This window comes from Vombatus ursinus, unplaced genomic scaffold (genome assembly GCF_900497805.2).
Source record: "Vombatus ursinus unplaced genomic scaffold, bare-nosed wombat genome assembly UNPS02009205.1, whole genome shotgun sequence".
Classification (NCBI taxonomy): domain Eukaryota; kingdom Metazoa; phylum Chordata; class Mammalia; order Diprotodontia; family Vombatidae; genus Vombatus; species Vombatus ursinus.
The window spans coordinates 6,085,865-6,157,953 of NW_020948983.1; the positions used below are offsets into that span (position 1 = coordinate 6,085,865).

General features: G+C 35.4%; 1 protein-coding gene across 3 annotated transcripts; it reads right to left on the bottom strand.

Annotated features, from left to right (window-relative positions):
- Positions 1–6,734: 6,734 nt before the first annotated feature.
- Positions 6,735–50,895, bottom strand: FAM160B1 (family with sequence similarity 160 member B1). Of its 3 annotated transcripts, XM_027852055.1 has the most exons (17): positions 50,759–50,895; positions 42,988–43,066; positions 40,069–40,238; positions 38,182–38,286; positions 37,712–37,834; positions 30,679–30,966; positions 30,272–30,468; positions 29,236–29,350; positions 27,317–27,393; positions 27,020–27,212; positions 26,641–26,810; positions 17,103–17,246; positions 15,943–16,033; positions 13,469–13,612; positions 11,484–11,624; positions 10,061–10,164; positions 6,735–9,961 (listed from the first exon to the last, which is right to left on the bottom strand). In XM_027852055.1, the coding sequence occupies exons 1-17, from the start codon at positions 50,801–50,803 to the stop codon at positions 9,856–9,858; spliced, it is 2,292 nt and encodes a 763-aa protein (XP_027707856.1). In that variant the 5' UTR covers positions 50,804–50,895; the 3' UTR covers positions 6,735–9,855. The 3 variants fall into 3 exon arrangements, with proteins under 3 accessions (XP_027707856.1, XP_027707857.1, XP_027707858.1); XM_027852056.1 differs by lacking the exon at positions 13,469–13,612; XM_027852057.1 differs by lacking the exons at positions 6,735–9,961; positions 10,061–10,164; positions 11,484–11,624 and adding an exon at positions 12,552–12,650.
- Positions 50,896–72,089: the final 21,194 nt, after the last annotated feature.

A 72,089-nucleotide genomic window follows, 5' to 3' on the forward strand; every position in this document is an offset into this window, starting at 1 on the left:
CTTGAAGTCAGACAGCTAAGGTGTTAACTGGCTTAGCCACATTCAGTTCAAGAAATATTTACTAAGTATCTTCTGTGTGCAGGGCCTTGTGCTGGGAATACAATGACAAAAACAAAATAGTACAAGCCTTCAAGAAACTTATGTTGTCTCTCATAGGGTAGTTGTGAGAAGTAGTTTGTAACTTGCAAAGCTCTATATAAATGTAACCATAAGCTATACAGGAGTCTTATATATTTGTGATTCTCAACCTAGAGGTCTCTTTTGAATTTTTATTTCTGTTCCAGACTAGTACAACTGTTGTTTTAAGTAAAAAAAAAAAAATTACATGAACCAACCATTTCACAATCATTCCTACTTTTTGAAACCTTATGGAGAGGAAATCATGGGAATGTAGAACAAAGGACAATTTGGGATTTAAGCATATACAGAAATGCCACTTATATATAGTCACAGGATCTGAGCACTGGAAGGGACCTCAGAGGTCCGCTAGTCCAGCCTCCATCTGGACAAGAATTTATTCTACCCAAATCATCATCCAATCCTCTGCTTGAAGGCTTCTCATCTCTATATGCTCTGATTTGTTACACAATTGATAAGGACTAAAGGGTGAAGTACAAAAGTGTATTTTTTCAACATGGAAGACTAATGTTTATGGAGTTGGCTAATTTGTTTCCTTCAGCAAATGGTTCTCTAGGGAAAGGAAATCAATTAAAATGTTGCATGCTACTATACTTGTGAAATGGAATGGGGAATACATTTTTCATATAATTACATAAATGAATCTCCATTCCAAGGCTTTAAAAATATGACTTTATCAAGACTACAGTGAATTCGCGAATTACTGCATCCTTTTACATTACAGTAAAATTGATTTTGTTATTCCTAACCCATAAATTAAAGGTCCTAGGCAATACAAGGCTTGCTTTGTCTTGTCACAGAGATCTTGTGGGTGAGAAAAATCATAGTTTGGGAGCTGTGAAAAATGGAGACTGAGTTCTGTTCAAAGTTGCTCAGAAGGCATCTCTGATAATGAGATTGCATTGAATCTTCTTATCTTGGTGAAACTCCAATCCAGGCCTGAACTGATTTTATTCTAGTCAGGTTTGGGTGGAGACAGATTTCCAAGACTAGGAGTGGGTGATACTGGCCCCTGTGGACTGAGTGATCTAAGGAACCCACACACCCCCTAGTATCTTGGTTATGCCAATCACAGTCGATTGGCACCCCCTTAGGAACAACTACTCTTTGAAGGGCATATAATGCTATACCCCCAAATCCCAAATCAACATTTCTGAACTGGCCCCCTTAGGGGGGGCCCAGTTTTGGACTGAACTCCCATGCAATGCACGTTAAGCCACTTTGAGAAATTTAACCATGGACACATGTACCCCAATTTAATTTGTCTCTTAGAGCAGACTCGGCTTCAGATTGGGGTTCGTGGGCTTTATGGGGTTCACAGAGAGGACACAGTCTTCCTGCTCTCTCTCTTTTTTAAGGCAATTGGAGTTGTGACTTGCCTAGGGTCACACAGCTAGTAAGCATCAAGTATCTGGTCTGAGACCGTATTTGAACTTAGGTACTCCTGACTTCAAGGCCAGTTCTCTATCCATTGCACCACCTAGCTGCCCCCCTATCTCTTTTAGGAATCAAATTTACCCCTTAGGTTTACACTTTCATTTTAATTTCATTTTTATCTACATATTGTTTTCATATCATCTTCAGTTCTCAACCTGTCATTCCTCCTCTATCTAGAAAGTCATCTTTTGTTACAAAAAAGAAGGGGGGGAGGGGAACAGTTCAGCAAAACTAACTCATCAACTGAGTCTGAGAAAATATGCACTTTTGCATACTCATAGTTCCCCCCACACACAATGAAGAGAATGTACTTTTCTTCCCTACAATTTTAGAACTGAAATAGGTCATCGATATCTTTTCATCTACTTCCTTCATTTTCCAGTAAGGAAAACTGAAGTATGGCACATAAAGTGACTCAATGAAAGAAATCAAGCTGGTAGCAAAGGCAGGGCTAGAACCTAGGTACCCTGACTTTTCATTTTAGAGTCCTTGACATGACACTATGCTTTAAGAACTGAAAATTGGGATTTGTATTTTGATGATCTTAATTCAACTTAACATTCTTATTAGTGCCCTTTGATCATCATTAGAAACCATGATTATAATTTATTAATAAGGAACTGAGATAGTCACCATAAGATCTATTAACAGCAGGAGAGGCACGATGGTATAATAGATGGTTACTTCCAGATTTACAATTGGGAAAACCTGAGTTCAAGTCCTGCCTTTGCATGTACTAGCTATGTAACCATGGGCAAGTCATGTGACCTCTTAGTGTCCACTTACTTTTCTATACATAAGATTTTGATTTAAAGTATTTATTTAACACTTTCTGTGTGCCAGGCACTATGCTAAGGGCCAGGAATATAAACATAAGCAAAAAGAAAGACAATCCCTGCCCTCAAAGAACTTACATCTCTAACATTAGGAGGCACCTGAGGCAGAGTTGGTTAAAAGGCTACAAAATTTACAGACAGATTTTTTAGATTGGTTGGCATGTTTCTTACACTGATGAAACTGCAGGACTGAAAGGTGAGTGGAACTTGTGGCCAGAAAGATCTAGGTTCAAGTCCTATCTTACACACTGGTTATATCACCCTGGGCAAGTCCCTTAACCTTTAAAGATTCTTGGCAATTATCTAAGATTCTAAGTTGCCAAAAGGTGCTAATTGGTAGAGGGAGCTTCCTATACTAATAAAATCACATATCTGGTTCCTATCCCTATTTGCACCAACATTTTTAAAAGCAACATTATCATGAAACCATTGAAGACTTATAAGATCTATTCTGGGTCAGGCCCAACTGAGGCTAATTCAATAATTCAGGGATCATGAAAATGCAATGAAAACAACTTTGTTTAAAATAAGAATAAAAAAGACAGCATTCAGACAAAATGCTATTCCTCTCTACCTCTTCTTTCACCACTACAACCACCTTGCCAAGTGAGAAAGGTATCCCTGCAGGGTAGTATGAATTCAGCTAAACCTCCAATGTTCAGTGAACATTTATTAAGATCTTATTATGTGCTAAGGACTGTGGATACAAAGAAAGGAAGATATTACCTGCTCTCTAGCAGCACAGTCTTAATGAGGGAAACAAAATGCAAACAACTATTTACAAACTAGCTTATACGTGGAATAAATTGGAAAAAATCAACAGAAGTAGAGCACTTAGAATGAAGAGGAATTAGGAAAGACTTCCTTAGAAGGTGGAACTTTTGCTGGGATTTGGAGGAAATCAGGAAAGCAGAAATGAGAGCATTCTAGGTAGGGGACAGCCAGTGAAAATGCCTGGAATCCAAAGATGGAGTAGAGTGTTCTAACTGTTCCACTGACCAGTCATTTCTCATCTCTCTCTCCCTCTCCTAGGCCTCCCTATTCCCTGAGACACAATATTGAAATTAGGCCAGTTAATAACCTTACAATGGCCTCTAAGTGTTCGTGTGAAAGGAAGAGTCAATTGAGACAAACTTCATTGTTGAACCACCACACTGATCAGCAAGCCATCAACACTGAGGAAAGACCTTCCTCCACCAGGAAAAAGACTACGGCTTGCTGAAGGTTCAGATGATGGTTGGCATTTTGTAGCAATAAAGTATTTTAAAATTAACATTATGTATATATTTTTAGACATACTATTTACTGCACACTTAATTGATGACAGTATAGTGTAAACATAACTTTTCCCATTGGGAAACCAAAAATTTGTGTGACTCACTTTATTGTGATATTCACTTACTGAGGTGGTCTGGAAGCAAACCTATGGTATCTCTGAGGCATTCATGACATTGTCAACTATGGGGGAAGTCATTAACTTAGATGTCTTTCTGATCTACCCTTAATAATTTTTGAATTCAGATGTACTGATTCCAACCCACATAATCCTTCCTGATCCTTGAGTCACTGACTATTACAACTAAGTGGATCTCTACAGAGCACCTCCTTTTACCAATAAGAAGATTGAAGGCCATAAGCAAAGTGACTTGTTCAAGGTCACATTGATAAGAGACACAAATGAAACTTAAAAGCCAGTCCCTTAACTCCTAAGTCTAGTGTTCTTTTCATTAAACTATGTTGTCTCTTCCAAGTTTCCCCCATGAAGACTGGACAATCCAAGCCCATATTTAGTAGCTAGAGTTCTGAGCTGTAGCAATAAGCAAAAGGGCCACTACTGAGGCCTAGCTAACCGAGGGAAGAGATTGCCTTTTAAACCAGAATATTACTTACCTGACATCCCGAAAAGTCTAAGTTTGGGCTTACTTTTCTACTCAGTTCCATTAGTAACTTAATTCACTATTTCTACATGTGCTTCCTTTTATACAGTCTACATCCTAGAAAGAAAGGGTCTTTTAAACCATAGTATTTAACTACTGCTCCTGGCACCCTGGGAGACATGAGCCACAGTGGGGAGAGAAAGTACAGAGAAAACAAACAAAAACAACTTGAGTTAGTGTTTTGGACCAATGCCAAAAAAATGTCGTTTCAATCAATCAATAAGCATTTACTAAGAGCCTAATATGTGCCAGACATTGTGTGATGTACTGAGGTGGAGGGAATACAGATACAAAAGGCAGAGAGGCCTTACCTTGTGAAGGAGCTTCCATTTTACTGAGAAGATACTCCATATGCAGAGGTCAGTATATGCAAGCTGTACAGAAAATAGTAATTTTGTTGGGGGCAGCATTACCTACCTACTGGCAATCATAGGATCATAAAACTAGAGCTAGAAGGGATCTCAGAGGTCATCTAGTAAACCCTAATTTAATAGATGGGGAAACTGAGGCCCAGGAAAGTTAAGTGACTTGCCCAAGGTCAAACAGGTAATACGCATCAGATGTGAACCCAGTTTCTGACTCCACAGCCAGAAGAAAAGGTCACTTTAAGGTGACATGCAGGAACTGACTCTTGAAGGAAAATAGGACTTCCAAGAGGAAGGGTTGAAGAAGAATTCCAGGTATGAGGGACTGCCTGTACAAAGGCACTGAGGTGGGAGATGGAATGCTGCATCCCCAAAACAGCAAACAGACCAGTATGGTTGGAGCATAAACTGAATGAAGGAAGGAGATCATTAGCTCAGCAAGAGGCAGGAAAGCTTTAAAAAGGCCAAACTAAAGAGTTTTTATTTTATACTGGAAGCAAAAGTGAGCCATTCAAGTTTTGTGAGCAGGAATATGACATAGAATATCAATGGAGGATGCATTGCAGATGAGAGAGAATGGATGTAGGAAGACCAATGAGGAGGCATTTGAAATAATTTGTGTGAGAGGTAAAGAGGGTCTGAACTACAGTGGTCATGCTGCAAGTGAACAGAAAAGAATGTATGCAAGAGATATTTCGGAGGTAGAATTGACAAGACTTGGCCATTGATTGGATAAGGGAGTAAATGTGAATTAAGAATTCAGGATGATTTCCCAGTTGTGAACCTGGATGACTGGTGGTACTCTTGGCAGAAACAGGGAAGTCAGAAGAAAGAGGAAAGTATAATGAGTTTAGTACTTAGCATATTGTGTTTGAGATATCTATGGGACACTGAGGTAGAGGCATCTAGAAGGCAACTGGAAATGCAGGATCAAGACCAGAAGAGATGAGAGCCACATATGTGGTGTAAATTTGCCATAGAGATAGAAAAGTGAATCAGATCTTCCTGAATTAACTTCTCATAGTGTGGCTTCATTTTATTATTTGAAGTGCTGTGGATTCTCAAATCAGACACATCTATAGTCAAATGTAAGTATTAAAGAGTCAAATTTCATTCTGGAATACTTTCAATGTTGCCTCCCATCATTTTTTTTTTTTTGAAGGAGTGTATAGGTGGATCTGGACCACCAATGATTTCTTCATTGTGTAGAGATCCTGATGTGGGAGCGTCCTCCGTTGATGTATATGTAGATTCTAATACATGCAGTGGTCAAATAAGAAAAAAAAAATAGGAAAATACACCTGGTAGCTGGTGTGTTGTTCCTGAAGTAGTTTGCCACATAAGTTACTTGGCATGGACCATGCTATGACAATGACTCAGTTCGTTTTTTGTTATTGCTGATAAGTGGCAAAATTTCCATACCACCTGTAGTGTGTACACACACACTCTCTCTCTCTGAAGCAGGACTTGAATTTTCCAAGTTCTTCTTGGGATTATTATACTATTATAATAGATGAAATACTGGTAAATTCTTAACTCATAAAAATTATGTATATATTTGGCGCTCCCTCCCCCCACCATCTCATCCTGCAACTTTCTGTATAAATGGTTGGCAAAGAGAGGAGAAGCAATGGTTAAGGGCTTCCACTCACTAATACGTAAATCTTTTCTGCTGGTGCATCCTCAACCCATTATCTTTTCTACTTTCAAATTCTAAAGCTTTAAGTTGAAAGGCAGGTATGAAAAGATGCCAGGCAGTCTGAGTAAGGCTGGCTTTGTTTCTTTCAGACTATGCTATACACTGTACTTGTTCCATTCAGTTACCAATTCAGAGAATTTTATACTTAACTGAATGGTTAATCATCAGGTAAAGTAGTCATAAGTTTTTGAAATAAAATCGTATCTGGAATGAAGTGACATATTATTGTTACAATGTTGTCATATAAGCCATCCATCCTTTAAATACACGCAACAAATGAAATTATACAATTCAAATTTCAAAAACATAAATACACATGTAGTTTAAATTAAATTAATTTATTTTTAGAATATCCCTCTTAGTCCTACATGCATTGGTTAGCACAAAGTTGAACTTTATCACAATCTTCTTTGTAAAAATTAAAGTATGTACTCTGATCACTGCTTGGGATAGTTTCTTCACTGGATAGCCCCGTGACTGCCAAACCATGGTAACACTGTTAAGTCAGCAATTTATACAAAGTTCAATAGAAAAAATTTGCTGAATATCCTGTTTAATGTAAACAAGGCAGGAGGCAAACAAAGAATTTATAGTAACACTATTTTACAGGGCCTGAAATGATTATCAGTTGTGTGTTAAAGCACTGGATTATTACCATGGCATAGATATCTGGATTTATCATACAACCCAAAATACAAACACCATGTAATTTGTGAGTTAGCATTTTACACTTTCTTTCAATGCCTATGAACTTCATAATTAAATGGTAATTTTTATAATTTATGGAAATAACTTCCCAATTTATGAAGCAATTTTATAATTTGTGCCCTGTAAAATTAGGTGTAACAATTTTTACACTAGCAACAGTGTAAGCAAGCTAAGGATTTTGGTCCTTATATATACATAAAGTAATGTACAACCAGACTGAAAAGCTGTGTATTAACTCACAGCTCCCATATTGCACAGACAGATATATTATGAGAACTATACATAGTCACAATGTGAGCATTGCAATGGTAGTAAGCTAAGACTGATGCTCATTATGAAAATTTCAATAGGGTTTGAAAACAGTACTACACTGGTGGAAAAAAAAATTTTTTTAAATGTGCACCCTATATTTACACAAATAGGCAGCAAAGCTAAAATTCAATTTGAGATCTGCTTAAGGTGATCATCTCAGTGGTGTTTTTTAGTCCAACACTAGCTATTAACTATTTTTTATTTAAATGCTCACTGATAGGTAATAAAGAGCCCTAAACACAGAACAACAATAAAAACTAGCTATTTAGTGCAACTTTCCACTGACAAATCCAGATCTAAAATTAAGTGATTTTTCCTATCTTTCTAAACATGAAAAGTGCATGTGAAAATTAGAAAAAATTAAAAATAAAAGCAAAGCATATCTTAATTGTTAACTTATTTGGAAGAATCACTGTATTAATATAATTATGGTTTCATAAGCAGCACCCATTACAAAAACAAGTCCTAAAGCTCTTAGCTTGATTTCATGGGTGAGCTCGAACATCCATTTCTGAGAGTGAGAAATGAATAGTATTTGGCTTGAGAGGTAACAGCATCACAGTGACATCTTAAGCATTAAACAATTATATATCAAACATAAGAAAATATTAAAAAGCAAAATTTACCTTAATGCATTAAATTTTAAATAATACAAATTAAGTAAACAACTTTTACAATAGAGTAAGAATGCAGTACTCTTTGCATGAACTGACTGATAACAATAGCAGACTGAATGAGACTCCATTGTAAAAATCTTTTAAAGAAAATAACACATGATGTTAATACCTGCAGTTTAGCAACTTGTTTTTTTTTTCTTATTTTACTTTGCAAACTTGGAATGTCACTACAAATTTGGACTAAATTACTTAGAACATATATTCTCTTAAAAGGTGGTAAATTTACTATTGTTAAGAATATTCATAATTGTTTGATATTCTGTTATTATATAATAATGAAAAGAAGCTTTATGAAACATAAAAGAATAGAAAAAATGAAATAAAAGCAAAAGACCTAAATATGCAAAAGTTTATAATTTGGTCCTATAAACAGGCAGTGCAGTCTTCATATATGCAAATATATGCTAAATAAATATACCTTCTCAAAGAGGCAGTGATAGATTCCCTTTAAATGACTACAAAGTTAACTTCTTTACCCCAAACATCTTTAAGTGGACTGATAATGAAAAAAAAACAACAAAAACAAAGAAAAGTGCAGCTGCTTAACTTTAAAAATGTTAACAACAAAAAAACCTCCTAAACAAACTTAGAAAAACCGATCTGAGTACTAAAAATCAATTAAATTAAAAGGCCAGGTGGCAGCAACAAACACTGCTTTGTCTATGAAGCGCTCACAACTCTTGCCATTTGGATAAGCTACCCAAGAATCCAAGAGATTCAGCATCTCCTTTCTACACACACATACACACGGCAATTTACCAAAATCCTTTTAAATAGAAGCAGGACATTGAAAGACTATGATTTTTTTCCCTTTAGAATCCTATACAAGAAAGACTTCAATAAAGAAAAATGTAAACACTGAGGATGTTGGCATTCTGATTGCTGCTTACTAAAGTGGTATCAGTCAGTTCCTTGCCTAGAAACTACCATGAAATTCAACAGGATAATAAAAATCACAAAATACATTGCCAAGGCACAAAATGTTCTTAACCCAATTTGTGTTAAATAAGCTTCTTATAAAAATACTGTTTTAGCAAGCACAGTGGCAAATATGATAGTTTAAATAAATTGGGACCAACATATGAAATAAATTCTTAACATTGCTAAGTGAGATTAAAATAATATTTTGAAAAACATGTAATTGATTAAATATCCAGTACATGAATTGAGAATTTCTTCACTGTACTAAATTATTCTTTTTCTTATAAAAGATTGAAGGAAGCTAATTTGTTTTAAAAATTCTTATCTTCTGTTATCACATTCTGCTTTTCCCTATCTTTTTTCTGTATTGAATGAAGTTTTCTTTTTATAGCATTTTCTGATTTCCACTTTCCTTTCATGTTTTGTTTACTAAGAATTCCGACATCAAAAAGTTACAAAAACCAGTGATTTTCTTTGCTACATATCAATCCAAAAGAACATATGCATTGAGCTTCAGAGTGTCAAAAAGCCTCGCTACCTAAAATGATATTAAAATAAGACAAGATCATCAAAGTTATGACATCAGAAATTTTTACAGCTTTTGAAACAGTCTTTAGAAATGTTTGTTTCCTGAAGTTCCTTTGATTGCATCCTGGGTTCAATGACGTGCAATTATATACAGAGCCATTATAACAAAGACAACGTCCAAAACTATACACCTGTTACCAAGGATGTCCATTCCATTGGGTCCTCCATGGTTCTGGCCAGTTTCATACTTCATCCTTTCTTGCCTGGGTGACACGGAACCTACCATAAAGACGTTCTTCATGGTGTTGAAGAAGTGTGATATTTCACAAAGGCAATTGCTGCCAGTTCCTTACAGAACTCTTCTAGCACAATCACACCCTCTAGTAATGTCATGTGGTCAATCCTGGAAAAGAAAAAAGAGCTAGGGTAATTAAAAGGGAATCAGCAAAATAGCAATATGGTTATAAGCTCTTTTATGACAACACATGTAATTATGACTTACATCGGGCCTTCAGGTTCTAAACCAAGTAGTCGTTTTCTGACCAGCAGAAGTTTGGGAGTGAAATCTGGAATCCGCTGGATTCGGACCATAAGGTCTCCAACAACCTGTAACACACAGAAACAAAAGATATTGTGTCCCTCAAATCCCATGCATGGGAACCTCCTGGAAAATAAGAGCAGTTCGTGGTAGTATGAAGTAGGGGGAATAATGCTAAGGTAGGTTTCAGGAAAATTTGGTTTAAATTTAGGCTTTGATCCTTAAAAGCTTAATTCTTTCTGGACATCTGCTGACTTACATGGAAAAGAGGATAATAATATATCCTCAATCTATCTAAAAGAGAATTATAGTGCAGGTGTTCCGTAAATTTTAAAGCAATATACAATGAGAGTTGCTATTATTATAAAGCGTCTATATAACCCACTTCACTTAAGATATGAGAGGAAATGTCAGTTTTTACTATAAATGTACCTGTCTTTGACAACGTATTCACATGTACCCACTTCATGTAAAAACTTAACACAAAGGCTTTTAAAGGTTTATTTTTCAACATTCACATGATCACAGACACAGAGTTGAAAGTGACCTCAGGAGGCACTGAATCCAACCCCTTCACTTTACAGATAAGAAACTGAAGTCCAGAGGTTAAGTGACCTGCCTAAAGTCACGGACATCATAAGGAGCAGTCAAGATTCAAATTTAGGACTTCTGACTCCGGCATTTAGTACCACATTACAGTTTCTTTACCTATAGCTAACGCAGAATTTCACATACTCATGGACTGAGATTAGTATGATACAATGGAACGTGGAAAGAACATTGGACTTTAAATAAAAGGACCTGAGTCCAACTTATACTTCTGTCACTCTCTGGGTGACCTTGGGTAAGTCAATTAACCTCTTTAACCTTTGTTTCTTCATCTGTAAAATGATGGGGCTGGACTAGGTAAGTTCCAAGATCCCTTCCTGCTCTAGAGTTATGATCTCGTTAGAGCTGGAAAAGACCTTAGAACTCATCTAATCCAATGCCTTCATTTTAGAGATAAGGAAACTAAGTCAAAAGGAGGGCAGTAAATTGCACATACATAGCTATTTAATAACCAGGACTCAAATATGACTCCAAGTCCAGTGTCTAGTATATATTATAGCATAACACCCATATGTATTCACCTTTTCATGGTAGGCATATGTCTAATATAATTGTTTCATATTAAACTATTTCCTTATGTATAACCTAAGTCATAGAATACTGGGGTTGGAAGACATTTTGCAGTAGTAAATATAAACTTTCAAGGAATAGATATAAAATATTTCCTTTTGCATGTACTTTATTAAATCTGGTATATAATGCTATATTTCCTTAATAATTTTAACAATATGCTAGCACTTTTATAGACCCCATGTAACACACAATATTAATCACTCACCCTGACAATAACAGAAAAAAGTGATCTACAGCCAGAAGCCAGATTCACATATGGATCTAAAAGGTACTCATGTATATGAGGATGAGGGAAAAGAGAAAGTCTGGATAACACTGATGTTACTTGTAAATTTACATCATACGGCTGTGGAAAAGAAAAAACAGAAAGAGAAACATCTTAAGTGATTTTCCTTATATTTAATACCATTCTACTTAATTTACTGCTCAACCTAAATTCATCAGAAAACACAATCTTCTATCTTACTTTCCCATTATGATATTCTGCAACCAAAGGAAAGGAAATCTATCTCCATTAGCCTGAACTAGCTTAGCCAAAAAAAAAACTCTAACCCAAAAAACCTTTGGTTTTTTTTTCATACATCACATAGATACAGACACAAAAACATAACTAAGATACTTCATTTGTATTTTTCACTGTCTAATGTACAAATTGCAGTTCTGACACTAATTTTTGACTTAGGGAAAATCACTTTACTTCTATGGGTCTTCATTTCCTTCTTAAAATGAAGGGGTACTACTTCTCAGCATTTTGGCTAAGATTATGTATGAGGTTGGACTATAGAAGTAAAGTCTCTTCTAGTTCCTAAAATGTTCTGTAGGATCTTTATCTCAGTAGCCATTTTACCAACAGATAAGCAATCAAAGAATATGAACAGTTTTCAAGAGAAATAAATGATTAATATCTATATAAATGTATATAAAAATGTAATTTGACATATCATAACTCAATGACCAACTAGCTCTGGGACCTAAGAGAGATTTTCAACAAGATAAATAAAGTAGTAAGATTAAAGATTAGCATAATTATTATATATACTAGACTCCAAAACATTATCTAAGATCTACAAAAACCTTAATCTCCAAAAGCTTATACTACTCAAATACTAGAGAACTTTTTATAATAAACTTTTCAAAAGCTATCCATTATTAAGAGGTAATAGAAAACACAGAAAACCTACATCATGTTGTTTCTTTGTTTGTTTTTATAAAACATGGTCTGACCCAATTAATAACATTTCTTTATTTTCTTAATTATATTCTTTACCTGATTTTCCTCAGTACTTAGTACTGTCTTCTCAAAGTTGAGGGATAGAATTTTTGTAATATTCCAGAATTTGTTTAAAAATCATTGGCACATTTTCTGGAAGATCTCGGAGGGAAACAATTTAAAAACATGTAAAATTTTATTCTATACTGGATAACTTAAAAGGGTTTTCTTCCCATTTTTTCCCCAATTTCACAGTCAATACAAAGTCTTATTTGAAAACTAACTACCCTGATGATTTGTTAGTGGGTGAGGGAAAGAATGAGATCTAAACCCAGACATAAAAAATGCCATAAAAAAATGAAAAAACTATTCTTAAAAACAAGGGACATGTCAGTTTGCTGACCCCTGGTTTAGATCAGCAAACTTAATTTTCTAATATGTTAGATAAACTTATAGATTGCCTAAGTGCTGCAATGACAAACACGAAATGTTAAAAGACCCAGAGGAAAGTTTCCCATTACGCTGGGTAGATTCTCATTAGTGGATTTATGAGAGGAATGTAGACAAGAAGTGCAAAGGATGAGAAGTGTGCATGGTTTGAGAACTGCCACAATAGGAGTATAGGCACCATGGACCCAAGAAAACAAATACTGAACTTAAGCAATTTTACAAGAAAAAAAAGTTAATGAATATTAATTTGTATTTAATGGCACCTCTAACTCTCTAATGTTCTTTTTTAAATGTCCATATAAATGCAAGTTTAGCTTTCTAAGCTGATCATTGAGGGAAATTACTTAGGTCACCAAAGAAGCAGTCAGGTTACTAAACTGAGAAAGTTTCATAAGAGTATGTCAAGTAAGACAATCAAAGAATATCTAATTGCTATGTTGAAGATAAATTAAAACAAGTACAATTTACAGAGAATAGTAATTCTAAAAAACACAAAACACAGTATTTATAAGTACTGGATTTCCGATTACCTGATCAAGAATCCTTCCCATTCTGTCAAACAAAACTTTCAAGAAATGACCCTCAAAGAAAGCTGCTTCTAAATTGCATTTTTCCAATGCTTTTGGAGTCCCAGGCCACTCCCATCTTAAGCAGATAGAACAATAGTCCCGGAACTAGGGAAAAGGAATTTTGATAGTCAAATTGGGCTAACAAATTTTAAACAAAAATGGTTTTCAGAAATATATTGCTGTATATTTATTCAAAAAAACAGGTGCTGTGCTGGATACACCAGAGACACAGTGAAAAGAGTAAAGAGTACTGAATTTGAACTCAAAAGCCTTGAGTTTGAATCCAGACTATCAGTGATTGTTACCTCAAGCAAGTCTCCTTAATCCCTTAGGGCTTTGGTTTCCATTATCTGTAAAATGAGGGGTTTAGAGTAGATGAATCTCTAGATTGCCTACCAGTTTTACATCTGCTATCCTCTGATCTTCACTGGGTTTTTCTCTGTACATGCCTTATAGAGGCCCAAAGGAGGAACACTTAACTGAAATTGCTCTGAGGTGACAAGGTAGCAGAGTGCATAAAGTACAATGACAAAGCACCACTGCCACAAAAAGCTTTCTCACTTCTTTCCTTCAATATTTCCAACTGGAATGATTTTAAAAGTAGGATAAGTCCTGATAAAAACACCACATTTATTATTAAATGGCATGAAAATTAGTGGATAGGTATTTATCAGCAAAAAAGCAATGGTGTAGTATGTGTCTATAGTTAGGGCAGATAATTGCTATTTCAAGAAAGAGGTACTCTCAAATTTACATGAGAATTTTTCTCTCATCTCTGATTTAAAAACTTGAAGAATCAACAATAAAAAGAATGTTATCTTTTTAAACAGGCAACTTCCAAAATTTACACAAAAGGATACTCCCTATACTGTGTCTCCTTAAATTTCCCTTAGTCTAAATAAAAGACATTCATGACAAAATGTAAAATTTCTTTTAGTGTTAACTGTAATCTTTTTTTTTTTTTTGGTGAGGCAATTGGGGTTAAGTGACTTGCCCAGGGTCACAGAGCTAGTGAGTGTTATGTGTCTGAAGCCAAATTTGAACTCAGGTCCTCCTGACTCCAGGGCCAGTGCTCTAACCACTGCACCACCTAGCTGCCCCCAAATGTAGTCTTTAAAACAAGATACATCATTTTAAAACTGACAATTAAAATACTTAAAATATTAAGTCCCTCAAATTACTATGAATTTCAAAGCACACAAAATACCTGTATAGATTCAAAGTGCTCCTTAAAAAAATAAACAACTTGCAGAGTCTGAGGAATATTCATCGCTATGTCATGTCAATATAATAAAAATGATAACAATACCTAAGTTAATTTACCAGTATAATGTTATACCAATCAAAGTACCAAAGAGATACCTTATAGGATACAATAAAATAATAACAAAACATTTTGAAAAATAAGAGACCTAGAATATAAAGGGAAATAATGGAAAGAGGTAGTGATGAAAAGAGAACTACACTTCTGGACTTCAGACTACATAAGGGAGAATCAGAAACAATGGAATTCAAGCTAACTATTAATTTCAAATGATTTTGGCCCTTAGGCTTTAACATTTTATTTGTGTAAGTCAAATAAAAGCATTTTTACACTAAGTTCTTTGAAATTCTGATCCAGAAGTAGTTTTGGAAATTACTTTGATATTTACCAATCATCCAGAGTCCTCTTTAACATCTATATTATATTGTTCCATTAGAGTTTATAAATTTATAGACCTTTTATTCCAATTATAAAGTAATATGGTGTGTTAAGCCAATTTGAAAGAATTGGTTTAAATATATTATTTTAAATCATAAATCATCTCCAGGTACATTTAGGTAAATCACAGTTTGGGAGACTGAAAGATTACATTTCAAGTATTTAGTTGTTTAAAAGAATGATTCCATGAGAAAATACATTTGAATTTCAAATTAGGGATTCTAGGAACACCTTTCTTTCCACAGTTTGTTTAGCAGCTCGAAATGATTCTATGAGAAAAACCATTTGAAATTATAACTTCAGATGCAAGAAAGACCTCTCACAGGCAGGTAGGTGGTGCAGTGAATAGAACAGGAGTCAGGAGGACCTGAGTTCAAATCTGACCTCCGACCAGACACTTGACACTTACTAGCTGTGTGACCCTGGGCAAGTCACTTAACCCCAATTACCTAAAAACAAACAAACAAAAAAAAAAAACCAACCTCCCATCCTGCTCTCTGCTAGGGGAAGGAGTGATTAGAAATGGCTAGTGGAGTCAAGCCCACCACAGGAAGGAAGAAAAGGAGGGAAACAATCTAGTACCAGGAAAGTAGAAAGGGGCATAGGTAAGTCAAATCTACATACACAAAGACATAGAAAATAAATTTTATACCGTTGTTGTTTCAGAGTCTGTATCTCCTTAATGCATTCATTTTTTAAAAATTTGATGAAAAAGTTAGTTGCTTTTACTTACCTGCCTATGAGCATCTCTGAGGTAGGTGTCATAACCTGTGCCCTCTACCTGGTAGGATGATTTTGCTTCATCGGGTACTAGACAGAGAAAACTTAAACAAGCAAACAAAAAAGTGAGACATCCTAAGTACTACTGTTTCTACATTTAACAGTATCCTTAAAAGCAAATGCCTTTGCCTAGTGGTGCCTTTTGAGCAGAAGTAAGTCACTTCAAGAGGACACTCCTTGAAAAATTATAAATGAATATATTGCTTGATAACTTTATAGCAAAATATATTACTAGCAAAGTATTTTTCTGTAATTTCAAAAGTTACACTTAAAAGCATTTTATCAAACGACTTGGCTCTGCTCATGAACAAGCAGAGATAATATTTATCCATCAGTGGAAACAGATGTTCAGTTCCCAAGTAAATCTAAGACATTGTTGATCTTAAGTAACAAGCAAATCTATAAAGAGATCAGCCCTTTCCTAATATGACATCTCAAATTAGTGTTTAAGCAAAGGGAAAGGAGAAAGGCTTTTGGTCATTGGGAAGAAGAGGCAGATAAATGTCTATATTTTGTTGGCCTCATTCAGTAAAATCTAAACAGAAATAAGAAAATGGATAGAAACATGTTTGTCCAAGAAAATTTATTTGAATCAAAAGACTGTGATATTGTTTAATGTTTCCCAATTAACAAACTACTTAATTTTAAGAATCTATAAGAACAATCGATATTTTATTCCTGCTAAAAAAATCACTGTTATTATTTTTTTGCATATTTAGTTAGACCCCAATCAAACTTATCTTCTCTTGGGCTTAACTACTGCTCTCAGCTTTAATTTTTAAGACTGGGGGCAGCTAGGTGGCGCAGCGGATAGAGCACCAGCTCTGAAGTCAGGAGGACCTGAGTTCAAATCCAGCCTCAGATCAAACACTTGACACTTACTAGCTGTGTGACCCTGGGAAGTCACTTAACCCCAATTGCCTTACAAAAAAACAAAACCAAACAAAACAATTTTTAAGACCAGCAAATAGTTGTCAGTTTCCTTATTTTGTATTAAATAAGTAAAAGTCGTGAAAGAGAAGATTTCTGCCAGCTTCACAATATGGTTTTAGAAAAATTCAAACATTCACATAAATTATGCATACAAAATGAAAACAAAGACATGAAACTTACCTATTTACAATTTTATGGACTTCAGTTTTTCCATCATTTTTGGGATGTTCTGGAGTAGTAGGTGGTGAAGAACTAAGCCACTCTTGATTTGATAAAGTGTTTTCTGGTGAAAGATCAGTAAATAATGGATCTTCTTCCAAATCCCTAAGTTACATTTTAGAAATAAGGAAAAAAATTTGTTACAACATTTCTAAAGTGGGATATGAACTTTAAGAACACAAAGAAGATTCTGGAGAACAAAGATTTGGATTTCTTAATAAAGACTTCACATATGAAAACTATAGACTTTTAGCCAGTTGAAGTACATCTAATAAGAAGTGGTAAAATATATTTGTTTAATGACTTATACATACACAAATTGGTTTTACACAGGAAAATAGAGAGGGAGGAGCAAATAAAAAAAAAAACCACTCCAAAAGCCCAAACTATCTACACATCCACTAAGTCAAATATCACGGAGAATAGGTAATATAAGAGGAGAGAAAATAAAGCTAAAGGCCCAGTAATTAATTCACAGAAGATCACATTCAAAAAAGAAAGCCAACACTATAATACTTGAGGCCTCAAATTAGAGCAAAGAGTAGGTAATAAATGAATTATAGAGCTTAACTCAAGAATAGGATGTGATTATTATATAGCAAAAGACAGGCACATTTAATCCAAAAGGAAAAGACAAAAAGGGCAATGCAGTAGCACTGTATACCAAGATATACTCATGCGAGAACCACAAACCAGATTGGGGAGGCATAAAAGAGAACATTTGTGTTAGGACTAACAAAAGTATAAAGTAATACTGTGGTAAGCATGTACCTGCCAGAAAGAAATGGACAGAGTTTCAGAAACAGATCACAAATCTGCCACATAGGCATGACAGAGTAATGATGAGGGAAATCAGGTATTTGGACATCTGCTAGAACACTATCTAATGCTAAAAGCAGTTGTAAGACTAAAATTCTAGAGCAGAAGCTGGCTTGAAAAAGATAAGCTGATCTGAAGAACAAAATTTCCTTGATAAACACAAATGTTTCAAATAAGGAAGAAAAAAGACTGATGTTGACACATTGGCCAACAATGATTTTAAAAAGACACGTACAGAAAGAAGATGAAATCAAGTGTAGACAACTGAAGAAAACTAAGTGGCACAATCCATAACAGTGTCAGGAATACTATAAGTCAGAGTGAGATGATGTTGGAAATGAATACGAATATCAAAAAAGTGTGTTTTTGGTTTTTTTGTTTTGTTTTTTACAAACTATGTTGGAGGCAAGAAAAAAATCAATGGGATAGTATACTGCTGCTAGTAGTGAAAAGAATAAAAACAGAGAATGGCATGGTGGGATGAAGGTAGAACTGCTACTCTGCTACTGACTTCTCTTATAAAAAACATCTTCAGCTAGAGAGACAAATGAGACCCAAGCTAAGTCTGCATATGGTAAGATAAAACAAAACTCTATGAATTCAAGTCACCAGGCCTAGGCAATCTACATCCTGGGGCAATTAAAAATTCTTACAAATGCCAACTGCTGAATTCCTGTTTTGTATTTCTGAGAAAAAACAACCACCACCACCACCATGGAGAATGGTAGTGGTGCTACAGGTAAGAATGGCAAATATGGTCCCGATTTCCAAAAAATGGAAATGTAGACTTCTTAAACTACAGGCTGATGAACCTGACTTTAATTCCTGGCAAAATTCCAGAATGGATTGTTAAAAGCATGATTTTTAAGCACTTAGAAAGGGATGTGTTAATTATCAAGAGTTAGCATAAGTTCACCAAGAGCAAGTCATGCCAAACCAATATCATTTCCTTTTTTTTTTTTTAACATGGTTACTAGAATGCCACACCAAGGGAAGATGATAAATATGGTATATCTGGATGCTGACAAGACATTTGACAAATTATCTAATAAAATGTTTGTAGAAAAGGTAATGAATGCGGGCTGGAAGATAGTAAATTTAGATAGATTCAGAATTAGTTTAATGACTAAAACCAAAGAACAACGACAGTCTGGATTGAAATTTCTAGTGAATTGACCTGGGCATCTGCCTTTGACTTAGATCTGTTTTGTTCACTATTTCTATCATGTACTTGCTGAAGGCATAAACAAATTTATAGATGGCATAGCATCATGGATTTAGATATAAGGTCAGAACAATTTGGTACATGAAAAGGGAAGAAAAAGAACTTCTGTTTATTTAAAAAAAAAAACACCCTAAAATCCATATTGAAATATAGTTTTCAGGTAGAATGTGAAAAGTTTGCCAAAAAGGAAGAAAAAAAATTTTTATACAATGATAAGGCTAAAAATACCTTGTAAAGAATGTACAGTGACTCTTCTTTCATAGGCGAAGAGTTTGAAGGGAAAAAAAACTTTTATTTACTAAAAACTTGTATAATGCATGTGGAAGGCAAGTTCAGAGTCAGAGACTGTTAAGACGACTAGATTGTGAGCTGAGGAATGGCTGGGGCTGCAGAGTGTTATGGTGCTAGAGCTCTTATATATGTAACTGTTTTAGGCTTAAAAGGTTAAAACAAACCAAAACAATAAATAAAATGGCTGTTTGGAGATTATGCAAGACTTCGATAAGGAGGGGTGATTTGGTAATTAACAGAAAATAGGAGTTTGAGAGTTTTTACCCAGAAAGACAAAAGCAAGTTTCACACCTGAGATCTGAGCCGCAGAAGGGAGCGACTATACAGGATGAGGTGAAGAAAGGGCAAGAGAGGGAGGAAGAGAAAGCAGAGTATGGTGAAGTCAGCTCTTAGCTGTGTGAAGAAGCCAGTAACAGGAGAGTGGGTTAGTTGCTTATTCCTAATCAGCCAGAGAAAGGCTGATTCCATTAGGAGATCACTATTGCCCATTAGAGCAACATACAGGGAGCGTACAGTTGCAAAGCCTCTCAGAAGTATCTATTGCTCTCTGTTGCCCTCTCTGGTTTGAAAGGAAAAAGCAGGCAGGGGAAGATTTTGAAGCTGACTTGCTGTTTGATTGAGTTGGCTAACACCAGATTGACTATGTGTTGCTGAAAAAGCCAGCAAGATAACCTCTGCAGCCCTTAGGCTGCAGGGAATTAGTAGCCAATAAAATAGTCAAATATGTCTTCAGCACCTTTTAAAGCATGACTGTGAGTTAAAAGAGCTTGTGAATGCTTCATCAGTTGAGAGTAAAAGAATTAAATTAGGCCAAAAAGGGAACAGTTAGAAACAGGAAATTATTGAGCAGAAAAATGGTTTCCTGTGACATAGATGTTCCTGAATGGATCAATGATATCAGGGCATGCAGTTCAGAGTTGTGATAACCCCAAGCAAATAGTTTTGCTCATTCACGTCAAGTTTCGGTGAGTGTGTTGCTGGAAGACTGTGAATCAGGTTTATGCAATAGATTGTCTACTCCTGTATTTGCTTATGAGTCCTTACAATGCTACAATTATTGCTGCTTTTACCATATTGTTAAACAAATGGTTATATATAAGATCTAATATTATCATGATTTTGGGTGACTAAGTTTGTTTTAGTGGAAGCAAACTGGTGGAGGCTCTACAGCTGTTGTGGTAAGTAGGGAGAGTGTAACAGGGTTACCCCTCACAATCAAAAAAAGTTTATGCATGGTCACATGGTGGTGGCCCTTCTCTAAGAATTCAGACCTGCCATTGTTAGGGGGAAGTGAAATTGATATAGCCGGGGCAGGGAGAGAGTGAGTGAGTGGCCCACACTCCACGAAAGGGATTGCAGTGTGAAGGTCCACGTCAGGGATGCCTCACACATGGATTATATAGACCTAAAAGGAATTTTAGAGTGCATCTATTCTAATACTGATTTTATAGGTAAGGAAACTGAGGCCCAGAGACATTAAGTGACTTACCCATGTAGTAAGTAGCAGAGCCAGGATTCAACTTCAAATCCTATGACTATAAATTTACTGCTCTTTCTAGTGTACCAAGCTGCCTCTCATGAAGACAGAAGAGATCTAAAGTCACTAAAGAAGAAAATGAGGATCCAAAAATATCTTGATTGAGTAGGATTAAGGGACAAAGAGCCTACACCTGGGTTAAAAAAAAAACAATGACCTAAGTACAAGATGGGGGAGGCATGTCCATACAACAATTCAAGTGAAAAATACACAAAGATTTTAGCAGATTGTAAACAGTATGATTCAACATTGTTTCATAGAAGCCAAAGAAATTACTTTGATCTTAGGCTGCTTAAAGAGAAATAAGATGTACAGTACAAGGGACATTACAGTCCCACTGTATCCTGCACCTGTATCCAGATGACATCTAGAGTATTTTGTTTATGTTTGAGTACCACATTAAGGGAAAAAAATGCTATTTTTTGTTTTTACATCACCTTTTAAAAAAATATATTTCCCACCTCCCTCATGTCCCTTCACTACCCAGGGAGGCAAATTACTATTATCACTTGTATTATATCACCTTCTTTTTAAAAATTTCTCCCCTCCGTTTCACTACCCAGGAAGCCATCCCTTGCAACAAAGAATAAAGGGGGATAGGGGGGAGGGAGAAGAGAGCAATTTAGCAAAGCTAGACAACCTTAGCAAAGTTTGAAAATATATGTAATGTACCATGCCCAACTCTGCTGAAAAAGGGAGGGAAGGGTTTTTTTTTCCCCATTTATACTTCAAGGTCAAACTTGATGATTACAATTTTGGGAAACCACATTTTAAGAAAAATGTTGACAACACAAAGTCTGTCAAAAGTCTGGCAAACAGGGTGTCTTTCAAGAAGGCCACCTGAAAAACAAACAAAAAAAACCCCAAAAAAACAAACAACAAGAAGGCCACCTGAATAGGAGGCAAACTGCTTAGCTCCTATATACCTAGCATTCTAGTAAAACCCTAAAGTTTACACCAGATTGAATCATGATCAAGAATTCCAATGAAAAAGTACAATGATTTTCATCTACCTTTGAACTGCATAAAGTTAGCTAGTCTTGAGTCAAGCTCATTCCAGTACAGTATCCCAGCCCAACTAGGGATACTTGTAGCCTGCAAAGCTCTGTGACAAGAAGGAATAAGAGTAGAGGGCTCCCCTAAGAAAACCCCAACATGGTTAAAAGAAGAAGAAGAAGAAGAAGAAGAAGGAGAAGGTAGAAGGTAGAAGGGAGAGGGAAGGGAAATCTTAGAAGCCCGATGGAACAGCAACAGAAGTAATTAGCAATGAGCCACCGCAGTCCTCAGACTGGGTCAGGAGCTATATGGTCTCTAATACCTTGCCCGGAGATACTAGAAAGGGTTCTGAAGATCCAGTGCTTTGAACCTCAAAGATGAGGGGTGATGGTCATGGAGCTAAGCATAAGGAGGTGGAAATCAGGGCAAGAACCCGGGGATCCCAAGTTGAGAACATACAGGGCTGGCCCTGGGACAAAGCCCTAATTGATGAATTTAAGCTGGAAAACTGAGTAAATAAAAAAAAAACACCATCAAGTATAAAAAGTTATTTGAAATCTAATTCCATAACAACTGTAAGCAGAGGAAAAAACTAAATTTCCACAAAGACTATTCAAATACTTACCAAAAAAATGAAGGGTCAAAAATGAAATACAACTTCTCAAGGAAAGAAACAGAACAAGAATAAGTAGTAAAATATCACCCAAGAAATGGAATCCCTGAAAACTAAAAAAGACCAAACAGAAATCAATGGCTTTGTGAGACAGCTAGAAATATTAGAACAAAATCAAAAGACTGCAAAAATAGAAGAAAATTTAAGAATTATTGGACTTTCTCAAAACTATGATAAAAAAAACCCTAGCTGATATATTCTTTAAATTCATTTAAAAAAAAAACAGCCCAGAATAAAATTAAAAAGCAAAATAAAGATGAAAAGAATTCATCAATCCCCTCCTGAAAGGAACTCCAAAAGGAAAAGTCTTAGGAATGTCATAGCCAAAATCCACAGCTCCCATGTCAGAGAAAAAATACTACAAACATTCAGAATGAAACAGTTGAAATATCAAGGGACCAGGATCACATAAGACTGGCAACTTCTACTAAAAAACTAGATCTTGGAATATAATATTCAAAAGACAAAAAAATATGGGTTTGCAACCAAGAATAATTTATCCTGCAAAGCTGAATATAATTCTATAGGGGGAAAAATGACCTTCAATGGAATAAAGGACTTTCAAGCATTCATGATGAAAAGACTGGAGTTAAGAAGTAACTTTGAAATAGAACTTCAAGAACTGAAAGAAATCAACAAAAGTATTAGCAACTGGAAGGAGCTGCAGGATGATAGAGTGCTAACATTCTAGAGGAGAATAAGTGATGAGGCAGCTAGGTAGTATAGTGAACAGAGCAGTGGGCTTGGAGTCAGGAAGATCTGAGTTCAAATTCATCCTTAGACACTCACTAGCTATGTGACTCTGGGCAAGTCACTTAACCTCTGTTTGCCTCAGTTCTCTCAAATGTAAAATGGGGGTAATAACAGCACCTACCTGTCAGAGTCACTGTGAGGATCAAATGAGATAATTTTTGTAAACTGCTTATTAGCACAACACCTGGCACATCAGAGTCATTATATATTATATAAATGCTTATTCTCTCCCTTCTTCCCTTCATGTATTAATGTATTTAAAAGGAAATGAGAGAGTTAAGAAAATCAGAGGATCTGTATTAGTTCTATTATGAGGGTCTTTAAGAGGGGAAGAAAGAATAAAAGGAAGAAAACACTAATTTAGAAAGAATAATCATAATTATAGTAATATTAGTAATAGTAACAATAACAATAATAGCAAATAACATTAACATAGCAGTAACTATTTGCCAGGCACTGTATTAAGCGCTCTACACTTATCATATTTGATCCTCACAACAATCCTGGGAGGTATGCTACTGTTATCCCCATCTTACAACTAAAGGAACTGAAGCAAGCACAGGTTAAATGACTTGCCCAGGGTAGAAAAAGGGAGTGGAACTTGATATTTTTCATAATTTAGGTATGTGGAAGAAATGTACAAACAAGGAAGAAGGGGTGGGGAAAGCAGGCGTCAGATGAATTTCACTCTTATCTGAAACAGACAAAGGAAAGTCGAACAACATACAGACAGCGCAGTGTAAAAATGCTTCAAAATTAATAAGGAAACAAGCAGGATTAGGAAGTTGGCAGGGTTCAAAGAGAGTAATATTAAGGAGAAAATAGTCACAAGGAAAACAAGTTTCCTGATCTTGAAAGTGGGTAGGAGGAAGTACCTTGGACTGCCTCTTAAGACAATTAAGAAATGGCCAAACAAAATGTAATATATAATTGTACTGAACTGATAGAATGAAGTTAGCAGAACTAGGAGAACAATTTACATGAAGGACAACACTGCAAAGAAAAATAACTTTGAAAGGTCTTAATAACTCTGATCAAAACAATGATCAACTATGTTTTTTAAGATATGTTACCCAATTCCTGAAAAAGAGTGGACTGCCACAAGGTTCAGACATACATTTTTGGATATAGACACTATGTGGATTTGTTTGCCTAATTCTTGCTTTATTTGTAATAATGTTACTTTTTTTCTCTATTTAACCTAATGATAGAGGGAGAAAGAGATCAGGAGAGGGAGGGTAGCAATAGTGAAACCCCTCCCTTCAAAAAAAGAGGCTGAAATAATACTTTTAAATGCACAGAAAAGAATAAAAGGAAGCTCAGAAAGAAGCACAGACAAGTAGAACAATTTTGAAGGCAAAATGTAGAATTTATGTACTTTTTTAAAAACCAGAATTTCTTCTGAGTATATGAAAATGTCCCTTTTTTTGTATTTAGGTTCCTGTCTTTAAAAATTAAATTTAAAAAATAAAGCATAGTACTCAGGATGAAGTGGGGAAGAGGGGATTGGAAACCATGCCATAAACATGGTTGAAAAAATTGAAGAAGTGTTTTTCTTGAAAAGAAGACTTAAGGGTACCATGACAGCTGCCTTTGTGTAAGTGAAGAGCTATTCTGTGGAAGTGAGGTTAAATTTGTTTCACCTGGACCCAAAGGACTTAAATAGGAGAAATGGGTAGAAGTAGCAGAGGGTCAAGGTCAGCAAAGTGGCACTGTGCATAGAGCACCTGGCCTGGAGTCCGGAACATTCATCTTCCTGAGTTCAAATCTGGCCTCAGACACTTATAAGCTGTGTGACCCTAGGCAAATCACTTCATCCTGTTTGCCTCAGTTTCCTAATCTGTAAAATGAGCTGGAAAAGGAAATTGCAAACATCTCCAGTATCTTTGCCAAGAAAACCTCAAATGGGGTCATGAAGAGTAGGACATAACTGAAAAATGACTGAATCAAAGCAGAGGGTCAGATTTCAACTCAACATAAGCAAAATGCCTTAATGATTAAAGATGTTCAGCAATAGAATGGCCTGCTTCAGAAACATGAAGACTTTCAGTGATAAAGAACAAGTGGAGGCTAGATGACAAATCATCAGCTATCTTGTAATTCAACATGAGTTAGACTAGATAGCTCCAATTCTATCAATTAAAAGTTGTACAATATCTCTGAAATTCTGTTTCTGCTATTTAGATACTATGTCATCATTTCATTGGCAAAAAAAAAAGAAGGAATATTGTACTAATATATAACTGACAAGTTAGCTTTTGTTAATCCAAATCAATTTTGTCTTAAGCTTAAAGCAGACAGAAAGTTTTTTTGTGATTAAAAGTATGGTAGGATTAAAATATCCATGTCAACATGTCTAGAATCTGTCATTTCATCAGTGTGGGCAATATTGTTGTGGGAACTTCTTCCATTGATACTGATCACAAGCCATCTATAACAAGAGTCCAGAGAGTTGCCTGAGGCTCAGAAGGATGAAGTGTTTTTTTCACGATCTCATAGCTAGTTAAGTGGCAGAAGTGGAATTTAAACAATGTCTTCTAATTTTAAGTCTGGTAATCTAGTAGTAAGTCTAGTAGTACTATACTATGCTGTCATGGCAGCTAAGCTTTATTCAACTAAACTTTTAAACTGCTAGAATGTTTTGGATTTGGGTTTTTCATAACCTAAATAAAAACGAGACATGAGGAAAGAGAAAGAAAAAAGTGAAATAGACAGATTATGGTAGACATGAAACCATGCCCTAAGAGGATTAGAGAAGAACAGGAATGTTTAGTTTACAGAATACTCAAAGAGAATATATAGCTATATTCATATTTTAAGGGCTTCATTATATGAAGAAAATATCATTTATTAATTTTCATGAATAGGGAAGAATTACAACCAATTATTACTTTTTTGTGGGATAAGGGGTAAGGAGGAGCAGTGAAAAGGAAGATTTCAGCTTAAAGAAAGATTTTTCAAGAATTATAGCTGTCCCTAAAATATAACTGGTTCCCTTGTCAAATAGTGATTTCCTGTCACTGGAGCTGTTCAAGCAGAGGTTGAATTTAATGATACTTATTTATCCTGCAGGGACACTATAGAAAGCATTCATGCATTAGGTATGAAGTTGGACTAGGTCATCGCTCAGATCCTTTCAATTCTAAGATTCCATGTTTAAGAAACTCTCTACTTAAGATGCTCAGTTGACACATTAAAAACTTACACTGCTCCTGCTATTAATCCATTCTCCACCACATCTTTGTCTTCTGGGCATAAAGGTTTATATTCTGTGTAGTTTCTTTCTTCAAGATTTCTCAGAACCAAGTTATAAAGAATGTGCTCATTGGGTTTTTGTAATAGATGCTCAAACATCCTTAAAGTCATAATGCTAATCTGTAACCAAAAGTATAAGAATGAATTTTAAAATATCTTTTAAAATTATTATTCTTGCCTTTGTGCAGTTTTTGTTTCCAAATTTTATTAATCAAATACATGAAAAAATGTATATAATATATACATGTCTATATATTACATATACATAAGTAGATATTAGTATCTTAAACATTCTAATGTTAAATTCAAAATTGTTCTTTTTTTCTCACCTCATCAGATATATGGTCACAGTGCTCAATTAATCTATGCCGAAGTGGATGTCTGTTAATTTCCACTAGTGTTTCTGGTTCCCTCTGCTCTCCAAGAATAAAAGAAACCATTTCTTGAAGTAAAACATCAGAGGTTACTTGCCGAACAATGCGATGGAGCAAAGCGGTAGATGTCAGAATACCCATCTCTGAACTGGATAAAGTAAAAAGATACTTACTGTTATCAGAAAAGACTAACCTGACATAAAAACACTGATTTTATTATTATTATTTTTTCAATGGAAAGAGGCTACTCACGTTTGCATTAACTGTGGTTCCATAACACCAATGAAAAACCTTTCCCGAACAGCTCTGGCCAGAGCAACAGCAGCAGACTAAAATACAGTATAAGAGTAACATTTTATAAATTGGAAAAAAACCCACATATTTTAAATAATATTTAGGAAATTTGAAAACTAATTTCCTAATTTAATTATGTGGGGAAAATAACCTTCCTCCTTAAGTATATAAATTGATCATATAAGAAGCATCTTGGTCTAATGCAAATAGAGTGCTGGATTTGGGGTCAGAAAGATATAGGTTCAAATATTGCTTCTGACACTTAGTTGTATATCTACAAAGAATTTAACCTCTCAGTCTTAAGTAACTCTCTAAGACTACAAATAATGGATGTTGTTGTTTGTCCTTCATTCTAGAAGAGGACCATGACATTCAGGAAGGAGATGTCTTGGCTTACAAGTGAATTGGATTTAAGTGAGAGGTGGCTGTGCAAAATCACAAGCCTCACTCTCTCATCTAGAGTCATCTGGGTCCAGTGGCAAGATATAGATCAGGATGACTGGAAATGATGGATGACAACTGCATTGGCAGAAGGGAGTTCTGCACCAACAAAATCACTGACACCTGGTCAGTACTCTCTTGAAAGACTACCTCAGCATTGGAACTTATACGCCACAGATTAGAGGATAGACAGCTGACAGCTCCTTCCAGAACCTTCGTTTAAGAAGGGCACCTAGGCCAGCCATCTTTTTATTTCCCACCCAACTACACTCCTCTGGACTTCTCCATCATGCCCTCATCAGGTACCTCTCCCTTAGTTTTGTGTGTAACCTTCCTCAGCAGACCATAAGCTCCTTGAAGGCAGGGGCTGTCTTTTTCACTTTCTTTGTATCCCCAGTGCTTAGTAAAGTGCCTGGCACATAATAGGTGCTTAACAATGTTTGCTGACTGACCAGCAAGGTCCCTGATGTATTGACACAATGCACCCAAATTATACATTATTTCTGGGCCTTAGCCACACACATTAGGCAAATATCCAGAAACATGAGGAAAAAGGCACAAATGGCATCCTGGATAGCCTGTCAGAGTTCATAAGCTAATTTGACTGCTGGTAAGCTCATTTATCTCATAAAATATTTTCACTCAGGAGAAAGTATTTGTGTGAAACAAATTATCTTCTCTGAGAAAACTGTTTCAGAAAACTAGTGAACAGCTGGACTTGGAGTCAGAAGATTTGCATTTGAATTCTCCCTCAGACACTCTTATGTGACTCTGGGCAAGTCATTGAACCTCTCTGAGCTTCAGTTTCCTCTCCTGTAAAATAGGAATGATAACAGCACCTTCTTCACAAAGCTGTTAAACTGGTCAAATTAAAGATGCATGTAAAGTGTTTGGAGGACCTGAAAGCATGATATGTTATCCATTATGATTATCGTAAATCATGACAATTAAGCATTCCAGGCAAATGGCAGAGAAATAACTTAAAATCAACCTGCTAAGAAGTGAAACTGCATTTCCTTTTCAGGGTTGGGAGGAGCTCATAGCATAATCTACTGATCACTACAGGAATAAGTACAATAGCTCCTTCTTATAATACAGCAAGTTTTCTAAGTTTCTCAAAGAAATATATTATTTTCATTATGCTTTGTAGTATTTCTGAAAATTATGGAAGCAAATGTTATGCCCATTTTACACACTAGAAAGTGAGGCCACAGTAACTTGTTCAAGGTAATAAAAAAAAAATCCAGAACTTGAACCTCAGCGTGTTTCATTTTCCTAGGAAAAATTATTTGTTTTTGTTTTTTAAACTAGGCTATGTAAACCTTATTAACATACTTAAAATCTATCTTGGGTTCCATGCAAGAAGTTCAAATTTCACATAAGTAGATACAAATTTATATTTTTTGAATGATCTGTGAGTCAAAGATATTTCAAACCTTTTGTGCTTCTTTAATTAGCTGATCACAGTAATCAAACCACGAGAGAAAGGAAATTAAGGCTCGTTTTCCTGGAAAAGCTGATGCATCTTCTTTGTGACTATATGAATCCAAGCTGTAATATATAGAAAATTTTTAGTACAAGATATCCAAAAAAGTTTAGTTATAGCTTTCAAGATGCACACATTTCATTCTGTCACCTGGGTTCATTTCTTGTTCATATGACAATGAGGAAGGCAAAAATAATTCCCAAAAACACAGAGTGTTTACACAAAGTAGTGAAAAGGAAACAAAGAAGGATTAGAAAAACAAATCATTTCAGTTGTCTTTTTTAGTGTGCAGAAATGGAAACAGTGAAGAAAAAATGGAGTTTAAGGAGAAAAGAAAATATGCCTGATTACTTCCTCTCACCTTCCCCATAATCTCTGGAAACTAACAATAGAAAGCTAGGTTGCCTAGTTGTTGGCATGGAAGAGGAATGAAGGAAGGTAAGAGAATCTGCAAATAAATGATAAATAAGTAGGTAAATCTTCTTTCCCTTTTCTGCTGTGCAGAGTGATAACAGGACTATCAGTGGTTGGTCAGCTAAAATAAGAGATCCCCTTTCCAAGTAAGAGACTAAAACAATACTATAATTCCGGTTTTAAAAACATGAAGGAAGGGCAGAATTTAAAGGTAGATATCCCAAGCATTCAGGCAAGCAAACATATGAAAGGTTTATCTCCAGGGCTAGGGTACTTGATTCCTGAGTAAGGGAACTAGTGCTATCTATCCATAAAGATTACCTTCTTAAACAAAGACAAAAGAAAAGTTGCTTAAATATACAACTGCTTGTACTCTCCAATACCCATTCCATTACAATAATTCATTCAAAATTAGGTACCTCTACAAACCTGAAACAGAGCAGTGAAACATAAACATCTCTAGAAGAGAAATGACAATTTTCAAAAGTAAAGGTCAGAATAAAACAGAAATTACTAAAGAATTTACAATTCACTTTTTTTCTTTATGGAGAAATACAAATGAAGTTACTTACCCCCAGTTAATTGCTTCCACTGTTTCAATATCTAAAGGATCCACTGATTGAGGTAAGGCCTTATAGAGGGAAGCAAGTCTGTCCGTCAGTAGTTCACATAAACAAGTGCTCTGGGTAAGGCATTTGGCAGCTGCAGGTTCTGGCAAACTTACTAACAACATCAGACCCTCACATGCCTTCACAGCTATTCGGCCATCCTATAAAAAAGAAAATAGTAGCCCTTCAAATCATAATCCTGACTTCCAATAAGTAGTTTTAGGGGGAAAAAAAACCTTAAAAGCATATTAATACATTTTCTTCTAAACTAAGAACAGATTTTTAAGATTCTAAAAGTTTTATTTTAAACTTTGCTACCACAACCATGCAAGAGGAAAACTACAAGACTTGTAAATAACAAAAGAACTTACTGGGCTTCTAGTAAGATTAAGCAAAGAATTTACTAAATTGTAATCCTGATGTGGCCGAGAAGCAGAAGCCTCAGGCAGTGAAGTAACATTCAGCTGATCCAATCTTGTGGACAGATCATCTGGCTGATGAGGAAGATCATCTTCCATCTCTGTTGGCTCCGTACTACCAGAGAGGTCCTCAGGCAGACAGGCCTGCCTTGTATCTGTTGTCAAGGAATCTTGTCCTTTTAATGTATCCTCTGTAACTATATCTGATTCTCCTTTGGAAGCCAATGATTTTAACTTGTTCTGAAAAGAATCACAACATTCTCAAAGTCATACCAACAGCCCTAAAACTATAATGTCTAGGGGAAAAAAAGTAGATTTTTCTACAATCAGTATTTTATAAGTGCAGTTATTTTAGTAATCAACAAGGTATTAATTATCTCCAGAAAAAACAATGCTGTAGCTCAACATAATACCATGTATCAAATAGATTTAATATATCCCTTAACTGTTTTATGATAGTCTTAATACTAGCTGGAAAATCTTTTCAGCAGAGACAAGTGACCACTAGTTTGGGTATTATTTGCTTTAATTTTCTTTATTGATACTGTATGTTAGATATAACTAACAGAACAGAAAAAATTTTGAGACTAGATCTAAAAGTTCATATAGTCATGTCATCATGAAGACAATATCAATTATGATTCAATTAAGATCATGAGAATAACATGCTTCCAAATAAAGATATGAAATGTAAAATTTTAAATAACATTACACTCAATATCTTTTCATAAATCTAGGTTTTTGTAAATGTAAACATCTCAACATATATTCTTGGCATTTGTACTCCTTAATAAGCACAAAAAACGTTCTGAAGGCATTTTAATTACTATCTTCAAAGATAAGACTCCAAACTTTCTGCTATGATAATTTGTTTCCCTGTAACACAAAAAGAATCTTAAAGGAAAAGATCAATTTTAATACAAAAGTTTTCAGTTGGGACACATAAACAGGTGAGCAAAACTGTATCACAGACACAAATTAGAATCCATATAACAGGTCTTAAAATGATTAGCAAGTGAATTTAATATTTTCCTTTCACCAAACTAAAATCACAGTACTAATAATAGGGTTTATCATTATCTTGAGAAATCAAGGGGTAAGGCATTTGGGAAATAGGGTTTATAATTAATTATCTTGAGAAATCAAGCTGAGAACACATGAAGTAGAGGTGAACAACTGCAAAGAAAATAATAGACTATAAATAGTTACTACGAAGCAATCAATACACAATTATTTTATTAAGCATCTAGTATGTGCCAAGTGATTTGGATATAAGCACAAAAATTGAAATAATAACCATTTGCAATGATCAAAGAGAGGGGAAAATGATCAATTTGTACAAAAATATTTATAACAGTTCTTTTTGTGGTAGCAAAGAATTGGATATTGAGGGGATGCTCATAGAATGGGGAAAGATTGAACAAGCTGTAGTATGTGATTGGGATGGAATACTATATACTATATAGTGGGATGGAATGCTATATAGCACTACTGTGCTATAAGACATGATGAGTAGGATGCTTTCAGAAAAATCTGTGAAGCCTTATATGAACTCATGCAAAGTTAAGTGAGCAGAAGCAGGAGAACAATATACACAGTAATAGCAATATTGTAAGGCTGATCAACTGTGAAAGATTTAGCTGCTCTGATCAAGACAACAATCCAAGACAATTCCATAAGGACCTATGATGAAATATGCTTTGCCCTCCAGAGAGAGAACTGATGAAGTGTGAGTGCAGATTGAAGCATACTTTTTAAACTTTATTTTTCTTGCTTTTATTTTTGTCTGTATTTTCTTTTATAACATGGCTAATATGGAAACATGTCCTACATGAATGTACATGTAACATTGATAAAAAAAAAAATTGCTTGCCTTCTCAAGGAGGGGGGAGAGGAGCAAGGGAAGGAGAGAATTTGGAACTCAAAATTTTTTTAAATGATTGTTAAATTTTTTAACACATATTGGTCAATATTTAATGAAATAAAAACACATTTTTTAAAAAAGAATCATTGAACTAGATGAATGTTATGATCCCCCAAAAAGGGGGGGCTAGACTTCATATTTCAAGAAATCTTAAAAGAAAACTGCCTACATATCTCATAACCAGTGGACAAAGTACAAATGAAAAGAATCCACTGATCAGCTTGTGAAAAAAAAAAAAAAAAACAAATGAAAACTCCCAGGAACATCAGCCAAAATCCAGAGTTTTCAAGGTCAAGAAAAAAAATACCACAAGCAGTCAAAAAGAAGTAATTCAAGTAACAAAAAGTCACAGTTAGGATTACATATGATTTAGCAGCTACCACTATAAAGGCATCAAGAACCTGGAATACAGTACTCCTGAGGGCAAAAGAAACAGGCTTACTCAGCAAAACTGAGTATAATCCTACAAAGAAAAAAAAAACTTTAATGAAATAGAAGAATTCTAAGGAATGCAGATGAAAAGACTAGAGCTGTGGAGAAACTCTGAAGTTTAAACAAAGGAGTGAAGAGAAACGTAAAAAGGTAAACATGAACGAACACTGATAAAGCACTAAACAAGGGCATAAACTGTTTATATCCTAAAATAGGGAAATGATACATATATCCCTGCTGATCCCTAGCATCATCAGGGATCATAAAGGGAGTCTCCTGGGAGTGGTTCTGTTATGTCATGATGATCTTAAGAGAAGAATGAAGAGAGAATTGAGAGGGAAAGGAAAGAAATTATCTTACATAGTCAGAGTGCACAAGTAGGAGTCTATACAAACAAGGAGGTTGTGTATGGAGGGAAAAGCTAACACTTCAACCTCTCTCTCAACTGAACTGGTCAAAGGAAGGAAGGAAGAATACATACACACATACATGCAGTTGGGCACAGAAATATATTTCACTTAACCAGGAAACAGAAGGGAAAGAAGAGAAGGGTGAGAGAGAGTTAAAAGAAAAGTAGCTTAAGGGAGAGACAGTCCTAACTGAAACAAACTCTAAGGATGTGCCAAAATATTTATAGTTCTTTTTGAAGTGGCAAAGAATTGGAATCTGAGGGGATGCCTATAAATTGGGGGATGGATAATTTATGTATATAAATGTCATGGAATACTACTGTGTTATAAGAAATAATGGAAGGGGAAGCTATGAAGCACAGTTGAAAGAACACTTGCCCTGTAGTCAAGAGGACCAGAGCTAAAAAGAAAATTTGACTTTCAAATACAAGACTCAAGAGAAGTGTAAAAAAGTAAACAGGAAAGGGAAATCATAAGGGACTTAATAAGGTTAAACTGTTTACATTCCTTCATGGGAAGATGATATTTGTAACTCATAAGACCTTTCTCATTATTAGGGTAGTTAGAAGAAGCATATATAAAAAGAGGGTACAGGTGTGAGTTGAACATGAAGGGATGATATCTAAAAAATAAAATTAAGGGGAAAGAAAGGAATGTACTGGGAAAAAGAAAAAGGGAGAGGCAGAATGATGTAAATTATCTTACATAAAAGAGCCAAGAAAAAGTTTTTGCAGTGGAGGGGTAAAGCGGGGAGCTAAGGTGGAGTGAGTGAACCTTAATCTCATCAGAATTGGCTCAAAGAGGGAATGACATACACACTCATTTGGGTACAGAAATCTATCTTACCCTAAAGTAAAGTAGGAGAAGAAGGAGATAAGGGGGGGGAGGGGTGATAGAAGGGAGGGCTGATTACAGGAGGGGGTAGTGAGAAGCAAAACACTTTTGAGAAGGGACAGGAGAGAGGAAGCGAGAGAAAGAACGGAATAAACAGAGGCGGGAGAGGGGATAGGATGGAGGGGAATACAGTTAGCAATAGTAACTGTGAAAAAAATTTTGAAGCAAGTTTCTCTGATAAAGGCTTCATTTCTCAAACATATAGAGAACTGATTCAATTTTATAACACTAAGAGCCATTCTTCAATTGATAAATGATCAAAGATATGATCAGTTTTCAGATGAAGTAATCAAAGCTATCTATAGTCATGTGAAAAAATGCTCTCACTATTGATTGGAGAAATGCAAATTAAAATAATTCTGAGGTACTTCATGCCTATTAGATTGTCTAATAGTACAGAAAAGGTAAATGACAAATATTGGAGGGAATGTAGGAAAAATGAGACTTTAATGCACTGTTGGTAGAGTTGTGAACTGATTCAACCATTCTGTAAAGCAATCTGGAACTATGCCCAAAGGGTTGTAAAACCATCTATACCCTTTGACCTAGCAATACCACTACTAGGTCTGTACCCTAAAAGACATAAAAAAAAAAAAAACCAAAAAGGAAAAGGACCTACATGTACAAAAATATTTATAGTAGCTCTTTTCTGGGGATAAAGAGAAAGAACTGATGGTGTCTGAATACAGACTGAAGCTTATTTTTTTACTTCATTTTTCTTGAGGGTTTTTTTTCTGGTCTATGTTTTCTTTCACAACATGACTATTATGGATGTCTTTTGCAGGACTACACATGTACAACCCATATCAGATTGCTTGCCTTCTCAATGAAGGAGTTGGTGGAGAGGGAGGAATGGAGAGAAGTTTGAACTCAAAGTTTTAAAAACGAATGTTAAAAATTGTTTTTACATTTAAACAGGGAAAAATAAAATACTTTTAAATAAAAGCTTAAAAAAAAGAAATGATGGAAGAGTTTCAGAGAAATCTGGGAAAATTTGTATGAACTAATGCAGAGGGAAGTGAATAAAATTAGAATAATTTATACAATTACAACAACATGGTAAAAGCAAACAACTTTGAAAGAATTAGGAACTCTTATTAGCATAATGGCCAACCACAATTCCAGAGGACTAATAACAAAACATGATACCTCCTGATAGAGAGGTGAAAGACTCAGTACAGAATGAGACAAAATTTTTTTGGACATGGCCAACATAGAAATTTGTTTTGATCGACTATGTAAGTTTGTAAGGGGTTTTGTTATTTTGTTCTCAATTGGGATGCTGGAGAGGATTACAGTGGGAATGGGAGAAGGCAAATTTTTTTTTGGTGGGGGGGAAGGCATTTGGCAATCGAGGTTAAGTGACTTGCCCAAGGTCACACAGTTAGTATCAAATGTCTGAGGCTGGATTTGAACTCAGGCCCTCCTGACTCCAAGGCTGGAGTTTTACCCACTGTACCACCTAGCTGCCCTAAAATTTTTTTTTCATTGAAACAAATAAAATATGATATTTTAAAGAGAGTCTTAGAGTATTTAGAATTTATTTGTGAATTTGAATTGTGAAATTCCTTTCCCTTCCCATTTACATCACAAAATCATATTCCCTAAACTTCATCTAGCCCTTGTAATAAAAGTTCACTAGTAAAAGAATGAAATACAATAAAATCTCATTAATTCAGATTCAATTAATTAGAATTTCTAACAATTCAGGCATGCTGGGCTGAAATTTGCCTTTTAACTATGTATGAGATAAGGTTTGCTAAACTAAAAGAGTAGATATTTCAGGTAAAATATCGAGAAAGTCAAGGACAAACTATTTTCAAGCAGCTCAGAAGCACCATTTACAACTAACATACTAGTGATCATTATTCTCTTATTATAGCAAAGTAAATAAGGAACTCTAGTAGGCAATATTGTTAGTTTTGATTATAAGTACTTTTAAGTTTGAGAAATCCATGTTATGGTTGGAAAACTTTGGTAGGTAGCTGAGCGATTATAAGGGCACACACATTTATAGCGTTTAAGATTTGTTATGTTTTCTTCAGTCACATTGTGGGGTAGCTAGTACAAATATTATCATCCCCATGGGGATTGAGAAAATGACTTGCTCAAGATCACAAAGCTAGTAGGCACTAAGTCAAAGGTCCTTAAATTGGAGTCCATGGACAAGGAGTCTTGGATGGGAAAAAATTACATCTTTATTTTCATTAACCTCAAATTTATCATTTCCTTCTACTAGAAATGAAGGTAACAAAAATCATTCTGAGATGGGTTTATAGGCTTCATTAGACTGCCAAAGGTGTCCATGACACAAAAAAAAAGGTTAAAGAAATATGAAACATAGCTAATATTACTAGCCATTATATTAAAAAAAATTTCCTCTGTTCTAGAGTCAGGATTTCAATACAGGTCTCCTAATTCCCAGTCCACCATTCTTTCCACTACAAGAGAAGATATTTCTAATTTCAGAGATTTTCTTTTAAGTCAAATTATAGTATGCATTTGCCTCTCATTGACAAATAGGAAACATAGCTAATACACTAACCATAATAAAAAAACAATTTTCAGAATATACTAATGCATTTCTTCCACCAAATTCATCCAACTTGGAAGCCTACCTGAATTGCCTAATAGGTAAAATTAAATAAACCATGAATTGAATACTAATTTAAATTTTCCATCCTCAGTGACTTCAATGCTAGGAAATATTTGCTTATACTTGAAGCTAATGTTGCTCATTATGAAGCTAAATCAATAAATGTACTTTTCCCACTAAGTATAAAACAAAAATTTAAAAATGTTCATTTTAATAAAATATATTTTTTACAAAAAGGAAATGCAAAATAATCTGTAAAATAATGTAAAATTGGCCATATTACCTAACATATTAAATCTAAGAGAAATCCCACCCATTCTTTATACCTGGCATAAAATTAGATATCTACACTTATCTCAATCCAATATCAGATTTATCAGACAATAGTTACAGCAAACCTGGCTGGAGATTTTATCTACAGGGGCTTTTTAGTCTACTCCACCTCTCCTTGTGTCCTCCTTTCCAGTTGAGCCTTAGTGTTGGTCTGCTACATCTTAATTCTGAAACTGTATTTCACAATGAAAATTCCATCAATGTGATTCAAGTGCATTCTTTTAGCATCATTAAGTTGGGAATAAAATAGCAAGCGCTAAATAAAAAGTTAATTCTTAGCAAATGACAAAAACAAGTAGTTTAAGACTTTACTATTTCCAAAAGCAAAGTTCTCATAAAATTATAAATTGAAGCCAGTATTGAGTATCTTTAGCCATAAAGCATACTTCTACATACCTCAAGAAAAAAATTGACCAAGTAGGGATCTTGTTTTAATTTTGCACACACTATACAGAGAAACTGAATTTCTTCATTTTCAGTTGGAGTTGCAAGAACTTCACCACAAAGTCTGATTAATTTCTGTTTAAAAAAAAGAATTCTTTTGTATAATTCATATAAATAATAACTAAATTAAGGCAAGGATTTTTTGATACTTCAAATTTGTAGAAGATGCATATACCACATGTTATGTAGATAGGGAAAATATTCTTATTTTCTAATGTATTTCTTAGTATCTCCAATATTTCAAACAATGAACTTTAACACAGTATCTTATAAATAACTGGAACTCAAATATTTGATTATACCTAAACATTTCCTTTTAAAGAAAAGTTTTTGTGTTGTTAGAACCTTTAGGAAAAGATTTAAAATAATTTCTGTATCAAACCAAATAAAAAATATTTTTATATTAAAGGGGGGTAAAATACCTGCACTGGTCTATGTACATTAATGTGTGGAAGTAGTGGCTGTCGAATTCTTCCTAAAAGTTTGGTATAGAAAGCCAACACCTGCTGTTTCATTCCTGGAGGACACTACAGACACAAGAAAAAGAGAAATTGACAATAAAAATATATTTAACCCCAAAGTGAAGAGATGGCTAAAAGAATTTTCATTAATTTATTGCCTTTTCAAAATCACAACATGTAATTAGATATTAAAATATAAGAATTAAAATATCAATCATCAAAGTTTATATTCTGGAAATAAAATTCTGTATCAGACTACATGGTTTGTGAAGTTAAAGACTTGTAATTACTGAAAGTTTGTTGACAAGATAATGTTGAAATCTAAGTTTAGTACAAGCAAAGTCAGGTTATATATATTCTAAGTGTTGATCTTATATTTCACAATATAAGAGGTTTCTACTCAATAATGGCTGGAAACTTCCCAATGTGTAAATAGATATAAACAAATGGGATTCTATGGGACAAATTGTATCTTTAACTGTACTGATTTAACTGTACTCGATTTAATAATTTGTAAAATAGTATGCACTATATTTTTTATAGCTAGTGAAGATTTTAATAAAGTTTTTGAAATATAAACATGAACTACTAGCTAAAAATTAAAAGACATTGAGGACTGACACTATGAAATTAAATGGATAAGGAATTAACAATGAAGTTATATTAGTCACATCTCCTATAATCAACACTAATTATAACGCCTTTCAATGAGCATTTTCTAAGCATTAAAAATTATGTATCAGGAAAGAATGCGAACTATAACTTTAGTCACAAAAATATTTGTTCCATAATTCACATGTTGCTCTCATTTCATGCTACTACATATGTGTTATCATGAATTTACAAATATACCAGTGCAGCTGAAGAATCACTATCTTTATCCAGTACTTTTATTTAAAAAAAAACAAAAACAAAACAAAACAGTGAAAAGTGAGTTGCAGAGCATCTGGTATACTAGGAAGAAATAAAAATTGAATGAATAATTGAGAACTTAATAAGACAAGATACTTAGTAATGTCTATCCATACATATACATATAAATCATACACATATATAATATACAATCACTAACAATTTTAGAGAATTTAAATTTATAATGCTTAGAAAAGACATGTTTAAAGAAAATTTACTTCTCTATCTGCTTATCTGAATATCATTCATATAGAATCTGATTAAAAAATTTTATTCTTATTTATTTATATTTATTTATTTATATTTATTTTCTATTTTTATTTATTGCTGGAAGAGAAGAGAGATATCATCTAGTACCCAAGCCATTATTTGAAAGGTGAGGAAACTAAAAGCTAGATTATCCTAATTGGTGTTGGTGAGTCAGCCAGTGCAAAAGTACGTGAATCAATATATATAGCCAGACCCCAGACCACGTTTCCCATCCCATTATACTGTCTACCCTGGCCATCTCCTCCCTCCAGGCCACAGGACCTCATGAGATCATAAAGTGGGAGATTTAACCCCCTTGGCTCTAGCAGTTCCACCCTGAGGCTCAATTTATCCTGATTGGTGTGTCACGTGATCCACTATAATTAGTTGGTCCTAAACCATGTTTCACACTCCACTGTCCATCTTGTGACCATCTATCTGCACTTCTATCCAACCTACTTGATTATTTGTTAGAATTTTATTTGTTATTCAAATATTATTTATGTATTATTTGTTATTCAAAAGTTTTGAAATGAATGACCTCTGCTCACTAAGGAAAACATATAGTCTACACAAATAAATGACTTAATTTTAGCAAGCTTGATACCTAGTCACTCCATATTCTGATTTCAAAGTATTCATAGAGTTTCATAAAATGCATCAGAACAGAATGAGTTAAGAACTTACATCAGCTTTCCCTAATGTGTACAATGTTTCCAAGATCTTGTGATGAAGTAAATATTCCATGCAAGGCCCAGTCTCTCCAAAGTCTAGTTCATTTTCTTCTTGTATCAAGATATCTAGCATCTGTTCCAGATGAGATGGAATGTTTGTATCTGTCACTGGAGCTTTATCATCTAAAGAGTAAAAATAGTATCCACCAAACTTATATATTAAAATATATTTGTATTTTTAATCACATAGATTATGAAATACCTCTATTTTCTTACTACTATTTGGACTCTATAAAATGTGGATAAATCCACATAATAATTTGTTTTCTCATTAAAAATAATACTTTTTGCCATAATCCTGTTCAAAGAATCTATTCAATATTCTATTTAAATCTTGTTCATCCAAAATAACCAACAAGGAACTTCTTTTGCACTTATCTTACTTGTATATTTCTCTGTGTCTGCTTTATCTCCAACTAATTATAAAGCCAACAAGGCCCTGTGTATCTTTTTTATGTCTGTATCTCCAGTAGTACAATGCACCATAGTAGGTGTTTAATAAATCATTCTCAAATTATATAGAATTGCAGTGTATTTGCCATAAGAAAACATGATTATAGAAGGAAATAGCAACATCAGTTCAACACTTCCAAAAATAACAAATAAAATGTTTAATTTAACCATAATTTGGAAAACCTGACTTTTAAGAAGAAAACTGGCTGGCTGAGAGTACCCTTGGGGTCAGGGTTGGGGAGAAGAGGGGAGTAAAGTTGGGGAGGAGAGGAAGGTATAGAGAATAAAGTGAATACCATTGGGTTCTTTCCTGATTCTGTGATTGGGTTATCATGTGATATTGGGAAAGTCAATTTATCCTACCTGGTCATCATCTCTTCATGTGTGGGTTTTATTTTTTTTTTAAATAAAGGAGGAAACAAAAGAAAACCCTTTTAAGTTAACAACAATCTTTTGATTAGACTTTTCAAATTTGCCGTTAAGGCATAGTAAACATTACAGATTTTTTCCCAGTATTCCCCCACCCCCACTTTTATACTCATATTATTGAATTTGGTAAGGAAAATGTGTTTTCCCCTTTTTAATCCAACCTATTTTTTTGGGGGGGGGCTAGGTAATGGGATTAAGTGACTTGCCCAGGGTCACACTGCTAATAAGTGTCAAATATCTGAGGCCAGATTTGAACCCAGGGTCTCCTGACTCCAGGGCCAGTGCTTTATCCACTGTGCCACCTAACTAGATGCCCTCAATCCAATCTGATTTTATATTATAACAACAGATTAAACAATGAGCTAGACCCAGAATTTAATAAGAGGCAGAAAATGACCTAAATGACATCTGGGAAACTGTATAACAATTTCAATTATCTTAAGCTTTTAATACCAATACTCTTGCGGTATGTTATATACTGAAAATTACAAAATGCCAAACATATCCATTATGGCATAGGGATGATAAGTGCAGTGGGACAAGTACTGGATTTACAGTCAAAGGACCTGGTTTCAAAAAAGGGGTTTTTTACTTATTACCTGTAGACTCATGTTCAACAACATTTATAGCAGTTCTTTTTGCAACAGCAAAGAACCAGAACACAAGGGGGTGCCCATTAAATGGAGAATGGTTAAACAAATTATGATGTATGAAAGTAATAGAATACTACTATACTTTAAGAAATGACGAGAGATGGCTTCAGAGAAACCTGCCAAGCTTGTAATGAATAGATGCAAAATAAGTAGAATAAGTAGAACAATTTATTCAATAATAGCAATATTGTAAAAACAAACAACTTTGAAAGACACAAGAACCATGATGATGATTCCAGACGTCCAATGATAAAGTATGTTACCCACCTCCTGACTGACAAGTAACGGACTCACCATCAAAAATGAGACATATTTTCGGTCATGGCTGAAACGGGATTTTTTTTGCTTGACTATTTACTATAATGGTCTTGTTTTTCTTATTCCATTTGAGGGAGAGAAAATAAATTTTTATTGGAAAAAACATATTTAAAAAAATACATACTATTGATCTGACTATAGTTAAATTGTTTCACCTCTTGAGGCTTAAACTGGAAGGAGTTAATAGGATCATAGAATTAAGAACTAGAAGAGACCTGACCTTAAGAGGTCATCTAACTCAACCCTTAAGTGCCCCCTCCTAAATGCACTGATCCACTCAGGTGCTACTGCCATAACATTCCTCTCCCTACAAAAATAGATCCTTTGTATTTTGCTTATATGTGTACATCTCATTTTCCTCCAATAGAATATAAGGTCCCTGGAGGCAAGGGCTGTTTCATTTTTCTCTTTGTGTGTCCAGTGCCTAGCATAGTCCTTGGCAGTAAATAAATGCTTACTGATCAACTGACTGATACAATATTTTTTTAAATTTTGATTTGAAAATTATTCATGAATTTTCCACAAATTCACCAGATCATAATGAGTATTCAAAATATTTATCATTAAGAAAAAAATACTACTAGAATGTCTCCTTAATGATGAAAAATGAATGAAAAGAAATTAACTTAAAGTGTGTCATGTTAAATGTGTTTTCCTCAATGGTGCTGGGGGTGGGAATTCAAGAGCTAAGAACAGTTATCAGGAAAGGTAGCACCCTTTAATAAACATTTCTGCAAATTTCTACTATTCAGATTGAACAGAAAAGGATGTAAAAAATTAGGTCTGACACTAAAGGACACATTTCCAATTACAGAGAATAAAAAAATGAAGGATGACATTGTCTACTATTTGCTTTTGCTATGTTAAGACACTTTCTAAAATGTGAATCAAAGCAGAATAAGTTGTTTTAAAAAAAAAAAAACCTTTTGGGGGGAACGTATGTAATGAAAAGAGATCCCAGCATTTCATAAACCTAGCTTTTCTTCATATACAATTTCTGTACCCAATTCAAAAATTACCTGAAGTCTCTATGTAGTAATGGGTAATTGCCTTCCAGTGATAAACAAAATCTTCTTGTAAAGGAAGAGAAGGTGCAAGCTACAAAGAAACAAAAAGAAATATCTCATGATGTAGAAAACAGCATTATTTTATTTTCCATAGAATGAAAAAGAATTCTAGTCTATTTACATATAACATTTTATAAAATACCCATTTTTAAATGCCTTTTGCTCTAGGTCAGGTATTAAAAGTGAACCATAAAAAAGTCTAAACAAAGAGAACAGAAATAAAATTTGTACAGAAGATAGAAAATATAAATTATCAACACAAGGATCACAATTTAGCATTACTGTTAGACCATTATCTTTTCTTGGTATGGTTTAAAAAAATTTTTTTATTCATCTACTGGTAAAGATGTGCCATGTTTTTATCAAAGAAAACGGTTAACTCATCCTCATTTCGCCAATATTTATTTTTAAACTAAAACTCATATCAATATTTAGTATCAGAAGAATGAAACTATATCAAGGGAACTTTCTACTTTGGACTTTAAAACATAAAGCAGTACTATTTCCACATCAACAGAAAAGAATATATAAAGCCAACTAAGTAAGCAGATTAAAGGTAACACTTTCAGAGACATTTAAAACTAAGTCTTTCCCATTTTGTGCTGTACTAGATATTAAATGAATATCACTTATTTTAGCAAATTGTCATTTTAGAAATATACTTATGTTACTTTATGTCACAATTTTATATTTCAAAAGGATATTTTCTAGTTCTATTTTGAAATTTATTTCAAGGCATTATAAGGATCCAAATTGCATATTTTCTTTCTTTTTTTTTTTTGATGAGGCAATTGGGGTTAAGTGACTTGCCCAGTCTGGGTAACACAGCTAGTAACTGTTAAGTGTCTGAGGCTGGATTAGAACTCAGGTCCTCCTGACTCCAAGGCTGATGTTCTATCCACTGCACCACCAAGCGGCCCTAAAACTGCATATTTTCAAGCTTCACACAAGACAGCTACATAATCTCATATTTCTACTAACAAAGAGAGAAGGAACAAAACAGTTTGGACTAAAGAACAACTCATCCAAGTATGTTAGCAATATAGTTTATATTACATAATTACGTGATATATTGTGATTCTGAGAAATAATTTATCACATTTTTATTATTTTTACTTTTTATTTTATCATTTTAATAAAGGCAGAGAGCCTGTCAGATCTGACCTAGAAAGAACAGACTTGATAGCTAGAAATTTAAGACTGATAGTGACTCATTATACTATGTCATCCTGAACACAGGACCCAAAATTTCATACTATTTCTGTTATTATTTTTAGGGAAGCTAATAAGTATAAGAATTGCCAGAGGGGACTTGAAATTGGAAATGCCAATGCCTAAACAAATGCTAGACTAAACAGGATGTAAATATCCAACTATTTCCCCATGTTTCCAAGTAAAAGAAGAAAACATGCTTTTAACAAATTATATTGGGTTATTCACACATATAAGTACATAGATACACACATTTTTATCCGTGTGTGTGTGTGTGTGTGTGTGTGTGTGTGTGTGTGTGTGTGTTTTCTTATAGGAGAAGCAGTAGAGTATAATGGATGGAAAAGCTGGTTTCAATCCTTACCTGGCTCTCTAAGACCATAAATTACAAATATAGCCTAGACCTGCATTGGTAGAAGGAGTTTCCTTATCAGGGAATTTCCCATATCAATGAACTTTTAGGACCAGTCCCTAGGCCTACTGCTATTCATATGCCACTCAACAAAGTAGCATACCTATTTGTGACCTTTTTATTATTTTAAAATCACTTAGTATGAATATAAGACTGAAAGGACCCCTACGGACCAATTTCTATGCCAAAGAGATGGATCATAATAATACATTACATTTATGTAGTGTTTTAAAGTTTGTAAAGTACTTTACATAATTTATCTCATTTGATTCTTACAACAACCCATCTCTGTGAAGTGTTATTATTATCTTTAATAACTGGGAACTGTGGCTCAGAAGAGGTAAATGACTTGCCCAGCATCCTATGGCTAGTAAATTTCTGAGGCAGGACTTGAATACAGCACCATCCAAAGAAACCCTGCAAGTTAACCTTACAGATAATCTAACAAAAAAAGCAGGACTTGCAAATGAATTGGATTAGAGTGAGGGCTGTGCAAAGCTACCAGGCTCACTTTCTCCTCCAGGGCCATCTGAGTCCACGTTTTGATGGCTGAAACCTACCTAGTTATCTCAGGCAGAGGTCAAGTGAGCCTCTTTTCACTCAGGCTCCTATTGATAGGACAACATTAAGTCCCTGGCAAGCACCACTTAATGGTTACTTTTCAGGCTCTCCTGGTTCAGAGTGAATGTAAATACTAATTGTTTCTCTTTTGGCCAGCATAAGGGTCTTCCCCATCCCAGTTGATTCTTTTAGGTGTCATCCCTTGGCTCACTTCTTAAAAAGGCCTATTCTCTGAATGGGCCTTGTCTCACTCAAAGTGAGAACCTGAAAAGACTTTTAGCTTAAAAAGGCCACTGCATCCTGGGCCATCTCCAGTTGCCCAGATCTATATCCACTTACTATACTGCACTCCTCTGGAGGAGAAAGTGAGGCTGGTTACTTTGCACAGCCCTCCCTCACTCTAATGCAATTCATTTGCAAGTCATGTCATCATCTTCCTGAAGTTATGGTCCCCTTTGAAAAAGAGAGACAAATCACAACAAAAAGTAGGTCTTAAAAATATTTGCCCATAATGCACAACTTCTATTATCTTTCGCCATGCCTTTTCTTTTTTCTCCTTCCTACTTCCTCTCCTAACATTAGTGATCTAAAAGAAAATAAATCTATTCAATAGAAAGATGATTTCTACAAAATCTTTTTTTAAGTCATTAAAATCCTTTAAAAGAAAAACATGCACTTGGGAATGGTGCAAATAAATGTAAGGAAGATTGAGGATAATATGAGGAACATTAAGTGTGAGACAAATATGGGAAAGACAGAAAGAGAAAAGAGCAGTAAACTGGGAAAAATTAATGGTAAGACAAGCCATTCTTAAATCTTGTTTTAGGCTGACACCTACTTTTAGAAAGATTTTTTTCTTCAAAATGTGCATATCTCCCTAAATAATTTCAGTTTCATCAGAAATATAAGTTGTGTGACAGATTTCAAAATTTAGTAGCTAATACAGAAGACATATCTAGGTTATTCTTAAAGATTTAGTCCTTTTGTTTCATTTTTAAATCTTCAGAGAGATTTAGATTTAGAAACAGATTTAGAAAGAACGATAGTTGAATCAAAGGAAGTAGCAGCTGTCCCAGATCATTTTAACAATGCAACTCTCAATTTTTTTTATTTTTTAATTTTTTTTTTTTTACCAGATGGGCAACTGAGAAATAAAGAGTTCAAGACTAGGCTTCAGCTATAAATCTAATCAACATGGACCATGTGTTTGCTTTGTAAATACCCCTCTCCTAAGAATGAGATTTGAAATAAGAAACTTAATTTTAAACAGGAAGTTAAAAAGGTCCAAGTAACAGTTTGTTTTCAATTTTCAAATAAGGGTTTAGTAAGACGACTCCCTAGTCAATCTACCTATCCATTGCTAATCCCCTTTAGACTAAGGGTAGTACATTTTGTTTTGCAACTTGACTACACTGATCATATATCATAGTTATCTATGAGGTGTCTAATGTGATCTCCTCCCTCTCAGAACTGTCTGTTTGAATGCAAGAGTAGTAAATTAGAATTGTGGAATCAATCACTGCACAGAAACTTTAAGTCTTCCACTAAAAAATAAGGTGTGATTAAGAAGATATCTTATTTTAGAGTTTTTCTTTATCCTATCAACTTCCAAACATGAGGGCTAATGGTGGGGAATCTTATATAACCTTTCCTTAAAAAAAAAAAAAAAAAAAAAAAAGGTTTCCCTCAGGGTAATAAACACATTCTTGGCTTTGATAACAAGCACATATGTTTAATACCAAAGTTAAATAACCTATCCTGACCAAACAGTTCTTAAAAAAATAAAATCATTCCTACCTTTCTTTTCCTTAGTGCTATTATCTTTTCCCCCTAACCCTTAATGTTCCTTCTCTCTCTGAAAATACTGTCAATACCCTAAGGCCTAGATCAAATCTACAATCTGTTGAAGGTCCTCACTAACTACTCCAGTCAATGATTTCTCTCCTGCTCTAATACTTATTGTCTGTAGCAATCATATGACATGCTTCCTTATATTATAATTGAATTGTGTTGATAATATGTCATCTCCTCAGTAAGATAATAAAAACCTTAAAGGCAAGGGCCATTGGTTATGCTGCTGTTTAACCTCCACAGCACAATTTTTTATCCACATGTTATAAAATGGTTCTGGGGTGGAGTTATAAACATATTTAAGACAGAACAAAATATTGTATTATGAATTTGACTTTTTAAATCCTTGTTGATGTTCAGTCATTTTAGCTGTATCCAACTTTTCATTACCTCATTTGGGGTTTTCTTGGCAAAGATACTGGAGTGATTTGCTATTTTTTCCTTCTTCAACTCATTTTATAGATGAGGAAACTGAAGTAAACAGAGTCTTGTGTCTGAGGCCGGATTTGAATTCAGGTCTTCCAGACCCTGGACTCCAGGCCCTACTCTCTATCCACTGTGGGACCTAGCTACCCTTTTAAATCCTAAACTAATAATTCTGGAGATTATTCACCTCAAAAATCTCTTCTTACCTAGTTGGAAGGAAACAAGATTTTACATAAAAACTGAAAGTAAACATGATTATCCCCCTTCATAATGTGTTGGGGATATTACCCTATATGGGGAAACATACTCCTTAACACTGGAATTAGACTAGCAAGGAATTTAAGGCAAAAGAAGGCAATTTATTTCCCATTTAGTTGCTTCAAATGATATAGTCCCCAAATCATCTAAAAACACATCTCAGATGTGTGGCATGTAACCCTGATCTGTTTACTGGCAATAAACAAAGGCTTACAGTTGTATAATGGATGATTTTTACTGGTTCACAGAAGCTAGTTAAAACTGAAGAGGGCTAGTTGGAATTCTGTTAAAAGAATTTTTCTTTGTCCATGGATTATTTTTTCCCCAAGATATGAATTTCTCACCTAAATCCAAAATAGGATATCTTATTGCAAATTTTAATATAATGATCTTTGCAAATATCTTAGTTGCAACGAAGATAAAATTAAATAAGAAACCTTCACTAAACAAGCAAAATTTCCAGTTCCAAACTGTTTTAATGCATGTTCACAAATTGCTTGATAATGCTAATGATTCAGCAAACAGGAGAAAAATAAGTTGCAAGAGATGGCATAGAATGAAGAAACCTGGAAAGCAATAATATCAAAAAGGCTAAAAATGATTTAAAAATTATTCAGTACAATCACTGGAAGAAAAACAATACCATTTTCCACTAGTCTTCATGAAACCCCTATAATTATACATTTGGAAAGCTGCATTCAGACTGAATCACATATCAGAGAGAAACCACAATCAACAGAATGAGCTAAGAATAAAGACTTTTATGAGGAAAAAATATTCTAAGAGTTAAATTAATGCAGTTTGGATTTAAAAGATGACTATGGAAGAAAGTGAACTAAATATAGTGAACACAATGAAGACTCAAATTAAGATTTAATACAATATTTCACCAGAGGCTGGATAGAGAGAAAGAACCTAGCTCAAAACCAGGAAGACCTGATTTCAATATGTCTTCTGACACATATTGGCTGTGTGACCCTAGGCAAGTCACTTTACTTTCTCAGGGCTCTAGAAACTCTTAAGGCTATAAGTTTTCAGAGAAGATGATGAAATATAGTAGTAGAGGGAGTTTCCTCTTTCAAGAATTCCCTATATTACTGAAATCACCATTCCAGTCCCTATTTCTTATCCTAGGTTAATAGGATAAAATTTTAAAAGTGCAAAGTTGTTCAGTCTACAAAGAAGCAAATTCTAATAAAATCCAGTATCATAGGAAAGTAAACAGAAGAGACAACACTGGCTCAAAACATTAATACTAAACTAATAGAAGTTTTACAAAATGTTTACATTCATAGGACCACATTAGTTCCTAAAATCATAGGGGAAAAGGACTGTTGATTTTTATAAATAACCTGAAGGAAACCAAAGAACTCAATATCATAGAGATAGTCTATGGATGCCAACATTTGCAATTATAGAAGTTAAGATAAATAAAGGCAGAAAACTTGGGCCTTAGGATAGACTCAAATTTTATTGGGAAAAGGGGGAAGAAAGGTTGTCTTCTACCCTTTCCAAATATAACTGCTATATATAGCATCCTTAAAAGATGATTTGAAACAATGACAGATCTCTTATTTCCAATGACCTAGAATAATTAACCATAATAAATAAAAACTTTTAAAAATCCTTGCTATTCTAAATTGACGAAATTTTAATTATCTTTGGAAGGATCATGTTAATTAACTGCCTAAGTGAGGTGAACACAGAAAACTAATATATGTACACTATACCTGAGTTTTAAAATCTATCCTATCTTCTCTAGCTTCAATGCCATTCTTAACTGCTGAAAGTTTCCCTCCTTGCTAACCTCATATTGTACAAGTTTTCCCACAGTGCTTCCAATAGAGCTAAAATCAACAACTGTCAATTTAAACTCTCACTTGACAAAAGTATGCTTTTTTAAAAAATTTTATTTTGTTAATAACCCAATAAAGGGATTATAGCTATTGGAAAGATGACATTGATAATTAAATAGCCTGCCATATGATAAACTCAAGAATTATGAATACTATTTTTTACAAAATGAACATGGAACTAGACTATTAAAAACTATTTCAAGTTGTGGGAAATTAATCTAAACGTTATCAGCTTTAAAATAAGGCAAAAATATTAAAAAAAAATAACAAGGCACTGTTACATTTTTCTGTTCATTTACCTACTTCCCTCTTCCTATTTATTTCAGAGTATCATATGTGTGTATGTGTGTGTGTCTGAAATTCTGAAATAGTAAACAGAATTGCTGGATAAAAGAAAAGATCCAGGAAAGGCAGAAGACAAGGAATGAAACAGATGGCATTGGTGAAAGCTCGGGTATTGTTTAAATCCATACTTCATTAATACCCCGCTCCCCACCCCAAGCCCCATTTCAGAAAAGCGAAAATCAATCAAGTGCACCTAAGGGCCTGGAAAAAAAGAAAAACGCAAAGAGCCAGTAGGGGCTTATGAAAGGAGCCGTTCTCAACTGGGCCCAGAAAGGTCGAGGAGCACAGCGAAGAAACACCTCCTTCTTCCTTTCAAGAAAACCAAAACAACCCCTGGGGGTCCGGTTCTTTGTTGTGTTTGGGCTCGGGCTTTTTCTAGGGGAGGGCTAACGGTCCAGGAAGCCCAGGGGTGGGGGGCCCCTGCCCGGGCCCAGGTGTCAGGAGGCCCACCTCCGCTTAGAAGGAGGAGTAGAGTGGGGGGCCCCTGGCTGCGCCCCACCCCCCGCCGTGCTTGACGCAGAGACCCCAGACCCGCAGCGCCGGGCTCGGGACTACGAGCCAGAGTCACCCTCTTCTCCTTCCTCCTGCCCCCGCCATGACTAGGACCAGAGGCACCAACCCCGGGGAGGCCGGGATGGACTCCGGCCCCTCCAGGGCGTCCTCTCCGCCTCCAGGAGGCCTCCCTAGCCGAGCCCGCGACCCTCGCGGGGACCCCGGGCCGTTCCCCCGAGTCCCGGGCCCGCCAGGTAGGCCCTGCGGGGATCCCCGGCCTGCCATGCTGCCCGCGACCCCGCGGCCTTACCGCCTCCACGGCGTGCTGCAGGATGGACGTGAACTTGGAGAACATCCTGTCCCGGGACTGCAGCAGCTTCTCCCGGGACGACCTGGAGAGCTCTTCGATCCGCCGCCGCCGCCCCTGCTGCGGCTGCCGGGGCCGCTCCAGAGTGAAGGCCGGTGCGGCGCGGGGCGCGGGGCGGGACGAACGGAGCGAGGGAGGGAGGAGGGAGAGGGCGCGGGCGGCGGGGCCCAGAGGGGCGGCCGGGGAGCCGTGCGGCTGGGGGGCACTCGGGACGGCCGCCGGGGTACCCCCTGAGGCTCCGACTGGGCAGACACCGTGGCACTGCGCTGACACCGCTCTCCTTCCGCCCGCCGCCGCCGCCGCCGCCGCCGCTCCGCCCTCCCACGCCGCCAGGGGGCGCGGCCGAGGCTTCTCCGCCCCGCCCCTCCGGCCCCGGGAAGGAAGGGAAGGCGGGGAGGGGGGGAGGGGGGGAGGGGAGAGAGGAGGCCCGGGGCTAGCCCAAGATGCTGTGTGCGGATCTGTGAAAGAAGAACCGACCCAGCTTCGTAGGAGGCTCACGCAGGTCTAGCGAATTTATTCTTTTTTCTTTTTTTAATTTAAAAAATAAAATAAAACCGGGCTGGTGAGAAGACTGGGATCTGAATGGAACGGTGAAAGACCACACAACAGTTCTCGGCACGCGGTCTCCCCCATTAGAATATAAGCCCCCTGAGAGCAGAGACTAGCTTCTGTCTTCGTGTCCCCAGAGCTTGCCACAAAGCCTGGCATATAGTAGGCGCTTAATAAATGCTTGTGAACTAACTACTAAGTGTTGACATGTGTCAAGCATTGAGTTAAGCCTAGAGAATACCAAGAAAGGCTAAAACGCGATCCCTGGCTAGAAAGAGCTTGCATTCTAATGGAAGGAGGGGAGGTTTGGAGACAGCTGATGAATATCCACGCAGGAAACGTGAGCTAAATATGTGCAAGGTCGAGTTTTCATTCATTTATTTTTACTTTTTTTTTAAACCAAGCTAGTGAGAAGCCGAGTAGCTGAGACTGCGTGAAGGGCCATGAGTTCCAGTCAGTATGTCAGTCAACCAACATTTATTAAACACCAAACTATGTGCTAAGTCTGCGGATACAAAGAAAGACCAATAAATAAACAAAACAAAAAGGATACTTGTTCTCCAAAGAGTTTTCCTATTAATGGAGGAAACAGCGTGTCAATATGTATATAGGAGATGTGTATATAGGAGATGGAAGATCAAGTATGGAGGGACCCCGGCTTTTGAGACAGTTTTAGAATATTGGTCATTTAAATCATTGTCTTGGGAAAAAGCTGCCCACAGAAAATAAGGAAATTGCTAAGAAGTAGGTCAGCTTTGTTGACAAACATTACAGCAGTGTTAGTACAGTATAACAGGGTCTTGAGTATAGGGAATGTAATCGGTTAAATAGAATGGAATGCAGAAAATGGTTACTTTGTTTCCCAAACAGGGTGTGAGAAGTTTAAATGTAGTGTGAAGATCTAGGGAAGAAGCCTGGGGTAACATTTGTAGGAGGGAGAGACAGTAGACTGACTACTAACTAAGTAAAACATGCATATCTTCAAGGGAAGTATCAAATATGCTATTTGGAGAATCCCTAAAATAGATATAAAGGTCAGGTCTAAGGGAATTTATCTGTTGAGCTGGTAAACAGAAATTTTCACTTCATCGAGCTCTGTGGAAGTTTGTTTTTATTCTTGTATTATTTATTGGTTTAAAAAATAAAACATTTTAAAACTCACAAAAAGTTGGGATGAGAATCACAGGATTCTAAAATCATAGGATTTAGCAGTGAAAATGACCTTAAAATCATCTGTTTCAACCTTTTCATTTTACAGATGAGAAAACTGAAGCCCATGGAGATTCAATGACTTGCCTAAAGTCTTGTGCTCTCCATACAAGGTCATGACTGAGTGCTGCATGAAAATTTGAAATTCTTTGTAATTGAAAGAAAACAAAAGTGAAATGGAAGAAAAGGTCAGAAATGAAACAAGAGGGTCTAAAGTCAAGATTTGGGTGAAAAGGTAAACAGACCCTCTCTCCCCACCCCCTTCCATTTTTATCCCCTCCATTCTTAATTGTGCTCATTTGCAGCACATTTGTTTTTAGCTTTTTGTATCCTAAGTTTAGAGAGTGAAGTCAGGTTGCCTCTGATGTTATTGCTACTATTGACAGTATAGTTGTGTTGACACACAACCTTTCTTCTGGATAATTGTGTCAGGCTCAACCAAGCCCCCCCCCTTTTTTAAGTCATATTTCTTGACTTGGTTAGTTACAGGTACTAACAGTAATTAATTTCCTGCCCTAATTGTTATGCATTTATATGGCATTTTATATTTACAATGTGACTTACAACCACTAATTGTGTGGAGTGATCTATTTAAAACAGACCTCATTTAGAGTTGTTTGCATTAGACAGTATCTGTCCTGATTGTCACTGTGTATACCAACCATACACAATAAAATATATTTCTTTGCTTTACAATAACTCATTCTCCATCTAATTTCTAGGTATGAAAATAGACATATTGGGCTAAAAGTGTAATTTAGGGAGATGGGAAAAGTATTCTCTTTCAATACTAATTTTATGTATATCTTGCTGATATGTTACGATTTGAGGAACAGTGGAGAGGTTCCCTAAACCCTCAAGATATTTGGAGGTTGATGTTCAAAATTTCAGCACTTGGATTTTGAGTTCTTTGACTGGATATATATATATATTATCCTCAACAAAACTGCAAAACTTGATGGGAGAAAATATTCATTAAGCTTTATCCATCATGAGTTTTCAAGGGGAACATGTGGGAACTTTCTCCCCCTAGGTGAGAGACCCTTTAAAGGGGTGGGGGAGACTAAGGGAACAAAGACAAACTTTGCTTTCTTTTCCATTTTGTCTGAATCTGAACCTTTGTACTGGAAAGTCTCACAACCCATCACATCCCCCTCTACTTGTACTTTACTTTCTCTGGCTATAGCACATTCCTAAAATGTTCTCCCTTCTTTTTTCTACCACCTGGCTTCCTTCAAGTCCCAGCTAAAAATGCACAGGAAGCCATTCCTAATCCCTATTAATTTTAGTGCCTTCCCTCTGTTGATTATCTCCCATTTGTTCTGCATATAACTTGTTTGTACATAGTTATTAGCATGTTGCCTCCTCTATTAAATTGTGAGCTCTTCCAGGGCAGGGAGGGGCTTTTGCCTTTCCTTTCTTTATATCTCAGGTGCTTGGCACAATGCTTGGCATGAAGTAGGTGCTTAATAAATGCTTGCTGCCTGACCTTTAAATCTGCTCAAAAGCCTGGAATTCCATCACCTGCAAGTGAGTCCTTGCTTTATATTAATGTATTGCCTTTCTACATGTACTTTTAAAAAAATGCTTATTGTGAGTTAGATCTCTTTTCGTTTGTCCCATTATTCAGTGACTTTTCCTTCTTTTAGGCTCCTCTCATCCATATTTATCTCCTTATAGACCGTTGCGACAGTTATTTGGTTATTATCCTTTCTTTTTCAAGGGGTTTAATACCAGGCTCACAACCTTACTTTCTATCCCAACTCCTTTAAATTCAGCAAATTCAACATATATATTAATGTCCCCACAAACATATATTGATGTCCCCTCTGACCTTCCTGATCATCTGTCTCCTTAATTCACATGACCCATACTTTCAATCCATCTCAGCTACACATGGGAATGGTCATACCCTTGATATTATCATCACTCATGTGTTCCATTTCCATGAACAATTCTCTGATCATCATCTCTTATCCTTTCAAGTCTCTCTGTGGTCCACTCTTCCTAAATCTATTCTTTGTCATCCAGCCAATCTATGTTGAAATTCTCTTCCAGACTATCACCTCTGCTCTGGCTTTATTTTCCTTTCATTTGGTTCTTGACCCTATAGCTAACCAGCTCAGCAATACATTACTGTCATCTCTAAACTCTCCTGTCCCCTTTTCTATTGCTTGCCAAACTTCAACCATGGAATACCTCCCACTATCCACCTTTTCTTTTCCTACTCCTGAATGGCACTGAAGGTAGTCATACAATTAGTGAACCATGCAGATTGGGTCTACTGCAAATTTATATTAATGAATCCCAACTAGGCCTTCACTTATACAGCAATTAATTTTATTTTTCTGTATGGATTCTGTCATAGTGGCTGTTCAAAATCTTTTCCTTTTTCCTGGAGCCTTTCATAACCTTCTCCCTCCCTCTCAATGAAGTACATCACCATATACTTTACTAAGAAAATAGAGACTTTTTGTCATGAACTATTTCTTCTGTACCCCCAAATTCTTTGATGTCATTTTCCATTCTCTCTGCCTTTGCCCCTGTGTCTGATGAAGAGGTGGCCCCTGTAACCCCTTGTTGCCAAGGCCAATCACCTCTCCTTGTGCCCTTGATCTCATTCCCTTCCACTTCCCCAAAAAGCTTAAGCTCCCCCTCCCCATTCTCTAATCTTCAGTCTTCCCTAACTACTTCCCATCCACCTACCAACACGTCCATTTCTTTCCCATCCTGAAAACTTCCTTTAATCCTCCCATCTCCTCAGACTATCAAGTTCTATCTCTTTCCCTTTCACAGACAAAATTGTAGGGGGGAAAAAAGCTATTTTCTCACATCTCTTCTCAAGGGCCATGTTTGCTTTTTCTTTCTGCAACACTCACTTTCAATTGTTTGGTAGTGATTCTTTCCATTTACATTGTCGTTGTCATTGTATATGTTGTTTTCATGGCTCTAATTCCCTTCAATCTGCATCAGTTCATATAAGGGGTTTTTTTTCTCTGTACACATTCTATTCATTATTTCTAATACCACAGTAATATTCAATTATACATACCACAATTTGTTTAGCCATTCCCCAACCCATGGGCATTTACTTTGTTTCTAGTTCTTTGCTACTGTAAAAAGTACCCCTATAAACAAAAACATTTAGAGCACTACAATGATACAATGTATCTGATCAGTGTTAACCAGCTTTTGACTAGAGGCAATACCTACCTCACAGGGCAGCCCATTCCACTTTTATATAGTTCTGATTGTTAGGATGTTCCCTGCCCCCCCATCCTAAATTTGTCTCTTGCAACATTGACTCATTTTTCCTTGGGTTCTTCTGTTTGGGGCCAAACAGGACAAATTTTAATCCTTTTTGTATATGACAATGCCTCAAATATTTTAACAACTATCATCCCCCTTGAGTCTTCCCCATGTGAAACATCCAGAATGCCTTCAATGAAAAGGCTCAAGGCCCTTCAACCTTCTGGTTACTTTATGGAAACTTATTCATCTTTCTCCTAAACTGAAATACCTAGAACTGAATACAATATTCCAAATGTAGTCTGACCAGGGCAGAGTACTGTGGGTTTATCACCTCTCTATTTTTGGAAACCATGCCTTTCTTCATGAGGTCAAAGATCATATTGGATTTTTTAGCTGCTACATCATACTGTTGCCTTATATTGAGTTTGCATTCTCCTAAACTCCCAGATATTCATCCGGCTGTGTAATCATGACCCTCCTCTCATCTTGTATTTGAGAAGTCAATTTTTTTTAAACCATGTATAAGACTAAGTTTCATTTGATTAGATTTGGTCCATTGTTCTGGGCTGTCAGGGTTTTTCTGGATCCTAAATTAGCCAGCCAACATGTTAAGTATTCCTCTCAGCCACATGTCCTCTACAAATTAGTTAAACATCCATCTATGCCTTTATTTTTTATCATAGATAAAAATGGTTAAAAGAACATGGTTAGCACACCTCCCTAGAGCATTATGTAGAAAACCTCCCTCTTTAAGGTGACATCAAATTATTAATGACTATCCTTTGAGTTCAGTTATTTAACCAGTTCAAAATCCAACTAATTGTACTGTCATCTAGGTAACATCTCTCTACCTTTTCCACAAGAACAGCATGAGTTATTTTGTAAAACACTTCGCTAAAATCTAGGTAAATTGTAACTATAGTATTCCCATTTTTAATAACAATACTCCATAATTATGGAATTCCAATACAGATAACTACTGAATAAACATCTACCTAAATGTTCCATAGGCATCTCAAGCTCTAAATGTCTAAAATAGAACTACCTCCCCCTCCCCCACCCACCCCAAACTCACCTCTCTTATTCACTTATTTCCATCAAGGACATTACTATCCTTTCAGTTACACAGGTTGGCAAAATCACAGTCATCCTCAACACTTCACTTTCACTTGGTCCCCTCCCCCATCTAATTAGTTCCTAAATCTTGTCAATTCTACCCCACCCCAAACACACATAACATTTTTCATATCCATCCCCTTCTCTCTATACACACAACCATTACCCTAGTTCAGGCTCTCATTACCTCCTAACCCAGGGGTGGGGAGCCTGTGAACTCAAGGCCACACATGGCCCTCTAGGTCCTTGGGTGAGGCCTTTTGACTGAATCCAAGTTTTACAGAACAAATCCTTTTTATGAAAGGGATTTGTTCTGTGAAGTTTGGATTCAGACAAAGGGCTGACCTATTACATATACCAGAAACCTAGCATATTGTCTGACACATTAGTAATTGTTTTTTGTTGATTAATTCTTGACAGATAGCTGAGAAAAGGATACTGAAAGAATAGAAATTTTAATGTGAAGTGGTGGGTGAGATAATGTAGGAGTATAAAAGGAAGCCAAGGACTGGGAGACTAAGTAGTTGAAAGGTAAAGGGATTCAGAAATGGAAGGTAAGAAGGATTGTATTTACTCTGTTTTTAGCCACTGTCCCCAGGGTACAATGTGCCCAGTATCGTAATGAAAAGGAATATAAAGGAATGGCTACAAATAGGGTCAGAGACACATCATTTTAAAAAATCCCACTAAAATTCCATTTCAGAGCACATAAAAATAATAACCTTGGGTTTTTATTCATTCTTGGAATTGGATATGAATATTAGGTAGTTGAAAAGGCATTTATGAATTAAATAGGAATTATACCATTATTGTCATCCTTAAAACACAAATATTCTATATGCTTTCTGCTATTTTCTTGACAGAGATCAGAACAGCAGGAAACTACTTCTCCCCTGTTGTAGTCTAGACTTAATATATACACACCTTAAACCTTGTGAGCCTCAGGGTGTGAGGAGGGAAGATAGTCCAGGGTGGAGCAATGAGCAGAAAGACTGGTCACAGAGTAGGAGGAGGAAATGGTCTATCTATTCCCTCCTGTTCTTCTATTGCACTTGTAGTAGGAAAATTTCTCTTGGACCTGCTTATCTTCCTCTCACTTGACACTGCTTCTTCTTCCACACTTATCCTTATCCATTTCATCCTTTAACCCATGTCAATTTCTACGCTCTCTTATTATCTCAATACCTCTTCTATTGTCTAAAAAACAAACAAACAATGCCTATTTCTCTAGATTTCTTCACATGGTTGTCATCTTCTAGTGTTTATTGAAACCTGATTTTCTCATGAAGACACTTCATCTCTTCACACAATCTCCAAAGTTGTCTGTTCCTTTTACACTGCCTGACACACAGTCACTTTAAAAAAAAAATGACATATTCCATGGTTGATTTCAGACTTTTCTTTCCCACCACTATTCATGAACTCCAGGTGAAAAGCCCCTGCTCTAGTTAATATCTTGAATTGTTGTTGTTTGTCCTTCGTTCTCAAACAGGACCATCACCTCAGGGAGGTGATGCAATGACATGCAAGTGAATCATAAAGTGATTTAGCCTCAGTTTCTCCTCTAAACCCATCTGGGCCAGTCATCCTGAATATCTTGAGAAATACTGAATGAAGTGATAGAGTTTCCAGACAAATGAAATGGGTTTAACAAAAGATATTTAAGGATTTGAAATTACTGTGGTCATAACCAAAATATTATAAATGTATTATTAAATATAATTTATATAATAAATTGGAAAACAGGCAGCTAGGTGTGTCAGTGTCCTACATTGTACCTGGAGTCAGGAAGATCTGAATTCATATCCAACCTCAGACACTACTAGCTATGTAACCCTGGACAAGTCACTTAACCTTTCTTTGCCTCAGTTTCTTCATCCTTAAAATGGAGACAGTAATGGCACCTGCCTCACAAAGATCCAATGAGATAATATATGTAAAATGCTTTGCTAACCTTAAAGCATTATATAAATACTATTATTATTAACACACATATACATGTATATGTTTGTATGCACACCCACACATATATATATATCTGTTTTATGTATGTGTTTAGAATTTTTAATATTCATTTAAATATAGATAAATAAAAGTAATTATTAATTGAAACACATCTGTGCAGGCAGGGGCTACAGTAGTAAGACAGTACCCATCTATAAGGGTTACTTCTAGCACCTGAGGGAGAAGGTTTTCATTCCTTTGGGAAAGCCCCACCTAAAAATGAATTGAATGGGGGAGAGTGAGGCCAGAGGGTTTATAAGACTTGGCAAATTATTGGACATGTGAGGGGGGGATGAGGGAAAAGTCAAGAATGACTATGAGGTTACAATCCCAGGTGACTAGAAGGATGTTGGTGACCTCAACCATCAGTGGATTTAGACAATAAGATTATTGTTATGTGTGGTGAATTTTTGATACCATGGGACATTTAGCTGAAAATTTTCAGAGGATGGTGATATGGAAGGCTGATTTTGAGAGTCATCTGTGCAGATTTAATTCAACCCTTGGGAATATAAGAATCACCAAAGGAGAGAGTATAGAGGACAAAAAAAGAGATGACAGCACAGAATGGAACCTTTGGGTGACATCCTTAAGAAGGAAGGGTGATGATCTAGCAAGGAAAACTGAAAAGAAAGTATCAGAGAAATCAGGAAAACCAGCAAAGAGTAGTATATGGAGATTCTTGAATCTGGAATTATAATATTTAGCAGCTTCTGCATTAAAGGATTGAAGGGCTTGGAATATGATATTCCAGAGGGTAAAGGAGCTAGGATTACAACCAAGCATCACCTACCCAGCCAAACTGAGTATAATCCTTTAGAGGGGAAATGAATATTCAATGAAATAGAGGACTTTTAAGCATTCTTGATGAAAAGACCAGAGCTGAATAGAAAATTTGACTTTCAGATATATACCTATATAAATGTATATGTCTGTGTGTGTGTGTGTGTGTGTGTGTGTGTGTAGGAAGAGAGAGAGACCTATATCTATCTATATCATATACTTATCTATATTTCTAGATAGGTATATGCCTATATACCTATCTATATCTCTAGATAGGTATATATCTATATACCTGTATCTATCTATCCATCTATCCATCCATCCATCTATCTATCTGTCTGTCTGTCTATCTATCTGTCTATCTCTTTCTAGTAGTTTTGTGTTGAAAGGGAGAAAATACATTGAGTAAAAGCTTAAGGAAGTGTCAAGATCAAGTGAAAGGTTTTTTTTTTTCTTTCCCAAGTATGAGAGATAGTTGAACATGTTTTTAGGCAAAGAAAAAAATAATTAGTTCTCATGAGATGAAATCTAAGCTATCAATAACCATATGAAAAATGTGCCAAATCACTAACAATAACATAAATATAAATTAAAACAACTCTGATATTCCATTTCATGACCACCACCTTGGCAGAGATGAAAATGAGAATTGTTGAAGGGCTTGCACAGTGTTGCAAAACATTGATACACTAGCTGTGAATTGATCCAACCATTCTGGAAGACTATTGGAATTATATACCCAAAGTCACAAAAATGTGCAATCATTTGGGGGTAGTCATAGTTGCTGGAAACCAGTCAGTAATTTTCTTGGTCTTCTTAACCTACTTTATAAATCGAGATTTACCAAATCTCAATTTATAAAGTATGTTCTTTAAATTAATCCAGGAATTTCCCTTATCCAACCCCCCCCCTTTTATCAAAATTTGGGATTCTGTTAGTAAACTGTTTGGGGGGATTATACAATCATGCCTGTGATAATTCATCCTATTTGTGTAAAAAGTAATAATGTCTAATTAAATTCAATTGTCCAATGAATTTTTGTGTCATAGACTTTAAATACATGTTTACATTTCATTTTCATTTTATTACACATAAATGAAAAATTTTAACATTTTTTAAAATTTAGAGTTCCACATTGTCTCCTTCCCTTCCTCCCTCCTCTTCCCCCTCCTTGAGAAAACAATTCTATATAGGTTATATATGTGCTCTCACGCAAAACATTTTCATATTAGCCATATTGCAAAAGAAAACACAGACCAAACAAAACAAAACAAAAAAAGATAAAGTTTTTAAAACTATGCTTCAATTAGCATTCAGCATCCATCAATTCTTTGTCTGGAAGTGGATAGCATTTTTTCATTTTAAGTCCATTGGAATTATTTTGGATCATATTTACTGAGAATAGCTAAGTCATTCACATTTGATCATCATACAATGTATAATATGGTTTTATTGATTAATTTAATATATTGTTACAGTGTACAGTGTTCTCCTGGTTCTGCTCATTTCATTTTGCATCAGTTCAAGTAAGTCTTTCCAGGTTTTTCTAAAGACATCCTACTCATCATTTCTTATAGTACAATAGTAATGCATCACAATCAAATACTACAGCTTGTTCAGCCATTCCCCTGTGGTAAATAACAAAGGCAGGGTGAGGTGCCCAGTTTTCTCCAGGGCAAGATATTATTAATAGTGATGTGTAAACTGTTAGTAAAGTGGGGCACACTGGCCATCTCAATCAAAAAACCAGGGAGCTGAACTTGATCAATGTATTAGTTAGACTAGCAATAAACAATAAATTGGGTCAATGGCCTCTCTCAATGACCAAAGACCCTGAGTGAGGGCCAATAGGGTCTTTTAAACCTAAGTGTCTTTCTTTTGATTGGCCTGACAATACATCATTTGGACCTCCTCTGGCAAAGAAAAGACAATCCTGGATGGTAGATATTTTGATGAGAAAGTATGTTAAGAGTTATATCGGTTCCTCCCTATAACTTCCTTCTTGGGAGATGGAAGTAATCCTTGGGTGATAGGATTAGTCTGAAACTGGGGAAAGTAGGTTGGCTTTCAAATGTAGATGATCACACCCCTCTCTGGCAATTAAGGAATTTTAATTGCTTTATGAGACCCAGCTGTCTCTAGTAATCTTGGCCAGAAAATCAAAACCTCCCAATCAGGTTCCTCCTCTCCATCCCACCCCATTTGGTCTACCCCTTGGAGACCAAATCACCCCTAATTTTGGAAGAAAGACAGAACATCTGTAAATAGAGGTAAGGGTCCCAGGTTAGCAAGCAAGTGCACTGGGGGCTAAGAAGGATTACATTACTTCATAACACCTTTAGATATTGCCTTTAAGCTAGACTAAAAGATGGGGGTTTTAGATGGGGAAAAGGATGGAGTACAGAATAATATCAAATGATGCAGCATAATATTAATTTTCTTCATTCCTCACTCTGATCACTGAAAGACAGTTTCCTCAATGAATTACTGCCTGATGTTCCAATTTTAAAATGGCATCCAATATATGAGCCTCTCAGGATTGACTAATCAGGACAAAAAGACCTGGGACCACTAAACACTTCATCATGGATTGTTAATTATGAGGCTTAAGTGTTTTACTGTGATAGGAATAATGTGAGGGGAAGAGAGAGAGAGAGAGATTGACCCAGGCATTGACAGGAACCTTTGGGGGCAGTCCTCTGAGGCAAGTAGGTCTTACCAAAAAAAAAAAAAAAAAAATCAGTGAATGGGAAAGTATAAGGAAGAATGAATATTCAGCCTCTTTCTTAGTAATCCATTCCCACTGTCCTTTTCATTAGTTCATCATATCTTAAGGCTCAGCTGTATTATGCAGCTGTCTGGTTTCTGAAAACATCTCTTAATGCAGTCATCTGGTCTTCTGGAAGTCTCTACTTTTAGATATTCTGGAATGGGCCTGTTCTCAGAGCAGCTTCTATCAGTTCTGCTTCCATGGTTCAGGTCACTTGTAGAGATCCTTGGATGTTTCTGTTAATTTTTTTTTTTGACAAAACATCTCAATACAATTTAATAATCACTTTAATTTTGCTTTGCCAGCAACTGGGTCATGAAAACTAGGTCAGATCTTCTGATTCTAATCTTATTAACCTATAGTTCATTTGAAACATTGGAGAATTTAAGTTTTTATTACATGTAGTTGTCCTGTGATGTAGGTTAGCAAGTTGTTATGTTGATATATTTAGGAAATTCAAATAACAACTAAGAAATCAGAACCTAACTAATGCTCTTAAACTGCCTGATTTGTGCAGAAGGTAGACAATATAACTGCATATATAAAATTCTGAATCCAATTTTAGGACTTATTAGAACATGCTCAAGGTCTCTGTATCTCATTAGAATAATTTATATTTGACACATATAATCATCCAATCTTGTTGCTTTCTCAAAAAATTTTCCAGCTATTCATTTCAGTTATTAAATTTTTACTCCAACAATTCACTCCAGTTATTCACTTCAGCTGCCCATTCTCCCCTTAAGAGGATGAGATACTGCTAAGGATCTACTCTATGCATAGACACATAGATAACTCTTTGTAAGTAGAGATGACTTGTATGCTCAGGTTTAATGGCCATGCAAATGAATTTACCTAAAAGATGCTTATTTTACTTCAATTGTAATAAAAGACCTGGGATGGGATATGTAAATAGCCTAACTAATCATGTTCAGATGGAATAGACATTACATCCACATAGACCACTGCACACTCTTTAAACATGGGGGCATATTTAAAGTAACACTTGTATAATTTACTCAAATTTTTTTTTTTGGCAGTTGGGGTTAAGTGACCTGCCCAGGGTCACACAGCTAATAAGTGTCAAGTATTTGGTCTGAGGATGGATTTGAACTCAGGTCCTCCTGACTTCACAGCCAGTGCTCTATCCACTGCGCCAACTAGTTGCCCCAATTTACTTGAATTTCAAAGTATGCTCTATATACAGGTTTATTTCAAGACCTAATCTTATACATGAATATATAACTGACAATAGGCAGATGACAAACTTAAGTACTTCTTAACTTAGTTGTTTAGGACATGGAAAGGATTATAACTTCAGACTGAATAACTTACATCTTCTATATTTGCATATTATTGTAGTAACTTAGGTGTGTTCCAGCATTTGTCTTTTAGATAAAGATTTAATATTGTGTTCATATTTTCTACTGACTACCTGCCATGATTATAGAAATTTGCCATAAAAGCAAAAAGAGGGAAATAGCTATAGTAAAGGGAAAATGCTCCTCTAGCTTGATGTCAATTCCTGGTGTAAAAAAAAAGTCATACAGGCAGCCAATTTTATTGTCAAAATGTCATAGCCAGAATCAGAATTACCCAGATGGGAAAATTTTCTGTTTAAGAGGAAATACAACAATTGGGAAATCAAGTCAGGAGAGTCCTACCTCAGTCCATACCAACAGTTACTATCCCAACTCTTCCCTGAGACAGAAATCCATCTGTAGCAGTTCATATATGTCACTCCCATAGGGCTACTGACATGATGGATCACTGGCTCAATGGCATTTCCAATGACCATACCTGGAATCACACTCAGAATAATATCAATTACTGTTCCATAAGATTTAACCTTAAATAGCAATCATTAATCATAGCTTAGGGCTGGATTCAGTTATCATTACTTTCATGTTGTTGAGGAAAAAGTATTTTAACTTGACCCTTTACTTAAGTTCCTACAACTGGAGTCTGTTAAGACTAGGTTGACTCAAGATGTAACTTCAATACTATTCAGGTAAAACTTCATAAATTCAACAATCACAAATCATAGCCATGAACAGATAGTGAAATTCTAGAGCCTTTACTTCACTTCTACTGGTGGAAGTCCTTTGAAACACATGATGTGCAACTGGAGCCCTGTACAACCCTTCTGTGGCAGACAATTAGATCTTTCAAATGTTGATTTCTGATGGAAATGACCTTCTAACTAAGCACAAATCATCTGTACACTGGTAGCATCTCCACTAGTCTCAGTCTTTTTGTATCTATACCTGATATTATTTCTCATAAAATGTAAAAAGGTTGTAGACCAAGTTAAAATATTCTTAATGTGTGAACCCAATAACCTACATGTGCAGACCCATGTACAATGCTTGGCAAGGTGACATTGACCTTTGGTGATAGCAATTTTTTTTCTGTGACAAGGAACTAATGATAAGGAATAGTAGAATTGCTCCTTCCTCCCCATGTAATACGGTACATGAGTATCTAGAGCTGTAAACCCTAAAGCTATTTTTAAAATATAGCAAGGCAGAAAAGTTGAAGATAAACCTCCAATAAGTGGTTAAGTTGCATCAATATGAAGTATAAGAAGGCAGAATTAATAATACATGTTTGTAGCCATGTAATCTTTAAACAGAGATGATATTTTTGTGAATTTTGAATTAAGTATTATCTATAAAAACATTTTAATTATAGTTATAATCCAGATTATATTTCCATTCAGAGACCATATACCATGACTTAAAGAAAAAAGTAATATTGTGTTCAAGATATAATAAAATAAATAATTCTATTTTAGGGGAAAAAAGATGCCTTTCCCAGTCCTCTTTAATCTTAGTGCCTCTCTTCTGAAACTCTCCCTCTCTCATACATAGTTATTTGAATGTTGTCTCCCCCATTAGACTCTGTGTCTCTTTGAAAGCGAGAACTGTGGTTTGTTTTTTTTTTCAGGCAATTGAGGTTAAGTGACTTGCTCAGGGTCACACAGCTAGTAAGTGTCAAGTGTTTGGTCTGAGGCCGGATTTGAACTCAGGTCCTCCTGACTTCAGGGCCGTGCTCTATCCACTGTGCCATCTAGCTGCCCCAAGGACTGTGTTTTGTTTTTTCTTTGTGTAACCCCTGTCCCAAAACCCTTTGATATGGGACTCTTTCCTTATTGGTGGAGATACATGCCCTGCTGTGTGTGAGTGGTGGGGTGGAATTGGTGAGAAACAAGAGAGCTCAAGCTTTCACCAGTCCCTTTCTAATACCCCTACAAGACTCAGCAAGCTTTGAACCTTATTGATTCTTCAAGCATTGGCTCACTTCAGGCTCTCCAGGTTTCTAGCTTTGAGAGAGGAAATGAAAGAGGTCAACCCCACTCCAAGATGCTGAAAGAAAAGACTGGGAGACCATAAGAAGAACTGCAGTCTTCATCATGCCCCTGTTCCCAAGCATTTCTCATTGATACTCCAGAGATTTCCAGGAGTATTTCCCTTGGGTGAGATCCAGGATATTCTCTCTTGGTTGAGCTGAGTTGTCTTGCTCCTAATAGGGAGAGCTCCTTCACTCCGTATTGTTTGTCATATATTCTCCTGAGAATGCCTTCTCTGATACCTGTTTTGTTACTATTTGAATAAATGGGCTTCTTTGCTATTATTTATGTGTGTTTATTTTGGAGTTAGTATTAGATGGGAACAGGGTCAAGCCTTGGATATACAGCTTGGTATATTCCTTCCCCACCCCCATCCCACCCCCACTGAAAAAATGACAAAGGGATCAGAAGTTAGCTTGAACCTGATCATATTCCTTAAATTAAGAATAATTAAGGGAGCAGATCATTATACTTCTAGCTTGGTACTCCATTTCTCTGAGAAGAACCAGCCCCAACTTCTTGCTTCCCCATATTGGAAGGAATTAAAGTCTCCTTTGGAGAAAGTGTGTGTGTGTGTAGGGGTGGGCAGAGAGGAGACTAGAGATGTCATTCTGACTCCTTTTGAGTCATACACAAGGACAGTGTCCTTGACATATGTGGAGATTCACTACACATGTGGGGCCTACTCTTTTTTCCTTATATTTGTATCCTCAAGTGCTTAACAGTGCCTGGCACATACTATGTACTTAATAAACGCTTGTTGATTTATTGATAGCAGCTCTTTCTTGGTAGCCCTAAACAGGAAGTTAAGGGGGCTCGCTATTTGGTGAATGGCTAAATAAATTGTGGTATTTTCATGTCATGGAATATTATTGTGTCAGAAAAAAATGATGAAACAGATAATTTCAGAAGAAATTGGACAGATCTTTATGACATGATAAAGAACAAAGTGAACAGAACTAGGAGAACAATTTATACAGTAATAAAGACATTATAGAGGAAAATAACTTTGTAAAACTTTAGAATTTTGATCAACAGAATAATAAACCACAATTGAAACATACTGCTCACTTCCTGCCAGAGTGATGATATACTTAAAATGCAAAAAGTGATGCACATTTTTGGAAAAGGCTACTGTGGGATTTTTTTTTGCACACACACATATATGTATGTATATTCATACATATATGTATACACATGCATCTATACACATATATACACATACAAATTTTTTTATTCATTTAAACAAATACAAAATGAGAAAAAAACATTTCCATGTACACAGCAGAACATAAGAGAAGATTCTATATAAAACAATACATTTCCATTTCATGAAAACCTATGTACTAAATATAATACATTGTTTTCAAAGCAACCCAGCTTTTCTGTTCCTCTTTCTAGGTTTTCTTTTGTTCTCTTCTGCATGTTTTTTATTTTTTTCTCCCTTTCCCCACTTCCCCACTCTAGACAAGGCTACAATTAAACATGAATGTATATACATATACATGCATATGTACAAACATACACACATATATAATATGCGCACACACACACACATATATATAAAACCATATTATGCATATTTCTATTTGCCAGTTCTTTCTCTGGAGGTGGATAGCATCTTCCTTCATAGGTCCAAGTCTTTCTATGTTTTTCCAAATCAACTAGCTCATCATTTCTTATATCGTAGCAGTATCCCATCACAATCATATCCTTTCTGACAGATTGTCTATGAAAGTTCCCCCCCAATTTTCTGCTTTCCTTCTAATCTTGTCTACATTGATTTTATTTATACAAGAAAGTTTTAATTTAAAATAATTGAAATGATCCATTTTATACTTTGATAATACTCTTGCCTTATAATATAGTTTAAGGTCTGGTACTGCTGAATCTCCTTCCTGTATATTTTTCCCCCTTATTTTTGACCTTGTGGTCAAATTTTATCATAATTTTTTCCAACTCAGTAAAAATAATTTTTTAGTAATTTGATTGGGATGTCATTGAATATATTAGTTAAGTAGATTTGTCATTTCTTATTATATTGGCTTACCTACCCATGAACAATGAATATTTCTCCAGTTATTTAAATCTGATTTTATTTGTATAAAGAGTGTTTTATGTTTATATTCATGTAGTCCCTGTATCTGTTTTGGCAGGTATACTCTCTGGTATTTTATACTGCTTCATTATTTTAAATGGGCTAAAACAATATTAAATAATATTGGTGACACATAGTGTAGTTTCCCTATTTTTCTCTTTTAATTAAATCCATTTTAGCTTGAACTTTGTCTGAGATTATGATTACTACCTTTGCTTTTTGTTGACATAATAAATTCTACTACAATCCTTTATTTTATCTCTGTGTGTTTTTCTCTTTTTTATTGTGTTTCCTGAAAGCAACATACTGTTGAATTCAGGTTTTTAATGTATTCTGCTATCTATTTCCATTTTATGGGTAAATCCATCCCATTCACATTCCAAGTTATAATTACTTTTTATGTATTTCCCTCCATCCTATTTCTCCTCACTATCCTTCTTGCCCTATTTACCTTATCCCTTCTTAATTGTCTAATTTACTTCTACCCACTACCTTGTCCTCCTTTTTTCTTTTCTTTTTCTTTTTGACTAGGCAATTGGGGTTAAGTGACTTGTCCAGAGTTACACAGCTAGTAAGTGTTAAGTGACTGAAACTGGATTTGAACTCAGGTCCTCCTGACTCCAAGGCCGAGCTCTCTCTACTGCACCACCTAGCTGCTCCTACCTTGTCCTCCTATTCCCTAATCTACCCACTCCTCTAAGAGTCCCTTCCTTATCCTCTCCCCCACCTTCCACCTTAATCTATCCATCTTTCTAAGAGTTTCTCCCTTATCCCCTTCCCTTCCTAATTCTTAATCTTCATACCCTTGTAAAAGTCCCTCCTTTATCCTATATTTTCACTCTCTTATTTTTTTTTACTAAATTTGGAAGACTTTTATACCTTTCTAGATGTATATGTTGTTCCCTCCTTAACCCATTTCCCATGACAGTAGGTTTCCAGAACTACCAGCCCTCCTCCCTCCTTGTTTCTTCCATATCAATTATTCTTTTCATTCCTCATTTGTATGAGATAATTACTCCTTTTTATTTCTCCCTGTGCAGTTTTATTTTTTAGAATCACCCCATCATACATTGCTCAGCCCAAATCCTGCTTTCAAACTACCCAAATAATGATGACAGTCATAAGGATATTGATAAAATTATCACATATAAGAAGTAACTAGTTTGACCTTATTGAATCCCTTATAATTGGTCTTTAATGTTTACCTTATATCTCTCCTGGATCTCATATGTCAAATTTTCCATTAAGTTCTGCTCTTTTTGTCACAAATACCTGAAAGTTTTTCAGTTTGTCAAATGTTCTTTTTTTTTTTTTAATTCAGTATTATACTTAACTGCTAGGTAAATTACCCTTTGATGTAATCTCAACTCTTTCGCTCTGTGAAATATAGTATTTCAAGGCCTATGGTCCTTCATTGTAGTAGCTGCTAGGTCTTATGTAATCCTGATTGTAGCTCTGCAATATTAAAATTTTTTTTTCTTGTTCCTTGCAATATTTACTCCTTAGCCTGGGAGTTTTGAAACTTGGCTATTATATTTTTCTAAGTTTTCCTCCTGGGATCTCTTTCAGGTAGTGATTGGTAGATTTTTTTTTTCTATTTCTGCTTTACCTCCTTATTCTAGAACTTCAGGGCAATTTTCTCTAATAATTTCTTGTAATATGGTATCAAGATTCTTTTTTTTTTAATCATAACTTTCAGGTAGTCAGCCTATTCTTATATTGTTTCTTCTTGATCTGTTCTCCAGATTAGTTGTTTTTCTAATGAGATGTTTCATATTTTTTTTCTATTTTTTCATTCTTTTGATTTTGTTTGTTTTTTGGTGTCTTATATCATCCTTAGTTTCCACTTGCCCAATTATAGTTTTCAAGGAATTATTTTCTCCCTTAAGCTTTTTATTCTCTATTTCCAGTTGGTTGGCTTTCTTTTCATGATTTTCTTGGATTGTTCTTATTTTTTCTGATCATTTCTCCATCTATGTAGGTACATATTAATTTGCTTTTCAATTAAAATTTTGTTTAATAGTATGAGGTGGTAGCAGCAATAGATAAAAATACTAGCTACCTGAAAAATAAAAATAATAAACTAAAAAGAAAAACTCATGCACCCCAGGTTAAAACCCCACAAATTAAATGAAAAACATTTTTCATCACCAAAAAAAAAACAAAAAAATTTATTTATTAAAGGCTTAATGAAATAGTTGGCTAAAATACCACCTGCAGTGCAACTTTATAACAGTCTTTTGTTAAAATGTTTCATGATGTCTCCTGTAATTATATCTGGCATGATAGATTGAAAGACTTAATTAAATTGATAAAATAGAATAAAGCTAATATGATTTGGCTAAAATTAACATTAAAACAAACTATAAAGTTAACAGTTAAGCAATCCAAAATACTAAAGACATGTTTTAGTTAATGCTATCATTTCATTTCAGGTTGTTAATATACTGCAATGACTTTCACTGATCTAGTATAGTTAGTGGTTGCTTTGAAATCAGATGACCTCATTTACTTAATTCAGGTATATTTCAGAAGGCTTTTAAAAGAGACTCCAGGGAGTTCATTTGAAATAGTCCACCATAACCAGATTGATTTAATTATGTGCATAATCATACTCTACTAAAGTCTTACCCTGAAGTCATATTGTGGTATAGAGTTGTCATTGGATTTTTGAGATTATGCCAGTAGAATGCAAACTGGTGGTAACTCTTAGCAAGCCAGAAAGGCTTTCAGAACCATCTCAGCAACGAACTGTCTCTCTTATCCAAAGACCAGCCCAGCTAATTTCAGAAAGATCTGTCATTAGAAGAGTGGCTGAATTTTCAGCCACAGCCAATTCATGCAGTGTCAATCAATCAACCCTACAAGCATTTATAAAGAATCTACTAAGTACTAGGCTCTATTCAAAAAAGTAGAGATATTAAGACAAAAATGTAACATCCCCTGCCCTCAAGGAGACAATAATCTGTGTCAGTAGAAGTAACACCTCCACCAGTTCAATTGCAGCTTTTTAAAGTGTCAAAAAATAAAATAAAATAAAATGACACTTGTTTAATGACAGAAAAATGGCTTGAAAAATAGATGAAAAAGATAGATACAATAAATTCATGAAAAGGAAAATAGAAAGGTCATGCTTTATATTCTGTAAGAATTAGAGGAAAGAGAGAGAATGTACTTTATAGATAATATAAAGCAACAATCAATCTAGTAGCTTTAAGGTGAAGAAAGAATATTAAACTTGCATTCTTTCTCTGGAACCACCCTGGACTCTAATAGATGAGCTTTCATTTTATCTTTTTTTAAAAAAATTAATTAATTAGTTAATTTTTTGGTGAGGCAATCAGGGTTAAGTGACTTGCTCAGGGTCACCCAGCTAGTAAGTGTCAAGTGTTTGAAGCCAGATGCTTTCATTTTATCTTGTCCAGAATCAGACCTCTACCTCCTCACCATCATTTCTAAACTATACCAATGAGGGCGGTGTCCCTGTGTCCCACCCTTGGCCCTTTTCAAGCTTTCTTTTATTTTTCATCTTCATTTTCAACTTTTTCATTTTCCCCCATTTGAATATAAGGTATTTGAGGGCAAGATCTGTCTTGCTTTTTTGCATATGGATCCCGAGTACTCAATATAGTGCCTCACACATAATAAACTAATAAGTGCTTTTATAATTCATCCTTTCATTTGTTCATTTATGTATTTTTTTTGTCATGTGGCAAATATACAGAGGAACAATCTAGAATTAGTTACAGTCCATTGTGACATTCTAGAGTATAAGCCCTAAAATCCAGACTGTTTCAGATATAGATGTATATATTATATATATGTGTGTATGTGTATACATATGTATGTACATACATATTACAAAGGAAGAGGTTATTAAGGTTATAATGTATATAAGGCATTTTGCATATGCAGTTTTCTTATATATTAAATTGTTGTAAAGTTTTATTTTTAGTTTTATCATCTTTTTCTGTGATTTTTATACATTTCTATTTAAAAAAAATAGTTCTACGAGATGTCAAAACAGAGTTTTAAAAAAATAATGAGTCACCAAATTTCACAACCAGTGTTTCCAGATTTGGATTGTTGGTTACTTCGTTTTTCTGGTTAATCTTTTGTTCTCCATTCCCACTGTTCCCAC

Coding starts and splice junctions, on each gene's coding strand:
- FAM160B1 (XM_027852055.1), bottom strand. CDS start 50,803: ATGTTCTCCAAGTTCACGTCCATCCTGCAGCACGCCGTGGAGGCG. Junction 38,287..40,068: donor ACACATTAGGGAAAGCTGAT/GTAAGTTCTTAA, acceptor TTGTGTCTGTAG/TGTCCTCCAGGAATGAAACA. Junction 10,165..11,483: donor TTTTTTCTGTTATTGTCAGG/GTGAGTGATTAA, acceptor TGTGTGTTACAG/GTTGTTGGAGACCTTATGGT.